At 45.3% G+C, this 70,087-nt stretch overlaps 7 protein-coding genes and 1 pseudogene across 8 annotated transcripts; 2 read left to right on the top strand and 6 right to left on the bottom strand.

Annotated features, from left to right (window-relative positions):
• Nucleotides 1–4,226: 4,226 nt before the first annotated feature.
• On the bottom strand, nt 4,227–9,840 carry LOC112902844 (acetolactate synthase small subunit 2, chloroplastic-like). The gene is made up of 12 exons (XM_025972030.1): nt 9,599–9,840; nt 8,677–8,893; nt 8,444–8,527; nt 8,194–8,262; nt 8,032–8,115; nt 7,797–7,949; nt 6,160–6,246; nt 5,810–5,914; nt 5,599–5,721; nt 5,352–5,504; nt 4,862–4,927; nt 4,227–4,662 (listed from the first exon to the last, which is right to left on the bottom strand). Exons 1-12 carry the CDS (start codon nt 9,784–9,786, stop codon nt 4,579–4,581), a joined length of 1,413 nt encoding a protein of 470 aa, XP_025827815.1. The 5' UTR covers nt 9,787–9,840; the 3' UTR covers nt 4,227–4,578.
• A 5,534-nt stretch (nt 9,841–15,374) lies between these two features.
• On the bottom strand, nt 15,375–17,584 carry LOC112903552 (pectinesterase-like). Its single transcript, XM_025972811.1, has 2 exons — nt 16,537–17,584; nt 15,375–16,054 (listed from the first exon to the last, which is right to left on the bottom strand). The coding sequence occupies exons 1-2, from the start codon at nt 17,582–17,584 to the stop codon at nt 15,375–15,377; spliced, it is 1,728 nt and encodes a 575-aa protein (XP_025828596.1).
• Nucleotides 17,585–30,522: 12,938 nt separating this feature from the next.
• Nucleotides 30,523–32,645, bottom strand: LOC112903038. Its single transcript, XM_025972242.1, has 3 exons — nt 31,513–32,645; nt 30,998–31,430; nt 30,523–30,662 (listed from the first exon to the last, which is right to left on the bottom strand). The coding sequence occupies exons 1-2, from the start codon at nt 32,078–32,080 to the stop codon at nt 31,384–31,386; spliced, it is 615 nt and encodes a 204-aa protein (XP_025828027.1). The 5' UTR covers nt 32,081–32,645; the 3' UTR covers nt 30,523–30,662; nt 30,998–31,383.
• Nucleotides 32,646–33,086: 441 nt separating this feature from the next.
• On the bottom strand, nt 33,087–35,137 carry LOC112901897 (pentatricopeptide repeat-containing protein At3g12770-like). Of its 2 annotated transcripts, XM_025970761.1 has the most exons (2): nt 34,556–35,137; nt 33,087–34,462 (listed from the first exon to the last, which is right to left on the bottom strand). In XM_025970761.1, exons 1-2 carry the CDS (start codon nt 35,128–35,130, stop codon nt 33,436–33,438), a joined length of 1,602 nt encoding a protein of 533 aa, XP_025826546.1. In that variant the 5' UTR covers nt 35,131–35,137; the 3' UTR covers nt 33,087–33,435. The 2 variants fall into 2 exon arrangements, with proteins under 2 accessions (XP_025826546.1, XP_025826545.1); XM_025970760.1 differs by having other exon boundaries at nt 33,087–35,137.
• A 370-nt stretch (nt 35,138–35,507) lies between these two features.
• On the bottom strand, nt 35,508–38,040 carry LOC112901898 (protein FAM136A-like). The gene is made up of 3 exons (XM_025970762.1): nt 37,801–38,040; nt 36,954–37,091; nt 35,508–35,960 (listed from the first exon to the last, which is right to left on the bottom strand). Exons 1-3 carry the CDS (start codon nt 37,927–37,929, stop codon nt 35,781–35,783), a joined length of 447 nt encoding a protein of 148 aa, XP_025826547.1. The 5' UTR covers nt 37,930–38,040; the 3' UTR covers nt 35,508–35,780.
• Nucleotides 38,041–43,880: 5,840 nt separating this feature from the next.
• LOC112902954 lies at nt 43,881–45,351 on the top strand. Its single transcript, XM_025972152.1, has 2 exons — nt 43,881–44,313; nt 44,411–45,351. The coding sequence occupies exons 1-2, from the start codon at nt 43,998–44,000 to the stop codon at nt 45,127–45,129; spliced, it is 1,035 nt and encodes a 344-aa protein (XP_025827937.1). The 5' UTR covers nt 43,881–43,997; the 3' UTR covers nt 45,130–45,351.
• Nucleotides 45,352–50,135: 4,784 nt separating this feature from the next.
• On the top strand, nt 50,136–51,840 carry LOC112901990 (shewanella-like protein phosphatase 2). The gene has a single exon (XM_025970878.1). The coding sequence runs from the start codon at nt 50,196–50,198 to the stop codon at nt 51,504–51,506; it is 1,311 nt and encodes a 436-aa protein (XP_025826663.1). The 5' UTR covers nt 50,136–50,195; the 3' UTR covers nt 51,507–51,840.
• Nucleotides 51,841–67,089: 15,249 nt separating this feature from the next.
• The window catches only part of LOC112903551, an 8,386-nt pseudogene continuing 5,388 nt past the window's right edge, over nt 67,090–70,087 (bottom strand).

Here is a 70,087-nt window from a genome sequence, read left to right as displayed (position 1 = left end):
ATATCAGATATCAGAACACCAAAATTCATTACTGATGACATCTTATTAATTACCTATGTTTATTAGAAAATGAAGGGAAAAAGCATCTCTATCTCTATCTCTATCTCTTCTCTAATACTAAAAGGAATGTTTGGGGAATAATTCTTTGGTGAGACCCTCGACTTTCAGTTTCGTCATTCTGCCGCTCGGCGTTGGAGCCGTCCGATGGATTGTTACGGCGCAAACAACAGCGACCCGTAACAATCGCAGGTCGCGATGCCCCCGAGAAATCGTCATTCTGTCGGTATCGAATGGGAGCCGCCATTTTGCATGTCAGACGGAACGAACGATGCGTATTAGCCCTAATCCCTCAGGTGTCGTTCCGCGGTTCCGTCCCGATGCCGGCTCCCGTCGAATTCGAGTGCCTTGACGGATAGCTTAGGCTAGGGCCGGCGTATCCAGCTGCAGCGGCGGCAGCGGCGCAGCCAAAGCCCCCGTCGTTGGAGCTCGGGACCAGCGCAGTGACAGCCGTGACCCTCCATCCTGCTCGCCGCCCCCGACGCAACTCCAGCAGGCCCCTCTGTGTGTCGCTACCCCAACGCGCCATCCCATCGTGGCACTCTGGTCCTCGACCTCGACGACCTCCGGTGCAGGGCACGGCGCGAGAGCCTGTCGTACGCCGAGACGCCCTGCCATGAGAAGTCCAGGAGGGCGCTGGACTCGGAAGTGTCGGCTTCATGCTTGACAACGGACAGCGGGCGCGCTGCTCTTCCTCTTTGTCGGCGATAAGGTCAACCTAGGTGGCGCGGCCACGCGTGGATCCGGCGATAGGAGCAGTGTCGGCAGGTGAGGGGAAGTTGAGCTTGGCCCTGGGCCAGCGGATGTCGCGGCTTGGCGAGGTTCAAGTCGTGCTCTCCCTGGATCCCGCCTCTCGGATAGGATGCCAGTGTACTTCTCTGGCTCCAGGCCGCCCCTGAATCTCTACTGCGGCCATGAAGCCACTAGAGCTGCAGATCAATGGGATGGCGGCGCCAAGTAAGAGAACCTCCTCGCTTCCCTCTAGAGGCAACGGAAGGTGTGTTTAACGAGGAGCTCGAACGGGTGCAAGTCAACGCTACGGTGGCGCGAGCAGCAGCTCCAGCCACAGCCTCCTTGTGTGCGCCATCCCTCCTACTCCAGTTCTGCAATTGCCGGACTGCCTGCAAGGTGTTCAACAAAATGCCAAGCTTCCAGACGCATAGCAACTTTAATTTATGAAGGTACCTCTTCTACTCCTGTTCTGCAAATAACGTCAAGTAAAGTTCAGTAAGAGATGGAGTTCTGTGTCTTGTAACTAGAGCAGTTTCTCAATATAAATTGATTTTGGGATTTTCATGGGTAACCACCTGATCAAGATATCACCATGCGTGCTTCTACTGTGGCCATTCATTTTATGGTAGCATAATTCATCTAATCACACCAGCCACTCATCTGTTACAACACATAAGCTGTGTGAACAATCACGCTGGTAATTTTTCCATGCTTCTATCCTAGAGGAAATGGTGTTACTATTAATTGCATAGCTCAGTTTTTTTTCATATTTTATATTGCAACGAAGCTTTGTTCATCTTGATAGAACATTGACTTGAAACCATTGTATTTTTAATTTTCAAGATAGAAGGACAGAGAGCATAGTTTGAATAATTTTAGTGTGCTTCCTGGAAGCAATCAAGAGAAATTAATGATATATACAAGCTAATATTATTTACCTTCGGATTTAGTAGCCACTTATTATCCAACTATACATTCAGTATTAGAATGACTTGCTAATAGCTCATAACTTCAGATTATCAGGGCTTTTTAATGCTTGGTACAGTTCTAGATTATGGCAGTTCTTGCCTTGCGGTAGAGCTTATGCAACCAATTTTTTGCCCTAATTAATAGTTACATCTTCTTCCTGCATTCAAAAAACAGAGGGGGGAGAAAAAGCTAAGGTGCTCGATCATCTTACTTAACATTATGCAGAGAGTGTCAAGTTCTCTATTTTTATAATTTTTTAAATCAGTAGCAGCTTAGACATTATACTTATCAGACAGTAAGGGAAATTCAAGTCTAAATAATCATGTATAAGTATCCCAGTTTTTTAGTTTAATCTCACCAGTCACAAGCAGGTTAGATATGGTCTATGATATTTAATTAGAATCTTGTGCAGAGGATGCCAGCTTCTCTATTTTTCTAATTTTTTAAATCAGTAGCAGCATAGAGATGGCTATATTATTTTTATGCATTGTAAGGATGAGCAATGCAGTAAGAACTGTTTGGTGTTAAGCTTCAATTTTTCATATTTAAACTATTCTTTCACTCACCTGGTATGGATTTTCTGGTCACTTGATTCTATATTATGTTAATCGCTCTTAAGATAGGTTCTCCTCCATTTTCTGGCGATCCAATTGATACTTGTCAATACTCATATACAATTCCTAAATAGATTATCTGGTAGGCAATACCAATATACATGGTTCCTGATCTGTTGCTCTGTTCAGCGTCAAAATAAAGTCTACAAACTTGCTGGTTGTTGTTCTGTTCAGCGTCAAAAATAGAGGCTAGAATGACTATACTTGCCTGCTTGATCATAATATGCTAGCTAGCGTATGTTATAAAGTAAAGCTTTCCATCAAGTGCATGGAATGAAAATAGCAACAGTTTGCATACATGTGGTATTCACTCGTTGTCTTCTGTTTTTATTTATACTCTTAACCAAGAAATATTGTATTTGCAGGGTCAGAAAAGAATATCTGTAGTTGATTTTGGTGCCTTATTTCACAACCATCTTTTTTTGATCTTATTTATTTTTACTAGGATCTTTCTGGTGGATTATGTTCTAATAAATTTTGCAGTTGTTTGGTATAAATATTCCACTTTTAAGGCAACTGGACGGTTTTGCCATAGCTCCTACTTCCTACTTTGTGCAGGGCAAAAGTTGCAGGTACCAAAAGGCCATGATCCTTCCATCATCAGTCATCTCACTATTTCCTGGTGGACGGTTTTGCCATAGCTCCTACTTCCTACTATGTACGGGGCAAAAGTTGCAGGTATCGAAAGGCTATGATCCTTCCATCATCAATCATCTCACTATTTCCTGCTGCTTCATCAAAATCAATGCTATCATATAGTGCTTTTGCATCTCAAGATACTGGGTTTTCTTGCATTTCTCCTTATGCTATTTTCAAATATCATATTTGTGGTACAATTGCTATTTGGTGACAGAGGATGGATGAAAAATCTGAAAGGATATACTAATTGATGTTCAAAACTCAGGAAGATTGATCTTGAAATATATGATCACATACGAGGAAGTTGCCTGCCTGAATTAGCAATGTGATATGTTTTTGCCACACGTGAGATTGGCATGGTTAATTCTTGAAAATATCAGGAAGAAAAAAAGTTCATACTATGCTCTCCTACAAAGTGATCTTTTTTAATAAAGCTGTAATTTACTAAGATAAGTGTTACTGTGAATTCTACGTTGGTTATTGTAGTGAATTATATTTGGAATGCTAGAAGTTGACTCTCGCTTAGGCTCTAAGACGTTGTATGAACTATTTGTACTTTTGTTTGAGATAAAATGTATGCTTCTATTGGAATATGTCGTTTGATGAGGTTGATGCTCACTAAAGGAAATTATTTTTACCTGTAGCAACGCACGGACACAAACCTAATTTGAATAAAAAAGAGATAGCGCTAAAAACTGACCACCATAAATAAGGGTGCTACTGAAATTGAGAGCTAGAGCTACTAATGAAGATTAAAAATAGATAGCGCTAAAATAGATCTTTTTACAGCGTGATTATTAGTTTGTTACCGTAACTTCTGTATCCTTCATCAAGGAAAAGTGTCGTCAATATTCCCAATACCATTCAGGTTTTCATAACTAGTACATTGGCATCATTCTGGGCTTTCCCGACTGCCCAAAACTGTATTAGACAGCTTAAAAATATGGCCATACCATGGTTGGGCTTTTTGCCAGAATCATTATTTCTAGTTTGGTTGGGCTAGGCTATAATCGTCGGTTCACACACCACCACACGGTGGGCATCCCGTCCCGGTAAACCCAACCTGTTCGTCGGTCACGAGAAACTTTCGGTTGGGCTGGTCCTGGAGGAAATTTTCGGTTGGGCTGGGCTCTGTAGTTTGGTCGTCGGCTAGCTCGAACTAGCACGACAATAGCAAAAAGATACTGAAAAAAAAACTCAGATTCTAATTAACTGTTTAATATGGCTTCCACGCCAAAAATTTCCTCTCCTTTCAAATAGAATATTGGTAGGTACATTTCTGATTTGCAAACCTCCCCTTCACTGCGTGACATTTCCATCTTTGTTGCAAATATGTGACACTACCATAAGCAAGAAACTTACAGCATAAGCACATTGGATTCCAGAGACGTCCCAAAGGTTTTTGAGCCAACTAACACGATTGTACAGAATATACTTCCTACGGTTCTCACCCTATGGTTTTTGAATGATTCTTCTACTACTATTGCTCCAAAAGGAAAAGACATGCTCCGAAGACAACCGAATGCGCAACCTCAAAGCGTGGAGTGGTAAGTCAGCAAGTGGTGAACTATAGTGGGAGGGAAAACCCACGGAGGTATTTGGAGTCGACTCCAGACTCACGGAGCAGAGCAACCCGGCCAGTTCGTGCAACCTGCAGGAGGCATGGCAGTAGTGAGGAAAGAATTACTGGCATGCATCTCATAACGATCGCTAAAGTACAATTAACAGTCAATTCACTACTCCACATAAATAACTTGTGCAAAAAAAATTTCATAGATCGTGCATGAGATGGTAAGGTAATGGCAGATATCCGTGAATCGTGAATCAGAAGGTCGATACTCAATACGAACCTCACAGATGCCATATTGCTCTAGCATCTTATGCAATCTAACCATTTTGTCAATGTCTCCAGTAAGCTGCACAAGCCAACAAGGTTATTGCTCAATAAGCATGGTAGTAATGAAACATGTCTGATTAAAGAAATCGGTGCAGGTATGAATGCTTATTAATCAAAAATAAAGCAGGAAAAAATCATTGATCGAGTCCAAAATTTATAAACTTCAAAATTCAAATCACTCTTACTTAAACAATTGCCAATTACGAAAACATGTTAATACCTGACATTATTTTACCTTTTAACATCAATATACTAGTCCCTTCATGGTAGGACCATTACTAATGATGCATAAAGAAATTGTCATAGATGAACTATATGATGTTTCTATTGTGTACATCAATATTTTGGGCATCAAGTCGATTAAATTATCATACTTTCAGTAGAATCTTACAGTCCTTTATGAGGTGTGTGTGTGCAGGTAAAAGCTCTTCAATAACAGTTACCTGTAGTGTAATTGTGTGGTCTGATATGTCAACTTTCTGGGCCTCAAAAATCTGAGCAATATCTAGGACATCCCTTCGAGCTGCAGCATTTGCAGCGACCTTTATGATCATTAGCTCTCTAGCAGCAAATGGTAAATGAGTAAAATCCTGGACCTGAGAAACCAAAAAAGAAGAGCAAGGCTTCATTTATAACATTCATGCCAACTGCACTACTAACAATCATGCCAACTGCAACATAAATGTTGACCTCATAAACGTCAATGAGCTTGTACAGTTGATGTACTAGTTTAGTAATGGATTCATCAGTTCCAGGAACAACAGTAGTGATGCGAGAAGTTCCTTCTTTTTCAGCTGGGCCAACAGCAAGACTCTGAAAGTGATAGTTACTCTTTAGCATCACTGTATCCTGCAATGATCGAATTAAAGGAAGCACAAAATACTAAATGGGTTTGATTAACCTGAATATTGTAGCCCCTTCGGGAGAAAACACCTGTTACAACATTGAGAACTCCAGGGCAATCATTCACAAGAATCGATAAAGTATGTGAACAAAACCCTGTTGGCTGAAGCAAGAAGTCCATAGTTTAGTTCATAAATAGGGATATCATAATTATAATTTATAATTGTTTGCTGTGAACCATAATTTAGATATATAAACTAGCATTGAATTTGGATTCCCGGTACTCTTGTAGTTTTGCTTTTAGACTATTAGCAACACAATAATTTCTTGTGAAAGGATGAGTGGAACTAGATGCAGATCATCTCAAGCTAGCACTAAACAGTTCAAAGTTAGAATACAAGAGCTTACATCACCATCAGTCATAACACCCCAATGAGCATCAAGAATTTGATTTGATGAGAAGCTTTCATAAGATTCTACTGGATAAACATCACCCTGCATAGAAGAAGGAAAGCACATATAAAACCCTCATTCTAAATTCAAACTAAAATTGTGAGGATTATAAAAGGTATTTCCAGAAAACATTACCCAAATAAAAAAGGAATGAGCGAACATTTTCTAACTGCTTATATTTAAGTAATTTAACGATATAACCAAAACACTAAGAGTCCAAAAGACAAATTAAGTAATTATTGAGCGCTATTTGACTGTAATGTCAGATATGTGCAAATATAAAAATATGTAAGTGATGTCATGTACATGTACACAAATATAAGGTTCACCTTGGAAGGACCAATGTCAAAACTATCAATAGCAATAAGGCCACTTCTTCGTAAAGACGAATGGGTATTTAGTATCCAAATCAATGGAATGAATTGGCAATTCAATGTTTTACAGTCCAATCGAACCTAGTCGCCATGGCACCGATAAGGTGATTAGTCGAGATTAGTAATCGATTAGGCCGATTAGTCGAGTCTAGTCGTCTGTATAGTCGTCCTGTCATACCAGGACCGATATGATACGTATACTATACAGTACATGGTATATAGCAAGCATCAACACCACAATAATGCTCAGTTGGTCACTTACTTGTGAGCATTGATGAAGGAGAGCACAGCAAGAGGTGCAGACAAGAGAGCAGAGCAAGCAGTACAGACAGCAGAGCAGAGCAAGCAGTGCAGACAGCAGAGCAGAGCAAGCAGTGCAGACAGCAGAGCAAGTAGTGCAGACAGCAGAGCAGCCGAGCAGGAGCTAACTAGAAGAGCTGAGCAGAGCTAGAAGAGGAAGGCAAGAGCAGCAGAACACTTGCCATCAGAGGAGGAGCTCATCTTCAGGACTTGGGCGGCAGGAATCCCTTGGGGAACAGCCAACAGAGAGGCTGGGAGCTCCTGGGCAGTGGGCCAGGGAGGCGTGAAGCTCCTGGGCGTTTTCCTTGGCAACGGCGTAGCGGCGTGCTCATACTTGCTGGATGCGCCGGCGGACAAGGCTTTGGGTGGGCGGCGGCGCAATTTCTGGCGGGCGGCGGCGTGAATTTTGGTGCGCAGGCAGCGGCGCGTCCGCGCGTTTTGCGCCTGCTGCGATTTGGGTGACGGTGGCTCAGAAGCACCTGCAACCGTGAACATATACCCAAAACCTAATGGGCCTAAGCCAGCCTAGTAGCCCACCGCACAGTTGCCGCAGCCCATTATTGCAAATCTGATCATTTCAAGCCTAATCGGACGACTAATCAGGCTTAATCGACGACTAACAGGACGACTAGGATTCTAGTCGCTCAGACCTTGTCGCTGGTCCTTATCAGTGCCAAGGGAGCAATAAGCCCGACTAATCGTGATTAGTCAGACGACTAAAAAACATTGTGGCAATTAAAACCAATTCAAAAGAACAAATTGTTCTTGTGAAGCTAGTCAACAGGAAGCGTGACTGAAAGTTTGTTCAATGCAAGAAAACAACTGGGGGACAAGCTTTTAAAAGCATCATTGCAATGCTGAGAAACTAAACACGTCATTCATCAATGACCAGGTCGAAGGACACTTGTGGTTTCTTACCCCTGAAGATTCGTTGGAAATCTGATTGATTGCATCCACTCCAGTGCTTAGTCGAGAAGTTGACGGTATTGTCACTTCAAGATCAGGATAAGAAGCTGCAGAGAACCTCCAAAATGGAGCAGTTTCTCCCATTTTTTCACGGCGCAAAGCAATCTATAACATCACTATTGTTCATTAGGTCTAGTATAGAACAAGATCACGATAAATTTTCACTATATTCTGGACAAAGAATGACCTTGCCAGTTCTAGCAATCTCTTTGATCCCATGTTTGCTCAGAGTCTTCTGTATTGCAACCATCTTTCCTGGATCTCCAGTTACCTTTTGGGAATCACAAGAAAGAACCATAAGAACAAGAACGCGAGTTATCTTCAAGTTAAGACACAAGAACGACATTACCTCAATAGTTAGTGTATTGTCTGAAAGATCAACCACTTCTGCTTTGAAAATGCGGACCAAACCCATTATCTGCATTCACAAATAGAGATGTCAGAACTAGTTCGCACCAGGTCTGCAGACCTGATTTGTGATATCTTTGTTCCCAATTTATATATTTCTTTCTACCGAAGTGGCCCATATTCAATGTTCACTTTTAAGGTTACAAGGCCAGAAAGTGCAGATACATTTTGAAAGATGTGTATGCTTATACCTCAGGCAGCTTATCTCGCTCTGCATTTATTTTTATAAGCATCAGTTCTCTTTCAACTTGTGGTTCTTTTGATAAGTCAACAACCTGTTTATCAATCCAAATGTTAAGATATGAATACAAGATACCCTGTTGGACAGGCTCCGTTCAGGACAAAACAAAGAGCCATAACTTTTGTGACATATCAGTGACCTCGATCATTTTTGTAAGTCACATGGTATAGGAAAAATACTGACCTTTATAACATTAACAAGTTTGTTTAGTTGCTCTACAACTTGGTTCAATATTTTGTCTGTTCCTGACACTACTATTGTAAACAAGGCTTTATCTTTGTTCAGCCCAACAGCCAATGACTCGATGTTATATCCTCTTCTAGCAAAAACCCCAGCAATTCGATTGATCATCCCACTTTCATCACCAACAAAAACTGATAGCGTGTGACGCTTTATAACCCTACAAATTAGAAAGGGAAATTCATCCAGGCGCATCAATGAGAAAGTCCAGTAAAAACTGTTAACAATAACTTCTACTTGCTTAATAAGGCTTTGCCACAGAATGGAACCATTTACAATGCTTACAATATAAGAATGCTACATTGCTGTGTTTCATGGCTATGCATAGCAATTAATGATTCCCTAGGTGTAAGTATCAAAGGATATGACATCGAATTACTTGACATACACACACGATGCTTTGCATATTAATTTGTTAATTTTCAACATTTCCGTATCAAAAGTAGAAGATTTTTAAGTCTTATATTAGTTTGATAGCTAAAATGTAAAATAATACCTTTGAAACTCATCTGCACAAATCATCAAAATCGAAATAATTTCAGCCCTTAAAAAAGTACCACCATGGTCTATGATATACCATTCATTGTATCTAGTTAAAATACTGTGCTTAGACTAGTTTCTTAACGATTCATGCGCAGGGCAAAATCTCCCTTCTTTTAAGGTACAGTGATGCAGGATTTCAACATGACCACCAAGTCTGATTGCTGCAACTCTGACAAAGCTCCGCTAAATTCCTCGCACACGACACATTCCCATCCGTGTAGCAGTACAACGCATTACAAATGGGGACCTCTTGCGAGCGTCCCCCACTACACGCCCTAGCGAACCAGATCCATCAGGAAATTCATAGTGAAGGTAGTCTTACGAGCGGCTGGAGCGGGGTGGCACCGGCGTCACCCCGCCGGTCGCCGGAGACGGGGCGGCGGCGACGGCCGTGGAGCGCGCCCTCGGCCCCGCCGCAAGGCCCAGCTTCGGCGCCGGCGGCCGGCGGTGGCCGCGGGACCCAGCCCCAGTGGCGGCGGGGCGGAGTTGGGGGACCACCGCGGTGGCCATGGCGGGTGGAGAGGCGGAGAGGGAACCCCGGGAAAGGGGGGGGGGGGTGGGTTGGGTTGGCTAAGGGCTTTGGGGATCGCGAGACAGACGCGAGAGGCGGGGGAAAAAAACGTGGGTCAACGCGCGGATGAGCCGTCGCTTCGCCGGCAGGGGAGGCGGCGGGCTGCGTGGCTGACCGCCGCGATTGCTCGCCGCTATGTGGACCCCACCCGAGTAGCGGGTGCTATCTTGTTCGGTGGGACCGGTGGGGAGAAAACTCCCTAAATTCATTCAAAACTATAGCCTTTTTTTATCAGTGTGAATTTAGGATGCAAATTTAGAGGGCTTATTTTTCTACTCTTCTTTCTTCCTTCTCTCTTTTTCTTCTTCTTCATGGTTGAAAATTGTTGAAGGGCTCTAGGGGGCTCTATTGGTTGTACGGGGTAGGCAGCTCGCTGCACCTTCGGATCCGCCCCTGTCCCTAATATACGATATGGATAATTTAGCATCCCTTTGTTGCTATTAGATTTTGATTTTTCATATATTGTGTATCATTCTGTTAAATTTCACTGTTATTGGTCAAGGGCACCCATGTTGACCCTACACGTTAGTGGGAGGGAGGATTTTTTTTTTTAAGGTGTGATTGGTTTCAGCCCAACTTGGCCTATGGGATGCAGCTTGAGTGTGATTGGTTGGCTGAACTAGCATTCGAGCGTGGTCCGCGGCCCGCGCGGTGCAAAAATGCTCACCGCATGCAGCAAAATCCAGGCTCGCGCAGTGCGAGGGGAGCGTGCTCTGAGATGAGAAAGGAGTTGGACCGGCGCTGGGCAGGCAAACCAAACAAAATCTCCGACCAACCTGACTGATTGCAAGCGCGGGAGCCAGAACCTGTCGTGCGAGCCAGGCTTCCCTTTCCCTTCCGATGGAGAGCTCATCCTGGGCAGACTTCACGGGACCGTCTCCCAGCCCGGCCCAAGTCCTGCCATCCAGCCCTGCACTGCGCGCGGGCGTCGCTACTCAGCCCTAGCCCTACTCCAAGGCCCACCACGCGAGGTTCCTCTTCAATCTCCGGTTGTTTTAGGCCTTTTAATTTCTATCCGTGAACTTTACAACACTGGTGGTGGGCGTGGCTCACGGCAGCGCCTCACGATACAACACCATCCTCTAAGTCGACCCACGGTGGAGCTTGCCCCGGCGGTCGAGCTCATCAGCGCAGCAGCCGTAGAGGGATGAGCTCGATAGTATGGAAGGGATTCTTATAAGTTTGGATAGCATACAGAAAATTTTCTGTTTGAGTAACGGGAAAGGGAGACATCTCGTCCATATAAACATATGTACGTAAATCCTACCCTTATGAGCATCTTTGAAGACTAAGTCGGCAAATTCTCGAGTTGGCGTGTCGCTATCGATTGGACGTTAAATCTTAAAAAATTCACTCCCACAGGAAGTCGAACCTAGGACCTAATATGCTACTGATGCTCTTTAACCACTAGGCTAGAGATTCTTTCGCGATCGGCTTATGTTTATTGATAGAGAAGATAGTCAGACAAATGCAAATAAACAAAGATCAAAAATGAAAAGCAAAGGAGGGCAAAAATTTTACTCTCACTGCATCTCTCTTAAATACTTGGCACCTGCGGTGCTCTCCCTGTGCCGTCGTCGCCATCGCTTGCCACCAAATTAAACTGAATCCCAGTCGAACCGACACCAATCCAACGCCAACGGAAGGCAGCCGGCCGTCCAGTCATGCAGTGCAAGCCAAATCCTCAGGCTATACCGGCAGTGCGCCAGTAGCAAGTGGAGCCGTATATAAAGCAAAATTATGCGGCTATAAACATTATTATTACTACTCGAGACAGATCAAAGTCCCTTACTTGACACGGGCTCGCGCCAGATTAATAAAAAAAAGCATCTTTTATTGCATCTGCTTGACACAAATCAGCTGCATTACATGCATGCAATGCAAGAACAAAGTTGGCCAATAGCTGCTGATGAAGCGGCTTGGGTGATGGCGACTTGGGGGACTTGGGTGGTGCCTTGTTGGCGGTGGTGGGCTATGCTCTTTGAATTCGCAGCAACACTGGTCTATAAATGGAGGAGTCTTCTTGCAATGCACAGATTCGAAGTGGTGCTCGCCGTACCAATTCTTGCAATGCAACTCGAGCTTGTTACAGTTTCTTTTGTTGCATTTTAATCGTAAGACGATACAGTGCACATCTTCTGCAACATTTGCTGCTGGTTACTAATGGATTCTGGGAGAACTCAGATGTTGCCGATGACCAAATTAAAATAGGCGTGTACCTGCATTGGTGGTGGACAGGAGCGTAGAAGACACGATCACAACAACCATAGCAGCAACTACCCGATGCGGAGTCCCCATGGTGCCGCTGCCTGATGGTTGACTGTGGAGAAAAGAATCAGCTTGCATGTGTTACTTCTGCTTAGATGTTGTTTATATAGAGGCATGGCCTATTGAGGCTATGACATAATTAACTGAATGTTTGTCTATATATTATGTCTGCATATCGCAATGCCATGGTTTGTAATCTTCATATACTCACATAAATGTGACCATATCCAGTTTACAAAATCTTTGAATATCCAGTTTACAAAATCTTTGAATACACATATAAAATAGTTTGGTCATTAAATAAATAAATGAATATAACTAAACTTAATTTTTATATCATTAATAATATTTGAATTAACATTATTAGTCATCTGTTATATGGATAGATTTTAAATAATTTAAATGGTGTACATCATTAAATAATTAGCTATAGAGATAAGTTTAAAATGGTTTCACTAGTCACTTTTTCTTTGCGGATACCGATATGGTCGGATATTCCGTATTTTATTCGGATACGGATGTGAATCAGATAGAGAAAAATTCTAAAAATTGGATTTGGATACATCGATATGGCATTCATATTAAAATCGGATACGAATATGGATATCCATATTAGCGTATTTAGTTGGATATGAATATGGATAATTCGGCCATATCCATCCTTAATTAATATCGAGTAAAATTAACTTTAGTTAAATGTATAGTATTTTATATAGGTTTTGATGTCATGAGTTGTAATAAATATTATTATATTTTTTAATGTTATTAGTTACACCAAATTCTAGTGCAACTTTATATTCCCTATGTACTTTTTTCATGTATAGAGTTCAATAATTAACCTTGTTTGTGTTGTATGGTAATGTTTTTCTTTTGTTTTTTGTGAGTTTAGTACGTCATTATCACGCAAGTTGATTAGTATAGTATTTTAGTTTTGATTTATATTTTCTAGGCCTAATGTGCTATATTAAGGGTTTTTTCTGCGGGTTTTGTGTTATCTTTCTTATTTTGCTTTGGCTCAGGATTTATACTGCTTGGGATCATTATACTCATGAGTTATGGATTTTATTCAGACCCATTATGTGATGTTGATGGCTTTGGTGAGCTGGTTGCCATTTTGCAGCATACTTTTGGTTCATAATTTGATAGAATTTCTACCTCAAAAGCAGTCAGAAAATAGCTACTAGCTAGATGGATATCCCTTCTTTATTTCTCTTGAACATATAGTGAATGTGAAGAGAGGGTTCCACTAAAATAGAAATGGATGCCTTCGATAATAAATAGGCATTGAATACCTCTAAGGATCTCTTCACAAATAAATGATATTGCATCTAGGTTGCACCATAGGGTATCTATCTCCCACCTAATTTGTTCGACCCAAAAGATGCAAGCACAAAAAAGCATTAAACCCTTGTGCACCGTTTCATGCTTCGCCTCCTATATATAGGAGCACATTTGTATGCGGGAGTTCTAGACATAACATTGGGATTAGGGCCCTTGTTCTTTCTTCGTTCACTCAGGTGTTCAGCATTCGTACCTGTTAAACTAGCACCCGGATGATGTCAATCAGGAAAGTTGCCTTTCTCCTCCTACTAGTGTTCACTACAATGTCTCCTGACCCTGTGAGTGGTGGATGTTGGTTTTTGTAAGGAACCATGTACAAAGACACAGAAGAACTACATTATTGTGGATGTGTGCCATCGCTGCATCTTGGAAATCGAATCCCTCCCGTATACTCCCAACCAAAGATGAGATCTGTTGTAAAGAGGTGAGAACGTTGCAGAGTAACGGTGAGGGAATGATGCAGTGCCTCGTTGATCTACTTGCACGCCAAGAGCCGGTGGAATACGATGTTACGGTGATGCTATACTTGAAAAGATACTGCACACAACCTCCGTTTCCTGTTCCTCCTCATCATGAGGTAAAAAAAATTCATGCTATGATGATCCTTTTCAGACTAGTAATATGTGCACAACATGCAAGTATAGGGTAATTAACCTCAGAAATTCATCAATCAATTTAATCATGCTTCGCTGCCAGGTCATGGTGTAAAGATCCTGATGAAGTGCGTGGTCATAAATAAGGAGTTTGAATGAAGATACATCATACATCCCCTATGTTAATTAATTGATTAAATGAATCAAAGAGTAATCCTTATATTGTAACTTGTTGTATCTTCCGTTGAGGAAAAGTGTGTCATGAAGTTCTCCAGTGCCATTCGGACTTTCTTTACTAGTACATTGACATCATTTTTGCAATCCTCCCTGTAAGTCACACACACACACACGCACGCACGCACGCACGCGCACACACACACACACACACACACACACACACACACACACACACACACACACAAACACACACACACACACACACACACACACATCTTATAAACTACAACCTCCCACCGAAACTGCATATAGCTTGTGGTTGGGCTGTTTCGTACGGTAAACCGTTGACACGGTTATTTCTCATTTGGTTGAGTTGGGCTGTAGTCATTTCAAAGTGGGATCTGAACAGCTCTAGGAAAAAGTCCATACTACCAACGAACCAGCGTTATGCGATCACATCACTGGCTTCGGGTGCAGCAGAGATTGCCCCTTCCCATCAATCAACTCTCATCTGCCAGCAATACAAGTGCAAACCTATGAATGCCTGCGAAAGTTTGGATCTGTAGATTTTACTGATAAAGTCGTCATAGATGTCTCGCTGTCGACGGATATATTGCCTACCGCCAAATATATAGCGTCATTTCTTCCTAGAATAAATTTTGAAAAGTACAAGCAAGTCTAAGATTTAAATCTAGGTGAATAAGTTTTACCACAAGTAATCTAATCAACTAACCACGAATTAGCTGTACATGATTTACTGATAAAAGACAAAGTTTCATGCTTGCATTTTGCACACTTTATTATCCCTTCATGTGCTTTGGCATAGCATATATGGTAGCTAGTGGCATATTGGCTCCTTGTATCATGAACATGAACAATATAGGGTTTTGGTTTCCAACGTTTTGTGATGATGAGACAGAGCTATAGAAGTGTATATGCGTCCCTTTTCCTGTGGTTCATTAATCTTTCTCACGCCACCATGCACGGGGTGCATTCACATCCATTAACACACAAGCGCCGGAGCCCGGACTCACACATTTTTTTCTCTCCAAGCATTTTTTTTCCGTCTTTTATTTTATTTAGATTGGTTCATCCAGACATGGTTAATTAATTGGTCCAGGAACATGTACTAGACCACATTATCTACCTCACAGTCCAGAAGTATAGGTCACTCCAGTGGCACCCAACCACGAGTCTCCCATGATAAAATTCGCCACGGTAAACCTCGTGGCTTCTGATCTGGACAGTGACGTGTGCACCCCAGTCCATGTCACCCGCATACTTGTCCCGGCACCAAGCCCGGTGTTACTGTACTCACCGTAGTATAGCGTGTCCAGGGCAAACTGGCCCGACCACTCTAGCCAACCCGCCGGCGAGATCGAACGGTCGAGGAAGCTCTCCATCACGACCGTCCGCGAGTACTTCTGCCACGGACGGCCCAGATACACCGGCGTGCCGCCGAGGTCCGGCGCCCCGGTGATCCTGCACTTGTGGATGGAGATCCCGGTGTTCTGGTTCGGATCGGTCCGGCCCTGGGCCGTGACCGTGTCCTTCTGCCTCGGGCTTGGCCTCCGAGCCTGGATGTCGCAGTTCTGGATGACCACAGCGGAGTTGCCGAAGATGAAGTCCACCGTGCCGGCGATGTCGTCCTCGGCGTAGAACTGGCGGTTGGAGTGCGTGTAGAGTGTGTCCTGGTACGCTTGGATGGCGCACTGGTATACGACGGAGAGGTCGCCGCCGACGCGCAGCGCAACGGCCTGGCCCTTCCCTGGCCCGGCGCTGTTGACGATGGTGAGCCCTTTGGCGATGAAGCCCGAGCCCATGGCAGCTGTACCACGCACAAAGATCACAAAAGGTTTAAGGTGCTAGAATGTATGGAGGACACAATGGGAGTGTACTGTCGAGCACAGTGGAGAAAAGGTGAAGATCGAATGGGCGACATGGCAAGTGAAACGTCGCTGTCGACGCTGCTTTTGACGGTGCCCACGGTGCAACCACGAACCATGCATTGATGCGTGCTAGTACTAGTGTAGGTGTGCTACATGTAGAAGAGATGGCAGCAAAGCCTAGAAAAGGGGAGGCATCTAACGATCAAATCGAACCAGGGCATGCATCTTTCACTTGCTTGCCCATTTAAATTGGCATCTAGATGTACTGAGAATAGTTGCAATCCTACCATTTTGGGTGTCTAATCTTTTGCATTATTGATGATTTAACATTAAACCCAGTTTTCTCCAAGATCAAATCACTAAGTGTGTGTAGTAGCTTTTGTGCAGCAGCAGATCCTAGATGCCGACGTTTAGCACGTACCGACGGTGGCGGTGGCGTAGGTGGTGTAGCCGTCGGCGGCGCTCTTGTGGCCGACGATCACCGTCTTCCCCTTGCCGTCGCCCATCAGCATCACGTTCTTCTGCTTGCTCGAGATGCTCACGCTCTCCTCGTACCGCCCGGCTTTCACGTGGATCACCTTCCTCCCGCCTCCCCCTCCGACGCGGCGGCCACCGCCGTTCGCCGCCGTCACAGCCGCGATCGCCTCGTTGATGCTTCTGTGCGTCCCGCTGCCGTCGAGCGCCACCACTGCGTCAACGGTGACGCCGCTCGTCGCTCCCGCGGAGGCCTCCAGGAGTTTCCTGTCGTGTTCGGTTACCCAGGACGGGAACGCTGGTGGCGTCGGCGTGGGCGCTCCGGACGGCGGTGGGCTGCCGCCGCCGCCGCGCGCGTCGGCGTTGAGCTTGTTGACGTGCAGGGCCAGCGCCGTGGCGATGAACTGGGTGAGCGCGGAGACCCGCGCGCGCACGGCGTCGCGCCCCGCGGAGACCGTGTCGGCGGCGAGGCTGTCGACGCAGGTGCCCTGGTTCGTCAGCGCGGCGCTGAGCCACGTGGTGACCCCGTCCGCGTCGCCCGCGGCCGCGGCGAGCGCGTCGCCGAGCTGGTCGAGGCTGATGTCGAGCAGCTCGGCGCAGTCTTCCGCGCCCGACGGCGGCGCGCTACGGAGACGTCGCGACGACGAGGACGCCCCCGAGAGGTTCCTCGCCAGCGTGCGCGCCGACGCGGCACGGGCCATCGCGAACTGCACGGACGCCGCGAACGGGTCCCTGGCCGACCCCGACGCCGGCGACGAGAGCGCCGTCTCGCACGCGCTCGGGTACGGCGTCGACAGGCAGATGGCCGAGACGTTCACGCCCCAGGGCGGCGCCGCCGCCGAGACAGCTATCCTCGACACGTCGATGGTCACATTGTGATCCCTCGATGCCGCCGCTTCGTCTTGCGTTCCGGCAGCGACGACAGACGCTACCGTGGCGAGAGCTAGCAGCATCGTGGCAATGGCGCACGGCCATGGCCGTAGTAGCCCATGCATCTCGCCTCTCCCGGAGTTTTTGCCTTACCACCACCACGTACGCCTCCACTGTTGATGCTAATAATAAGCTGCTGCTTGTACGTGGTCTTCTTTGCTCGATCGGTGCAAGTCTTGTGTATAGCAGCACTTAGGTCTCTGCTGTCGATTTATAGGCGTAATGGCAGTTGGTACCAAACTGCATTCCGAGAGTGTCTTGCCATGTCACAACGGCACGTTAAAGGCAATACACTCCCGACTGTTTTTACCTATGTTGCTCATCTTGATGGAATCCTGGAGCATCATGTTTCTCCAACATTGTGCGATGAGCCAGCAAATAGCGTTTATATTGTAGTAACAGATAAGTCGTTTGATTTAGAGTTTAGGGTTTAGAACAGGCCATTGCAAGCTCCCTTCACATTGTTGAATTTGCAGTATATATACGACTATAGATGGCTCAGAATGCTCCTCCACATTCATGGAGCATTGCATGGTAGGGACGTGGGCATGCAATGGTCCACGCTGTACGCTGATGGATAATGGTGGGGAAAACATTCTGGCAGAATGGCGCACGCCGAACAAAGGTGAGGAAGTGCCAATAAAAAGGCAGATCAAGTTGTGTTTCTTCCCATTTGTCTTACCTATCCTGTGCGTTCATCATGGGAACTTTTGTTCCGTTGGTTACAGGCTGCCCTCGAAATGGAACAATCTCTGTGTGGAGAAGTTCCTGCTATGCAGATCCGATCCGTCTGGATAATAATTAGCTTGTGGTTTATGTGGTGATCTCAGCACCAACCTGAAGATTGGATTCACGGTTTTTTTTTATAAACACTGTAAGCCACTACCACTAAGTACAAAACATGTCTTTCGTTTTTTATATTTGTCCCGGTCTAGGTTAGGCCCGGGACTAATGAAAGCATTAGTCCCGGGTCCAACGGCTAGGGACACATGCACAGGTACTCACAACCTGATGAAGATTAGCAGATTTGAGATTGATGAAGTCTTTGTGTTTGTCTTATAGTCATGAGTGCCCTGGATAGCTGCTTGAGAGATATTCGATCAGGACGTCTAACCAGAGGTTTTCAGGTAGTGGATGCAACCACCTATATATACACTAACCATCCAAGCGTTGCTTTGGCCATTCTCGTCTTGATTGACTGAACTTGACATGTGATCCCGATTGGTGCTAACCCAACAATGACCTGATTAGATGCTGACAGAAGTTATGAGGGGTTAGAGTTTTCTCTAACCATGTCCAGTTTCTTTCTACGGCTAAGCTAATAATCATGATCTATACGATTCCTTTATTTCCTGTGTTGGAGTATACACAGACTCCAGCCATGCCATGTCTAGTTATCTACTATATGTACATGAATGTACACAGGATAGAACAAGTTTCAATGCTGACCAGCAAGAGATAATAGTCAACAGCTCAACTTTTTATTTTCTTCCCCAAAGGAATGCAAGGGCATGCAGGAGCCCTGTCCATTCATCCAAAGAGGGCACAATGGCTACCTTTCTCCTTGGCCGGGGCACAGTGTTTACATGTTAAAGTAACCTCCCTAGCCTCTCGCACAAAAAAGGAGAAACACCGAATTACTCAACTCCAACAGCTCGTCATGGCTGCCTTTATTTCAGATTTTAATTTGAAATAAGGATTGCATGATATGCCACAATGTGATAAGCACTACTGATGATGCGATACACGTATAAGAATCTCTGAAGCTACAGTGCTTTTGAGCAGTCACAGGCTCATAGCTGGCTAGCTGTAGTCGCTGTCGATGTCCAGTTGGTACTTCTACAAGAGAGAAGAGAGAATATGATGTTGCAAGATTGGCAATTGAATTGAAAAAAAAAGAAGACTTCGGATTAGAAAAAAAATTATTGCAGAATTAGAACTGTAAGTTTTTGCTCTGCAGATCTGCCTTTTGAACTCATTGTACTGATGATGTGATACTATCATTTGATTCCAGTGCTTATATGATACTACATGATTAGCACTTGGTTATTATGAGTCAACGAGTTCAGTTCAATTTTCTCTAACCATGCTCCACTTCTTTATAGAACTGTGACGTATTGCTTGTAGTGCAGTTCCTGTGTAGTAGCATCTAAAGATGGCACAATAGTGGGATGGGCACTGGTGGTCACCTAATAACGAATCTATGATGCTTGTGCAAACAATCTTCAATCCTTGCTTTCCTCCACACTACCACACAATGCCTTTTAGCACTCTGAAGGTCAGAACGCTATCTGGCCAGTTGTTGCTGCTTAAAGTGTATTGACAAGAATCTCCGCTTAACCTAAGCCAAAACCAAACGAAATTGGATGGTGAAGCGAAATCACGTCCCACACCAATGCTTGGCAAAGAAACCCTAATCTGGTGACTTGGCCAAACGAAATGGTTTAGTGCAGAATCGCAGAAGAGTTGCCACCAAGGCTCCAAATATATCAGATTTGACACCTTCACCGGACTACCAGAGTAAGGGACAGCACCCGCCCTAGCCTAAGTGCCGGACGCACCAGAAAGACGAGACACCAAGCTAGGCAAATTCAAAAGCTCATCATGGCAAAATGTGTGTACCTTTACTTCTGATTTGAAATAAAGGTTTGAAAGAACTGAAGTGCATGCAGATATAAGGTGCCACAATGCGATGAACCCTGGTGCTTACTTATGAGTTTAGGATATGCGGCGTTGCTTTTGATCAGTCAGAAGCGAATCGCAAGAACTCAGAGTAAGCTAATCGCAAGAACTCAAGAGTATTTTGTTGGTAAGATCCACGTTGCATCCAAAGGCTGCAACTGCTCGAGTGCACGGGAGCACCTGATGGGCTGGGGGCCTATAACCTTTCTCATAGACTTGAGTGTTCGGAATGCCACGCTGGACCTAAAATCAGCGCCTATGTTGCCTGATAACTTTGTCGAGCCTACAATTGGGGCCCAATCAGATCGAGCCATTTTTATATGAAAAATAAATGATTTTAGTGTATTGGGCCAAGTTAAGGCCGGCCAATTTTTCTTTGGGCTAGCAGAAACAACACCATACCGGGCCTTAAATTGGTGCCGGGCCAGGCTGGGCCTATCATGCTTCTGCCAGGTCAGTCCAGACCCATTTAGTGAAGCAAATTTGATTCTCACAATCCATCTTAAAACGTTCAATGGTGCTCCTGAATGTATGTTTTAAAGTTTTAATCAAGATGGTTATTTTTATATCATAATGAATAAAATAAGGAGAATATATAGAAAAATAATCGGAACAGGGAAAGGCATACCGCCCTCAAAGAGTACACTCAGCCTGGATATCAGTTTTTATTGAGCCAGAATGGTAAGGAAGGAAAAATGGTTATATCCGTATTACATTTTTCATTCAATTAAATGACAGTGTTGTAAGAAATATTTTTATTTGATGAATTAACAAATATGTATAAATATGGATACATCTAAAATTACTCCAAATATCAATATGGATATATTCAAATTCATTTTTTTAGAAAAATAGATAAGGATGTAGACAATATCAATATCCAAATATGTATAAAATACTTTCCTAATAAGATATAATGTGAGTAGAAATAAAGTTATAATATTTTCTCTTATTCTTTCATTGAAATTCTTTTGACCTTACCTATTCCTTTTTTGTTTGGTATTGTATACATACAATGTGCACTTTTGTGATAATTAAATTTAAACCTTGCTTCGCCCATCCAAAATGAGATTTCCTATTTTTAGGGTTATTTCACCATCTGTTAGTAAAGTTGATGGATATTTTCATACACATGAATCTAGAAGATAGTTAGATGTGAATTCAAATTTTGAGGCATTCAATCGATACTAATACTCGCATTTGAGAATATGTGTATTTGTACCCGTACTAAAATATGGAGAACTTGATTCGAATCGAATCCGTTTCAAGCCTTACATAGGTGGGGTCTCTTGCATGCCCCAAGAAAACTTTCAAATAACACGCATTAGATGAGGGCATCTATCCTAACTCTTTTGATCTTAACACATTTATTAATAAAATTCATTAAGTTAACTACTTGTTTATTTCATGGCACCCCAATTGGATAAACAAAAAGCGAGGATTACATGAATTAAACATGACTATGTCAGCAATAAACAGCTATTTGAAACCCACATGGACATATTATCTATGAATGTAGCATATCCACCTCTATATATAGGAGTATCCATATCGCCCTAAATCAGACTGAACGATATTTTAGCAACTTAACTCAAGCCCTAAATAGGTGGGGGTAGGGGTGTAAATGGTAAGAATATTTCTCGGCCAACCGACCAAAAGGGGTCGGATATTATTTTTGGATATATGGAAATTTTTGTTGGATATTGTATACAAATTCGGATAGTTTTTTCGGATATTGGATTCGAATATAATAAGAGCAATATCCGTCATTCGAATATATATACATTAATAAAAATCTGGTTTAATCTCTAAAAAATTATAATGAATTCATTTCGAATAAAAAATACAAAGCTGGTACAAAAAGTTTTCTAAAAATATATCTACCTATTGGCACTCTATTTGGAGTTGGATCTTATCTGTTCCTAGTCTAGTTTGAGGATTAAAACTCAAACTCTAGAAATAATTCTACCTTATCTATCATTTGGATTCATCATTTTTCTCCTTTAAGATAATTGATATTATTCGATTCACACATATTGACTTTTCGTTTAGGTATTACAGAACCAAATATATCTTAGATATTTATTAAAGCAGTACTTTATTTATTACATATGCAGAATGTCGTGTAATCAAGTACCCAAAAGACTCTTGGCTTTGTCTATTATCGTATGCTATTTTCTCTGTCTTTTGACTCGGTAGTGGTATGTCATCTATAATTTAATTCTTTCAGCACAAACTAGTTAGAATTTGTACTCTTAGATTGGACAAATAGTTAAAACATGTGTGATATACGGTTGTTTTTACTCCATATCCGAGAAAATATTCATGACCAACATTGTTCGCATCTGTCTCGATTCGTACTCAATATGAATATATTCGTAGTCATAACCGAGATAACCCCTATTTGTATCTGTATCTAATAGGTATCTGTGTATGACTCCAACTCAGAAGAAAATATAAAAATAAATACGATATCAGTGATATCCATCCGTATCTGATCCGTTTAGTTACATCTGATCCCTAGTGGGGTCTCTTGCGTGCCCCATGGAAATTCTCAGCAAGACTACTCGTATTTGATGAGGGCATCCATCCTAGCCCTTTTGATCTTATCTCATTTATTAACTAACATCCATTAAATCAACTACTCATTTATTTCATGGCGCCCCAAGTGGACCAAACCAGGAGCAAGGATTCCATGGACCTAAACATGACTATGTTCATAGTAAATAAAGGTTGCATGCATATAGATATATTCTGCATAAATGAAGCGTATCCGCTCTCATTTATATGAGTATCCATATTGTATTCTCTATAAATGAAGTGTATCCGTCACATATATAGGAGTATCGATATTCCACTATAGTAAAGGATTTGACGAGCCATAATAAATAGGAGCCCATATGCTGTAGTTCCTGCATCGAGTAAGTCACCACCTATTAGATTAGCACGTACTGATAGCTAGATCCCGTTAAAATGTTGCCTGTGAAAGTAGCAGCTCTACTGCTTGTGTGTGTGATAATGTATCCCCACATAGTGGCCAGTGCATGTACTAAAAAGGAGAAGGACGAAGTCTTAGAGCAGTGTAAAAAATACATTGGTCATGGACCACCGCCTCCGTTCCCTAGGATGGACATGCATTGCATCATCAAACTGCTTACACCTAAAGAGGACAAGGAGTATGATGATCACAAGATCCTGGACCTGAAGCATTTCTGCGAGCTAAAACGTCGCCGACAGGTATGCATTTTATTTGCCCGTGAGACATTTATTTTCTGCTGATAAGCCGGTGCTAGTGATAAGCTATGGGAAGTAGCTAGGGAATATATTGTTCCTTCTAACTTCTAACTTGTCCTTTTTGTCTGTTTTCCTTGCCTAGGTCATGGCGTAGATGGATTGCGGCCGTCGATGACGAAATGCATGAAGTATAAGGAGTTTGAAAGAAGATGAACCTGCTGGTTAATAAAATGGATGATTGGAATTTTCTTATGCTGTTTGTTTCCTGATAAGCTAGCATAGCTATTCATTTGTTGGCTTGTGATCAGTTAACCCAGAAAAACCTAAAACAAAAATTAATGAAATACAGTAGGCTTGATCTGACGCACGTTGCAATAATCTTGCCAAAGAATGTTTAGGAAATCTGCACTGCTAGTGACCAGATGCCGGATGGGAAATTTATCTATCGCAGGTTCTATTGGTCCTTACCAACATCAAAAAATAACATTTCCAAAATGAGAAATCAACATATGCAACATAAAAGATATAATAAAAAATCCTTTCAAAAACATGGGAAAAAATAACTCACTATGTGCATTCGATTCCAAGAGGAAAATTCCCACCACAATATCGTATTGTGTTTCACGCAACCTCTGTAAATAAACCTCATATAGGAAGTGTAACACCCCAACAAGTTTCTAGAATGTTATTTTGTGAAAAATTAGGGGGGTTTTAAATTTTTTGGTTTGAAATTGTGTGAGCCATGAAAAGCATTTGTAATTTAAGTAATAACTCCTCTCCTACTTGAAACCAAACCTCTCCAACTTCCACCAAGTTTATGAAAAATATATTAATTTCCAAATAGCAAATAAATACATTATAAATATATATTTCAAGATGGATTAATGAAACTAACACTACTAAAAAAAGTTTGTAGGGGCGGATAAAAACGTATTTTTAGGGGCGAGTGCGGTACCCATCCCAACTTCTCGCAGCTAAAATGCGATTTTTAGGGGTGGGCGCCCGCCCCTAAAAATGATTTCTAGGAGCGGGTCATGGCGTGACCCACCCCTAGAAATCGATTTCCAGAAAATAAATAATAAAAAAATTAAAAACAGCAAAAGAAAAAAGAAAAAAAATATTGCAGCGAACCAACCACCACCATAAGCCTCAAGCCTCGCGTGTACCTCCTTCTCCACCACACTACACAATCACTTGTAACTCTATGACGTATGTTATTCTTTTATATTAACTCTGAAAGTGATTTGTAGGTGCGGGTGAGCCGTCACCCGCCCTTAAAAATATTTTTCAATTTTATTCCAAAAATTTATTTAAATATTTACATATAGCAAAATAAATAAAAAAGTGAAACTTCTACACTATAGTCATTGTGAACTATAGATAAGAAAAAAAAATGCCAAGTACATTTCAGTGTATATAAAGGTTAAGATTGTTGAAACCTCAAAGTATAACTCGAGTTGTATGAGATACTGTATAGTTATAGCCATATGTAGGTTCATAATAATTTTTTGGAAAATTAAATAAATTTAAATAAAAAATTGTCAACTACAAAAGTTTTAGATCTAGTCATTCTCTACAATTTTGATATAAAGTTTGACTTCAGCTGAGATCATATGAAAAAATTATGATTTTTTGCATGGAACCATTTTTAGGGGCCGGTACATTTTTAGGGACGGGTGGCGCCATCACTCGCCCCTAGAAATGCCACCATTTCTAGAGACGAGTGGCGGCATCACCTGCCCCTACAGATGCCATTTTTAGGGGTGGGTGATGCCATGACCCGCCCCTGAAAATGATGTCCATTTGCAAGGGTGGGTGATGGGGTAACCCACCTCTAAAAATGCTTTTTTAGGGACGGATCAGATGCTACACTACCCCGCTCTATTTGTAGAAGCGAGCTATCTTTTGACCCGCCTTAAAAAAGAGGTGTTGCTACAAATTATTTTTTATAGTGTAATCTGATATCTAGACGATGTTGGTAGTATTTTTTAATAAACTCAGTTAAAATTAGAGAGGATTGATTCATGATAAATCTAAAGTGGCTAAATAATTCGGAATGGGTGGAGTACATAGGATGTATCTGCGGTGGTAAGAAAAAGTTGTCATCTGCTTTTTTTAAGTACCCAACATACATAGATTGTCGGACTGATTCTCCGCTGAGGTTAGCACTTGTTTTACATGTTAGGACGGTACTGGTCCATCCGCGTATGAATTGACGGCATCAACCTGTTATGTTGGATTGTTTCGTTTGCCCTGAACTCAACAGATTGATTTTAAAGAACAACTCATTTGAAAGTTTTTAAAATTTATCAAGTTTATAACTGTTTATTTGTCGGACATGTATCAGAAGCGTAGCCCTACCCAAGTAGGAAATGACGTATAATAAGGTCACCAACTCTACAAATACAGTGCCACGTCACATTGGACACTCCATAAAATTTTGTCGTCATGCGAAGGCCCACCCCTACTTCGTTTTGTTGCAAAACCCACAATGAGAAGCAGTTGATCAACGAATTTACATCCCAGTACTTCTTGGAGTTTCCACCCAAAGAACTGTTGATGAAAGCTTTAAGCACGCATGATCATATTTATCTTCGTTATCTACAAAATTTCTTCACAAAAGTATGATGAATAAGCATAATCCAAGTACAAGAACAGGTTGGCTAGCTTAGTGATGTGGTTATATCTTGGACATACCCAACCAAAGGGACACAATACCCTGCTGGCACCTCTAAGATCAGGAAGTAGAGCAATACAAGAAAAACCAGAAAAATAAAAGTTGGGTATCTTAGAAAGAGCGATTCAAAACTACGCAAACTCTTGACACATTATTGGAATGGTGCAGCATGGATGCGTGGCTCAGCTAGAGCTTCCGGGAACATCGGCCACAGTGAGATCGATCAGCCGTCAAGCCTATACCTGCGGCGCCGCTCGTTGATGTCGTTGATGCGGGCCTTGAGCTTCTTTATCCTGCTGCCGATCGTGTGGCGCGCCCCGACCGTCGCCACCTTGTGGGTGCTGTTCTTGAAGAACGCCGCCACGGCGTTCTTCTTCCGGCCGCCGTCGTCGTGGGCAGCGCCGTCTTCCGCGACGCGGCGCCTGTAGTCGTCGACGCACGCCTCGACGTCGGCGGACAGCCCCTGCGCACCTCGTCCCGCCACGCCCTCACCTGGACGTCGAGGTAACCGCCGTCGTCGTCGTCGTCCGCGGCTCCAAGCTTGGCGAGGAGGGCGTGCATGCTCCTCAGCTCCTCCCTCATGAAGTCGATGTCGTCCCGCAGGCTGCTCAGCTTGTACCACTCCATCTCAACGAGGCCGGTGAGCTTCGAGACGACATGTTTCGTCGTCGTGGTTGTGGTCCATTGTCAAGGTCTCTGCTTGTTCGGTTTGTGGTAAGAGCCTAGCTAGGAAGCTATTTGTAGCCCGTGAATACGCGCTGCTGAGTAAGCACTTTCGTGGAAATTTCTCTCCGGATGCAGACATTCCTCCGGTGCAGCAACGTAAAGGGGAAGCTGGGTTAAATATGCTTTTATTGTTTGGAACCGCCATCTCTAGGTACAACCGTTGAATCATCTCAGTATAAGAATGGATACTATCGAATCAGATTCGGATATCCATGTTTCTGTTTATTTACTTCCAGTTTCCATCCTATAGAATGGAAGCGGATCGGATATGCATGGAAACGGATCGTATTTGATTGTACGACTTAGATAAGCTTAATCTATGCAGGACTATATTTGGTTGCTTGGTTTATTGGAGTACCATTGCCTCTTCTTGTGGTGAACCCCCTCCTTTTATTTTCAAGCTACCTTTTGATTTTGGATCGAATGCCTCCGGATCATCTTCTACTCCTATCTCCTTTCCTCCGCATACAAGGTAGGCACTCCCCCGCTTATAGTTGGCCATCAAGCTCGAGACCCGTGGGCCGGCCCACACGGCATGGCTGTTTGGCCCGGCGCGGCACGAAGTTAATCGGGCCTAGGCCGGCCTGGCACGGGCCTCGTGCCGTGCTTGGGCCGCTCCCTAAGCCTGTGGGCCGACACGGCACGGCCTGATTAGATGGTCGGCACGATCCAAGCCCGATTAACAACCAGCTCGATAAAAATCACCCACATCGGCCCACATATGAATACTACAATTCCCCAAACCCTAGCTGTCACCTCCTTTTTCTCTCCCTGGAGCCGCCGCCCCTCCCTCCGCCCCCTCACGCGGCGCCGCCTTCCTCCCTTCCCGTGTTGCATCGCTACGTCGCTGCAGGCGTTGCCTCCTCCTCCAGGCCGCAGCCGGCGCCTCCTGCTCCCCTCCCTTCTCCCCTCCCTGCGTCGTCGCGCCGCCCTCGCCGTGTTGCTGCCCGGCCGCCACATTGCCTCCTCCTCCGGGCCGCGGGCGCCGCCACCTGCTCCCCTCCCTTCTCCCCTCACCGCGCCACCCTCGCCGCGTCGCCACGTGTCCGCCGGCGTTGCCTCCTCCTTTAGGCCACGGCCGGCGCCGCCTGCTCCTCCCCTCCCTAAGCTGGTTGTTCTCATTCCCTCCCCTGCGGGCTTAACAGGCCAATCGCACTGATGGGCCAGCATAGCACGGTTAAAACTCCCGTACCGTGCCTAGGCTGGCAGCTCGTTCCATGGGTGGGCACGACACGGCCCATTTAATAAGCGTGCCTAGTCGTGCCGGGTCTAATCATGTCGGGCCAAGTCGGGCCCGGGCCAGGCCGGGCCAGGCCAAGTTGGGCTCGGGCCGTGCCGGGCCAGGCCAAGTCGGGCTCGGGCCGTGCCGGGCCAGGCCAAGTCGGGCTCGGGCCGTGCCGGGCCGGGCGGCCCGAATGGCCAACTATACCCCCGCGCGGCTGGATTTCTGCAAGCTTCGCTGCCGCTGTGCAGGTGGGAGCCATGCGTGCTCTGCCGCGGGCCGCTAGTTTGTGTAAAAGCAGTGCAAATTTTAAAATGGTAGTGATACTTCTTAGCCCATTAGCACAAGAAGTTTGGGTAACATTCCGGCAGTGGTAATAAGCTAATTGCAGGCAGCCATATATTTCTAAATCGGTGCTGAAATAAAGATAAAGCATGGACGACCGTCTTTCCAATTGTGCAATAACTTATATCCGTTGCCTCTTCGCATGTTCGAACATAGGCAGGGCCGGAGCTAAGTAGCCAGCTGCGGGTGCGGCCGCACGCAAAAAAAATTCATGATCCCTTATCACTTCTAGATTTTCACCATGTTAACTTTAATATCATACATATACTATGAAGCGCCGCACTTCCCTCTATTTTTCTCTAGCTCCGCCCCTGAACATTGTTAGGAATAGCACTTGTGTATTCCAAAGGGCACTATGGCCAAACATATACAATGTACAGGTGTGGTAAATATGCACAGAACCCCTTATACAATAGGAAAATACATGGAACAGAATATCCAGGCGGTGGCTGCTTATAAATCTCCTCATGCAATTCACCATTAAGAAAGACATTCTTAACATCAAGCTGAGAGATGGATCACTCACGAACAGAGGCCACAGCAAGAAGAGTGCGAACAGTGGTCATATGAGCAACAGGAGCAAAAGTCTCATCATAGTCACGACCATGTTGCTGCTGGCAGCCACGGACAACCAACCGAGACTTACAGCGGGCAAAAGAACCATCAGAGTGAGTCTTAACCTTATAAACCCACTTACAGGTAATAGGTCGAACACCTGGAGGACATGGTACAAGCTCCCACGTGCCAGTGCGCTCAAGAGCAGCAATCTCCTCAGCCATCGCATCTTGCCATTCCTGATGAAGAATGGCCTCGCGATAACAGGTCAGCTCAGAAGGCGCAACAGTAGCAAAACTGGAGGAAGAGTACCGATCAGGAGACCGATGAAGGCGACGACCACGCCCAAGAAGCTGCTTGGGGGAAGAATCATCAGAGGAAGATGACTCATCAGGAGAAGATGACTCAACAGGAGAAGATGGCTCATCAGGTAAAGATGACCCGGCAAGAGTGGATGGCACATCAGACGAAGATGGCTCATCGAGAGGAGATGGCACCTCAGATGCATCCACAACAGGGCGTATAGGTGGCTGAGTCGCTGAAGGCTCCGAAAAGGACACCAACTGAGGAACAGCATTAGAGGGTGGCACAGGGCGAGACCTAGGAACCCTAGCACTAAAACCAGCTGGGACAAACAGGAAAGAAAGAGGGTCGACTAAAGACGCTGAAGAAGCATCAGAAGGACGAGGATAGAAAGGACGAGTCTCATCAAAGACAACATCACGAGAAATCCTCATCCGGCAACCAACCGGATCCCAACAACGATAGCCCTTGTGCTCAGCACTGTATCTGAGAAAAACACTAAACAGACTGAGCAGTCAACTTAGTGCGCTCACGTGGGGCAAGCAACACATAGCACACGGCCAAAAAGTCGAAGAGCGGTGTAGTCGGGCGTCTTGCCACAAAGACGCTCAAAAGGAATCCCACCCTCAAGGGCCGAAGAAGGCTGAATGTTAACTAAATAATTGGCAGTAGAAACAGCCTCAGCCCAAAAATGAGGAGGTACAGAAGAAGCGAGCAGTAGAGCACGAGCAATGTCAAGGAGATGACGATGCTTGCGCTCAGCAATGCCATTCTGAGCATGAGCACCAGGACAAGAAAACTGAGCAAGAGTGCCTTGCTCAGAAAGAACCTGACGAAGGGCATCCGAAAGATACTCACCCGCAGAGTCAGCACGAAAGATACGAATAGAAGTATCAAAATAAGTGCGAACCATAGCGGAGAAAGATTTATAGATGGATAAAGCCTCACTACGATGTTTCATAAAGTAAATCCATGTGTGGCGAGAAAAATCATCTATAAATATTATATGGTATCGATGACCCCCTTTGGAAATAAAGGGAGCAGGACCCCATACATCTGAGTGAACAAGATCAAAAGGATGCTCAGACACTGACTCACTAGAATGATAAGGAAGCTGGTGTTGCTTGCCTAACCTACAACCCTGACACTGAGCTAATAAATCCTGACCAGAAACAAACCCTAAAAGACCATGACGTATCAAAGTAGACAATCGAGAGCCACAAAGATGACCCAAACGATGATGCCACTGAGCAAAAGACGATGTGGATGAAGCAGCACAAGCAGAGCCGGACTGACTGGCAGAGGCAGCGGAAGGAAGACGAAGCCAGTCAAGCTCCCAAAGACGCTGTGAATTATGACGACGAGGGCCAGTACCAAACAGGTGACCCGTGCGACGATCCTGAACATAGCAAAAATCAGAATCAAGAATAACACGGCAGTCATGATCAGTGAGCTGGCCAGAGGACATGAGCTGCATGGTCAAATCAGGAACATAGGAAACATCAGGGACATTAAAAGAGTCAGATAAAAGAGTGCCCTGGCCAACAACAGAAAGAGGAGATCCATCGGCAGTGTGAACGGTAAGAGAACAAGATGAAGGACGCATAGAGGAAAGACATGCACAACTAGAAGTCATATGAAAAGAGGCACCAGAATCTAAAATCCATGGACAAGTACATGAGGCAGAAGAGGAAGGTGGTCCCTCAATGGAAGACTGAGAAGCAGCAGCAGAACCTGTAAGTGCAGAAGACTGAGTCACAGAACCAGCAGCTCCTGATGGTGCAGAGGCAGCCAGGCGACGAAGCAACATGAGCATCTCCTGTGTATCTGAAGTAGCAGAACTCCTCTGAGAGCCTCCAGCACCAGCACTACCAGTACCCTGTGAAGAATGACGAGCCTGAGCCTTCTTCTTCCAATAACAATATGCCTCAACATGACCATCCTTATCACAGTAATCACAATGAAGACCACCACGTCCTCCAGGTGCAGAAGGAGGGGCTACCGAGGAAGGTGGTGTCTGCGAAGCAGCAGTGGTACAAGACGACGAAGAACGAGTAGCCAAAACTGAAGAGGACTGCAACAGGCCGGCAACACGAAGACAAGTCTCCTCATTGCGAACACTAGCAAGAGCATCCATCAGAGAGACACATGGGTGGCGAGCAAGCAGCTGTGCACGAAGGGGCTCAAACTCATCACGAAGACGGGTCAAGAAGTCATAAGTACGTCAAAGCTCAAGAGCATCCTCTGACCTCGGCAGGACGTGGAAGTATCAGGTGATAGCTGCGGACCAAGAGTATCAAGCTGACGCCAAATAGCTGATATCTGAGCAAAGAAATCCTCAACTGTAGAATCACCCTGCCGCAACAGCTGCTCCTGACGAATAGCAGCAAGGTAGGTGGACTGACCAGTAGGCTCATAACGATCACGAAGAAAAGCCCACATCTGAGATGCATACCCAAAATCAACAATATCCGCAGCAATACGGTCCACCATACTAGCAGTAAGAATAGAACCAGCTCTAGCATCTTCATCTAACCATGCTCTGTATGTACTGAACCGAGACTCATAAGATGCCTGACGATCAGCAAAATCAGCAAACAACAACGTCTTCTCAGCATCAGTAGCCTTCTCTGTAATCACTGGCTGCGTAGGAGCAGTAGGACAGGGCGGGCAACGAAGCTCGCCAGTAAGAAACTCCCAGAGACGTAAACCACGCATATGCAGCCGCATACGAGGAACCCAGTCACAATAATTAGTGCCATCAAAAATCACCGGACAACGAAGAACCGAGGCACCACTAGCAGAAGGAGCTGACATTTTCCCTCTTTTTTTTTATGGAGTACCCTACCTTCCCGTATTAGTTGACAAAGAGCAGTGGTAGCAAATATGCCAAGAGCCGTGCGTAGCCAACAGAACAAGGAAAAAAGTAGTCCTCCTTTTTTTTTACCTAAAAGATCTAAAAGATAAGGTTAAGAAATAAACAAAGCAAAAAAGGGAGCTCACGGGGCACCTCAGATCCAATCGGGAGGCACCAAGCCTTGACACATGGCAGGACGAGCCGTCGCAAGGGCCAGCCGCAAGGGCTGGCGAAGCCAGCGACCGGGCTACACCGAGCGCCCAGCGATGAAGCGGCAGCGACAGTGAGAGCCAGCGTCGGAGCAGGTCCGGACGGCGGCCGACGAGACGAGACGACGCCGGGCCAGATCTACGCCCACTAAGTCGAGCAAGCGAGCGGAGATGACGGCGAAACAGGTCGGCGTCGAGGCAACAACCGGCAGGAGGAGCCGGCAACAAAGTGCAGAAGCACGAGATCTGAGGAGAGGGAAGACGAACCCTAACCTAAAACCTGGCTCTGTATACCATGTTAGGAATAGCACTCGTGTATTCCAAAAGGCACTAAGACCAAACATATACATGTACAGGTGTGGTAAATATGCACAAAATCCTTTATACAATAGGAAAATACAAAAAGGTAAAAAGAGGAAATATATCTCTAACAAACATAAGTAAACACTGTCCTAATCTTCTGAGCGGATAGGAGAAATGTGTGCTTTGCAGGGGAAGGAAAGGTGCCGCGCGCTTCGTTAAGTCCGCAAGATACTTGATTAGATTGCAATAATGATTCTTTGCCAAGATTAGTGGCACTTTTTGTTTTACATGTTGTGATGGTGATGGCCCGTCGGCGTATGATCGACGGCATCACCGCGTTATGCTTGGAGTGCTTCATTTGGCCTGAACGCAAAGATTTTACAATGATGGTCAGTGGCTCTCAAAACTTATCGGGGGGTCACATGATACCGGGTACAAACTACTAGAGACCAAATACATGCCAGATGGGAACTTTTTTCAACTCGAAATGGAAAGGTACATCTCAGTTTTGGCGAGGCCTTCACAAAGTTAAGCATCTTTTTTAAGTGGGGGGACATCCACTGAGTTAGTGATGGTTTCAAAACCTTCTTCTGGGAAGACACATGGCTGATGGGGAGTCCTTTGAAACATTCAGTTTCCTGATCTTTGCAATATGTGTTCAGACCCAAAAGCTCCTGTTCAATGGAGATTGAACAGGTGGAGTTTAGAAGAAGCCAGATTGTCCCTGATGCTGCAAAGGGTGCAGATGGATCTTTCCAAACCTGACGAAGTAAAATGAGCCCTAGACAAATCAAAGCCTTTCCCTATTGGTTTACTGCACTACGCCCAGCAGTTTTCTTGAGTTCCATGTCCTCCATGGCCTTTCTCATCCTTTCTGCATCTTCCAGCATTCCAGCTTCAAAGTACATGTTTGACATCAAAATGTAGAATGTGACATCATTTGAGCCTGACTGGAAAAGGTCCTTGGCAACGAATTCAGCTAGCTCCAGATTTCCATGAAGCCTACAACCGCCAAGGAATGCGCCCCACACGCACTTGTCTGGGCGCATTGACATTCCCCTGATGATTTCATATGCTTCGACAAGTCTACCAGCACGTCCTAGCATGTCGACCATGCAGGCGTAGTGTTCAAGTGTTGGTGACATCTGGTAGTCTGTCAGGATGCTGTCAAAATGCTTCAGTCCTTCGTCCACAAGGCCTGAGTGGCCACAAGCCACTAGAACCGCAGTGAATGTGAATGAATTAGGCCTCACCCCTTCAATTTTCATCAGGGAGAAGAGCTTGAGAGCCTCTGCAGACTCCCCGTGGTTGGCGTATGCACTTATCAAGGCACTCCAGGGCACAACGCCCCGCACACGCAAACTGTCAAAGACCTCTCTTGCATTAGAAATCTCACCGCATTTTGCATACATGTCGACAAGAACATTGCCAACCCTTGCATCTGTGTCAAGCCCATGATTCCGGGCAAACTCGTGCACCGATTTGCCAGTATCCAGGGCTCCTGAGAGTGCACAAGCAGATAGAACACTGACAAGAGTCACACAATCAAACCCCACCTTCTCAGTCAGCATCCTGCAGAAAAACTTGATTGCGTCAACCGCATCACCATGCTGCTCATACATCGCAACCATCGTGTTCCAAGAAACCAGACTGCGAACCGTCATTCCCTCGAATAGAGCCTCTGCCATGGCAATGCTCCCACACTTCCCATACATTGCGATGAGTGCATTAACCAAAGGGATGTTTGCATCAAACCCCGACTTGATCACAAACCCATGAACCATTTCACCAGCGTCCAGCCATTCTTGGCCCTGCAAGCAGGGCAGGAAACTGATCAGAGTGATCTCATTCGGAAGCACACCCTCAGCAATCATCCTGCCAAACAGAGCAACTGCCTCGCCAAAGAAGTAATTTTGCACGTACCCAGCAACCATGGCCGTCCACGACACGACCGTACGGGAAGAACCATTGCTCTCCGCAAAGACCCGCTCGGCGTCCGCCACATCCAATTCCTGGAAGTACATCGCGATGAGAGCGCTGCGCACGAACCCGTCCCCGGCCAGCGCGAACCGCACCGCGTCGCCGTGCGCTGCCCGCCCAAGCCACGTCGTGCGCCCAGCCGCGCAGGCCGGGAGCACGATGGGATAGGTGTAGTGGTCCGGCGCGACGCCCGCGGCGCGCATCCGCTTGTAAAGGACGAGGGCGTCGACGGCGTGCGATTGGGAGTGGGCGTGCGCGCGGAGGAGGGTGTTCCACATGTACGCGTCGCGTTCGGGCGCGGCGTCGAACACCCTGCGCGCGTAGGCGAGGGAGGCGGGCGCCGCGGCGGCGAGGAGGCTGGTGGCGAAGGCCGGGTTGGCGGATACGCCGAGGACGACGGCGCGCGCGTGGATGGGGAGCAGGGCGCGGAGGGTGGACGGGGAGGAGGCGGCTGCGGCGGTGATGAGGCGAGTGTAGTGGTGGACGACGGCGGCGGCGGTGAGGGGCAGAGCGGGCATTTGTGCATTTGGGCTCGCCAGGTTTGCCTGCTTGTCTGGGTTGGGTTTTGTATTGCGTTTCGAACGCTGACTTGCTTTGTAACACGAATTCATATTTGGTTTGAATCGTGTTGCAAAATTACAATTTGCTGATACTATTTTCTAATTCTTACAACTTTTTTTTTCCTGTCAGCTACAATCAGGCAATTTCATACAGTTTACAGAAATACAGTGAATTTCCCAGCAAACAACTTTGATATACAAGGATATTGTGAAATTCAGACGTCTCAAACCAGGCATGAATAATTTCCCATGTATACATCTCACCGAATGTACCCACATGGCTTGGACATTATTAGAAGTTAAATCGCAATGCAACAGAAACAACCACGGAATGATGAGAGCAGAACATGTTCTTCCATCCTTGTACCATTTAGATGTGTAAGCTGTGAGCTCAGTACAATTCAAAATGTCGATGATGTCCGACACTATTCTCTTCTCACGGCAGGAAAGTAACAAGATTCAGTGATCATGTTATATCGATATCAGTCTGAGCTCTGCATAGTTCTAGCTAACAGTTTTTCCACTGAAAAAAGTGGACTTGATCCGCAACTGTGAATTTGAACGATACTCTATTATCTGGTTCTGATGAAAAAAGAGTAACCACGCCTCTAATTGATTTTGAGGGAGGACTTGATCTGCTCCACCACATGGGGGAGCACCCTGATGCTGTCATCTATAGATCTGTTCACGCAGGATTCCAGTTCCTGAGTCGCGTCTGTTTTCATCTTCTGGAGCTTGGCCGCTTCAAACTTGTCTTGGCAGACCATCAATGACCGATTCAACCGTTCCTGGAGCAAGGGACAAAGATTAATAAAGGTTCATGGATGGTGACTTGTGCAGAGAAATACATGTATAATCTAGAACCTAAAATTGCGAAAAGTCAGAGCAAAACAAGTTCCAAAGATCCCAATGCAACATTAATATCAGTCAGGCATTATAGCATATAGTTGTTACCTACAAATGGTCATAGCATTCTTTCTGTTGAAACTAACAAAGCTGTGTGACATTGTGTCTTCCCAGAACTCCAGACACTTGAGAAAACCATATTCAATAACTTCTGAACACAGCTAGTAGTCCTACTAATAACAAAAATAAATAGGTGGTGTAATGATTTAGGAATACACTTTTTAACTTAATACCACTGGAACTTGCGCACTTGACCATCTTCGAGGGGCAAATGTTGTGGTATGGAAAAAAAATGCTCAGATTATATGTCAGAAGTAACATGTACACAGGGAAGAATTAAGAACTAAATTGCTGCAGGGGGAACCTTCTAAAATTTTACTATTGCGACATTGAGATCATAAGAGCAAATTGATCAAATAAAATAGCCATAGTATGCATTTGAATCCTATACTGTCATCTGGGAAGAGGATTTTCCTACATGTTGCTTATTTGCATGAAACAATATACCAACAATAATTAGCCCTACACCATGCTTGTTAAAGAATTTGAGATGGTGACTATCGAATAAAGCACTAAAACTATATACAACTTGGAAAATATGACTTCAACTACGCAGAATTCAAGAGTAGAAATGGTGAATTTACTGAGCACGCAAAACAATAGCAGCACCTTAAAAGTAACAAGATTATATATTATCAGTTATACTATAACTTCACTGCAACAAAAAACTAACCAGTCAAAATTTCAGTACTAAAAAAGAGCAAAGGAAATAAGTTACTACAACTAAAAAGACTAGACAGAGACAGACCTGATCTATGTTATTCTGTCTGGGGGAAAAAACAATGGCAAGACATAGTACACAAGATTAGAAGTACCTGAAATTTGGCCATTTCATTCTCAACAAGATTGTTGGCGGTCAGAACAGGCACACTACAGTTCTCTACGCAGTTGTTGATCCCTTCTTGGTTCCTTCGGCGATCGAAGCAATCATATGCACACTTGAAGTATGCTTGCTGAAAATAAATCGGAAATTCAAAAGAGAATCAGCACTAGTGTTTCAATTTGGGGGCATACCCCTCTCCCATCCAACAATGGTATCAAGCATATGAACCACAACTAGTCTAAGCCCAATTTTCTCTCATACCCATAATAGTGTATAGAAATGAATATATTTGGGCAGCCAACTCATGGATTCGCCAGAAAATCGTACAGCACGACAACACAATTGTATAATAACACCCAAGAGTTGTATAACAAAATAAAAAAAGATAAAAAAATCATCCATAGTTGAATTCAGCATATCCCAATACTGGCATCCACGCTACACTAATAAGCTTGAATTCCTACACATTCGAGCTCCAGCCACTAAATTGCATTCATGCGCTTGAAATTACATCAGAATAAATTATAAATATTAAATCCAGGATTGAGCATCTGCGCCCAGAACCCCCGATGCTTCCGGTTGAGACAACCGCGCCACTACCCCGCCAACGAAGAATCTAGAGACACCCCACGAACATCACGCACAAGAGGCGAGATTAGCGCCCTCCTCCACCCTACGAATTACGATAATTCCCCATTAGAATAGGCAAACCACCCAAACCCCAAAAGTCCAACCAAAGCTCCACCAATGCGAGGCTGCGAGGCCCACCACCGCACCTAACTCGCTCCCCCTTCCCGCTACAACCCTCGGAGGACGGCAATCTGGGGAAGAACTTTCACCTGCATGGTGAAGTTGACGTGGTCCTGGACGCCGGCGAGCTGCTGCTGCGCGGCGGCGTTGACCTCCTCCAGCTTCCGGCGGATCCGCTCCGTGACGACCCGCTCCTCCATCGCGCCCACGTGGTCCATCGCTCGCGTCTCGGTGCTTCCGGTGGCCTTTGCGGCTTGGGGGAGGGGAAGAAGAGCAGCAGCACAGAGGGGGGCAGAAAGGGAATGTGCCTCTTCTTTCTTGCTGGAGAAGAGACGAGACCGCAGCAGAACTGAAGGCAGGAGGAGGGTTTAGAGGCCACGGGCTAGGGTTTTGTGGATGCGGCCCATTGGGTTCAAACTAGCCCACAAGCCAATGGCGCATCTTCTTTCTTTATCGATTTTTGCTTTTACCAATTGCGATGCATAAAATCAAATTCTGAAACCGCAAGGTAGTGGAATCTCAAAACATACTATGACCTTGTTTAGATGCAGGTCAAATTTTAAGTTTGTGTAATATTTTGAAATTGCAATCTAAACGGGCTGGTTGCAAAAAATTTGGCCTGCATCTAAACAAGGCCTTGGGGTTCAAAAGTTTCCAACCCATAGCTGTACTTGCAATTTGGGTTAGAAAAACTTGGAATCTAAATAAGGCCTAGGACCCCAAATGCCCAACAAACCATTTGTACTGACACGGCTGAAAACCATTTTTCTATTTCCCATTTGGGCTGCAGACTTGGAGTTGAGTTCTGAATGATCACCTTTTTGGTTTGAACAAGCAAATGGACCATTTTTTACGTATCTTAATCGAGCTTTTCTTCACCAATTGCAACCCAGTCAGTCATATTCTTCATTCTAAGCTGCACGGCAGGGGTGGAGCCAGCAATGGATGACAGCTCCATTAGAGACAGGTATCAGCTAACAGTATTTTCTAGCTGACACCGACGAACAGCCCTGGATAGTACTGCAAAGCATGGATGCATGTAATACAGCTTTGTGGCACAAATTCTGAACACCAATCACGCACTCAAACATTTTATTTATCATTTTTAGTAGAAAAATTCAGTTGCTTAATCACGCGCAAGCAAGCAATGGATGATGGATCGCTAAACAAGCTGGTGGACACCGATGTCGCTGGAGGGTTTTGGGTGGCAGCAGCAGTAGGAGGACTGGGCCTCTATCCTGCATGACCCGACACCATTGGAGCCTATGGCGCCGCACATCCCCCCGCACAGCTTCTCCGTGCAGCCTTTCACTTCGGCGCAACCGTGGAGGTCTTGGTGCCCTGCAGCGTCATGGCCTGCTGGCACAGCCGTAGCGAGGAGAGCCATGAGCAGCAGAACGGCGAGGGGAACAAGAAGTCTTCTTGGAGCACGTCGCGAGTAGCGCCATGCATGAAGAGCTAGCAGAAGCTTTGGTACTGGGATTTAGGGTTTCTTGATCGATGATCTTTGCTTTTGCGTGCCTTTGCTTATATAGACGGGAGCCACAAGCAGACTAAACATGACTGATGAATTCCTACCATACTGAATAAAGGTTGAAACCGTAACTTTGTCGTGCACTTTTCTGATATATACTAAGTATGGATTTATTGGCTGCTAGATAATGCATTATGTCTGTTGTTGCATTTATTGAGTGCTAATTATACCTTTTCAAATTTATGCTCACCAATAAAATTGATCCTAATCAATCAGTTCTAATATTATTCCGGTCACACATATTTATCCAAAGTCCAAATTTCATCTGCCGCTGTCATTAGAGACACATCCAAAAATTTGATACACATTTTCACAATTCAGCTGAGAACGACATTATTGAAGATCCATTGCCAAACTTGGCATACTACTAAAGAAACACATGTATTGCTGTTGATTCCAAATTGCATCGGTGCATGTTCTTGGAACCGACAAGCGACAGTGATAATCTAGGATGATCATTATTGGGTACAATGTCAAAAGTGATACTTTATGGCAGTTGCACTAACCGGTAATTGTAGTATGATTACCACACTTGGTTAATGATGATGCATGAAACTCTGCTACAGATGATTGCAAATAATAAAAGAGCCGACACATCCCAATAGGAGAATGCATATATAACAAAAGAGACGGCAAACAAGGGTTGTGTCACAAAATCAACTGGTTATGCTCGTGGCTTGCAGTCTGACCAGGTGGTGTCACGGTCCAACCGTGAGGCGTGTGTGGTTTAGTCATAAGGGTTTGTGGCTCTAGTGAAGGTTGGCGGTCCGATGACGCCTGTGGTCCAACCAAGAGAAAAAGGGACTTCGCTGGAGGATCTGAGTTCAAATTCGAGGCTCACAGTTCGACTGACTAGAACACAATTTTGACTGTAAGAGCTTGATAGGTTGGCCGAGGCTCAAAATCGAGCTCGACCACCAAGGATAGATCAGGTGATGGTTTCTTATGGGATTTCTTTCTAGAGCTTCAGAAAGGGGTCTAGAGGACATGTACTAACTAAGGTACATTTGACTATTTCTAAGCATTTCGAGTCATAGGTCGTGAATCATGCCTGGTTGCTCTTGGTGGGCATGCGGCTTGCATTGGGGGATTGAAACAAGAGCAGCGAAGAGAGGAAGATGGGGGCTCTTTCTTGGTTGGAGAAGAAAGGTCCACAAATCAGGGGGCTCGGGCTACGGTTTTATGGATGCAGCCCAAGGGTCGAAACTTGCCAGGTTTCCTCTCGGCGTTGGGCTTGTAAAACTCTTTTATTCCCTGCTTAATACAATGATGCGCAGCTCCCCTACGTATTCGAGGAAAAAAAAGCCAAAGCTGACCCACAGAGAGTAGTTTTTCTTTACTATTTGCAAAAGTACTTAATTATGGACTACGAATTTTGTGCGCTCAATCAAATTCTGAGCTCTGAGCATGCACGATAGTACTACAAATTAGGAACTGGTTATTTGGCATGTTGGCATGCATGATGCAAGTAATACTTTGTGCCACACATTTTGCAGATCCAGTCATGCACTCGAACATTTATTGTTAAAATCGATAGTTGGAAAAAGTCAGCTGCTCAATCATGCATAAGCAAGCGATAATGGATGATAACTAAACAAGCTGGTTGACACCGGTGTTGGTGGAAGGGTTTTGGGTAGCAGCAACAGATGGACGACTGATGGTCGCATGCCCCATTACCTATACCGGTGCATGCTGCCCCGCACAACACATCTGTGCAGCCATGAAATAACACTCCGCCGCTTCCTGGTTTGCTGGCACAGCCGTAGCGAGGAGAGCCATCAGCAGGATGACGAGGGGGACAAGAAGAGTCTTCCTGGAGCACATCGCAAGTAGGGCCAGATATGAAGCTAGCAGAAGCTTTGGTACCGGGATTTAGGGTTTGCTTGATGCTCTTGGGTTTTGCACGTCTTTGCTTATATAGACGGGAGCCACAAGCAGATGAATCATGGCAGATCATTTCCTGCCATGCTGAAACCGTAATAGATGGTACACTTTTCTGATACTAGATATAGATGCATTTATTGGCTGCTATAGCCTATATATGCATCATGTCTGTTGGTGCATTCATTGAGTGCTAATATACCATGTCAAATTTCTATGTTCACTAATATTGATCCTAATCAATCAATCAGTTATAGTATTATTCCTGATCACAGATATCTATCCGAAGTCCAAATTTCATCTGCCGCTGTCATTAGAAACACATCCAAAATTTGGGTACACATTATCATTACAAACTACTGCAAACATATGGTCATTTCAATAATCTGCTAAGGCATTATTGAAATTTTTTGCCAACTCGGAATTCTACTACAGAAGCGTATTACCATTTCAATGGCGTCATATATTTAACAGTGCTTGGAAGGCTTTTAAATTTTTTGTTGCCCATTCATTTGGGGTCCTCATGCTTATGTAGAAGAAAGCTACAAGCAAATTAATCTTGAACAATCAATTCCTGCCATATTGAAACCGTAACTTTGTGGTAGTATATTTTTCTCATGTAGGGTATGCAAATTTATTGGTTGCTGGCTAATGCATCATGTGCCTATAGTTGGCCAAAAGATCTGTGGCCCATGGGCTGGCACACGGCCCACAAATTTGGCCCGTCCCAAACATGGCACGGTCCGTCCGGTCAGAGTCATGCGAGGGCCGGGGACCGCGGCCAGCGTGTAGGCGGCGCACAAGCGACATGTGGCGACCAGCGAGGGTCAGGCAGGCCGGCCGGGTTCGACGGGCTAGCTGGGCCGGCACAACATGAAAACCACCGTCATCTCGCGCCTGGGCCGCCAGCTTAGCCCGTGGATGGGCACGGCACGGCGTGGTTAGAAGATCGTGCTTCATTGGGCCGTGTCGAGCAGTGGTCATACCCAATTGGGCCAGTGTTGCATCGGGCCCTGCCGGTTCTCACCAATATTGATTATATTCACTGAGTTTTAGCATTATCCTGATCACAAATATTTTTCTGGAATCTTAATTTGATCATCTGCCTACGTCATTATTAGAGAACATCCAAGATATTAATACGTACGTTATTTTATTTTGGTTACCCCAGACCTGGAATCGAAATAATTTTATTTTGATTAGTAGGATAATTCAGTTCGGTTCTCGGTTAATTATAGCCAGGCCTAGCTAGAGGGACCGTGGCGAGGTGGACGTGATGGGCAAGAGCGCGCAGGCCGGCGGTGAGCTGGAGCGCGGGCTACCAGCGACTGGGTGTGCACGCGGACTGGGGACGGCGGTCATGCGGGTAGCTGGCGAGCGGAGCGCAAAGCTAGGTGCATAGATAACTGATGAGATTCTGAAGTTCATTCTCTGTCTCCCTCTCTCTCCAGAAAAGTAAGGTGGATATTGTTTCATCGGACAAAAGTTTGACTAACAGTTACTCTAATGATATGTTAGCTTCTTTTATACAAAATCTTTAAGTGCGTTTGTAATAATCCCAACTCTGTATCCAAAGCTTGTATATTCATAAAGTGACCGCTGATCTAAGACTTGTTTTAACATGTGCGTACGTGTATACGAGCGTCTGCATCTGTGCTGTATTTTTTTAGAAAAGTAAAATACGTCTTTTAGTTGTGCAGAGAGGGCCACGCTGTATAGTCATTTATCACTTATTTACCTATTGACGTACTTTTTTTTAAGGAAAGGAGGGGTTTATTTGTGTGGTGCAGGACGCTGACACATGCGTGCGTCGACAGTGAATTAGAGAGGAAAGTACTTCACAGCGGGACATGCTACCCAGCAAAGATCGTCCGTAGATAAATACATAGAATCTCTCCTTGCTTTGAAGGTCAACTCACCTCAGATCACTCGTTCTATTCAAGGACGGGAAGAAGAACCTAGCCTAATTAAAGCGCTACCGAGTAAGTTTGGTCAACACTCTATTTCTTCTCTGGTACGGTACACGCTTTCGAAAGGATCATTCTGATCAGTTAAGTTCAATTATTTCGGTGCATTTTCTATGGAAAAGGGAAATAAAAAACTCGAATCTCGGTGTGGCAAAATGGGACCTTCTTTTTGACAAAAAAGAACCTACAAACACGTACTGCTCGCATATGCATGCACATACGTAGGAGGCCAGTTAGACTTGCTGGACTTTGATACACGTCAAGTTATCAATGGGCATGCCATCCGCCACTGAACGAACAGCCACATTGGTGAGACTGGTACTAGTAGTTTATTAGCTAACCGCGCCCAAGGAATGAATCCCTACTCCTCACGACACGGCGTTGATGCAGCAACTAGAAAGGTGAAAAATATGACTCGCGCAAAGTCAACTCAGCCCCCGTTCGTTCACCCTTTGTCAGAGAGGACAAAACTAGGGCAGCAGGGGTTCCACGATGCGTAACCGGCCGGCCAGGTAGATCACTAAACATGCATGGCTGCCGCGTAGGCGCCACCATTTTCCACTTTCAACTCGCCGACGAACGACGACCCCTTAACTCCGGCAGACGAATGTACGCTTCGCTGCCACTTTGCCGCCCGCTACGCCACTTCCCCGTCAAGCCACTTCACCTCCAATCCATCGATCGGAGATCGAGCCCCTGCAGGAAAGCCACACGCCGCCTCCATCTCCGGCTCGCTCGTATAAGACTCCGCCCTCGGCCATCTATCTACAGCATCAGACCACACAGCATCATATCCAGCACGTCGCAGCAAGCAAAGTAACCAATCGAGAGCCATCTCTCTGTCTTGCCTCTGCGCTCCTCCGCCTCGCTCGCCGCCACCTAGCGATCTCGGTCGCCGGCGACAATGGCGGTGGTCCGCGGCGGCGCCGTCGCCGCCCTGCTGGTGGTGGCGCTGGCGCTGTCGTCGTCGTGGGACGCGGCCTCGGCGCAGAATCTGCTGAAACGGAAGGTCAAGCAGCCGCCCCAGACGTCGAAGCCGGGGAACCCCAAGCGGATGCCGCCCAACGCCAAGTACACCACCGTCGTCGCCAACCGGTACCACAAGCGCGACTACGAGATCACCTGCACCACCGACTACGGCGCCGCCTGCTACATCAAGTGCCCCGCCCGATGCCCCAACAAGTGCCTCGCCTACTGCGCCTACTGCCTCACCTTCTGCCGTCAGTACCTTATTTACATATTTGCATATTTGCATCTTTACATATTTGTAAATTTATATATTTACATATTTGTATATTTATATCTTTACATATATAGTGTGTGACCTGATGCCGGGCACCTCGTGCGGCGACCCGCGCTTCACCGGCGCCGACGGCAACACCTTCTACTTCCACGGCAAGAAGGACGAGAGCTTCTGCCTCGTCTCCGACGACCGGCTCCACATCAACGCGCGCTTTATGGGCAACCGCAACGCCGAGTCCGGCCGCGACTTCACCTGGGTGCAGGCGCTGGGCGTCACCTTCGGCGACCACAAGCTCTACGTCGGCGCCCGCCGGGCCGCCGAGTGGGACGAGGACGAGGACCACGTCATCGTCGCGCTCGACGGCGAGCCCGTCGACGTCGAGCCCGCCAAGAACGCGCACTGGGTCTCCAAGGGCGTGCGCGGGCTCTCCGTCACCCGCACCGACGCCGTCAACGCGGTCACCGTCGAGCTCGACGGCGTCTTCAGCATCTCCGCCAACGCCGTGCCCATCACCGACGAGGACTCACGCGTCCACAGCTACGGCAAGACCGAGAGGGACTCGCTCGTGCACCTCGACGTCGGGTACAAGTTCCACGGCCTCACCGGGGGCGTCGACGGCGTGCTCGGGCAGACCTACCGCCCGGACTACGTCAACAAGCTCGACATCGCCGCCAAGATGCCCGTCATGGGCGGCGCCGACAAGTACCGCTCGTCGGGACTCTTCGCCACCGACTGCGCCGTCTCCCGGTTCAACCGCAGCGCCACCGATGGCTTCACCTCCTTCGCCTCGTAAATGGCACGGCACCCCGGATACGTGCCATGACATAAGTCAATGTCCCCCAACGTACGTCTTGTGTACGCTGATGATGCTGAGTCATCTAAACGTTACAAAATGTCCCGTGTATTATTGATTTGTTTTGCGGTTTGTAATCTGGCTGACGAATAAATTGTCCTGTGTTAACTTTTTTTTTGGCACATACATCGCCACATCAGTTATAAACATTTCATTCTTTTAGATATTGAAGTATGCTACTCCATCCATTCTAAATAATAGATTATTTTATATTTCTAGATATACAGTAAAATATTGGATATAGCGTCTCACGGCAAACTTTATATACTTAAAAAGTTAAAATAACTTGTAATTTGGAATGAAGGAAATAGAGATTAAACAAAGTCCATTTTTTAAATTAGAGATCAGAGGGTAGATTAATCTCCTGCCATCCCGAGGAACGTGGCGCGGGAATCAGGATGCGAACCCTAGCCGGTCCACCCCGCGCTCTACCAGGGACTCGACCAACTGAGCTACCGTCCAGTTGTCAACAAAATCCATTTTCATGATGCAGTACATGGGAAACACCATAAAAATTATCATTTTTCATCGACTGGTTTCAAATAGCTCACGTTGCATATTTGGAACTTCTGTACAGCACTTGGCTATTTTGTTCTTTTTCTTATAGTCGAATTTTATGCCGTTGACCTGCCCCAAGTTTTTTTTTTAAAGAAACCGGATTTATATTTTATTCATAAAATTTGATGATTACCACCCATCTTACAAGGATACCCTCAACAGAAAAGAAATTACAATTAAGTCCTTGTGAACTCCTCCCGGTCTTCCTCGCTGCGGTCGGAGCACATAGCTTGAAGTCGACCTCCTCTCTGGCGAAGACACACAGTTTTTTGTTGCTGTCTTGAGCAGCACATCGGATCCGACATGCACTATGAACGCTGAACGACCCGGCGAAGAAGATGGCCACTGACCATCACATCGCCAGGCAACGAGGAATCTAACACTTCAAATACCGAAGACATCCTAAATCGCCGGACGATGAGTCACCTCGCCCGACGATGAGTCACCTAGAAGGGGGACTGAACCACCAAAATAGATGGGAACTAAAAACCAACCCGATTTCACTATGTGTTGGTAAATTAAACTCCAAACATCGACGCCGGTGAGGTCAACATCCCCGATGTAGACAAAGGAATGGTAAAAGAACCCAACAAGATTCCTCTAAACACCCGCCATGTCGTTGGTGACGAAGTCGATGCCCGCCAAGATCAAGCCACCGCCAACAAAGACGATAACAGAGGAGCTCGTGGAGAAGCAAAAGATCTCACCGCGCACACCATGCCAGAGCCAAAGGACGATGATGACAGCCAAGCCGGCGGCGAGATACAGCATATCCCCAATCGGACTAACCACCATGGGGAAATTTATTCTAATCTTCCGACTCTCTTCGCCGGAGGAAGCAGCACACACAGCAACATCACTGGAGAAGAAGTAGAGACAGCAAAAGAGCCCATTCAAATATTTCAACATAGGCACAACTACTCCTACTCTACCTAAAGGTTAGAAAGAGAAAGTATGTACATCTTCCGTCGGATCCGCAGCTCCCCATCATCTCCTGCAGCAGCAAGGCTGCTGGAAAAGACGGGGCCAACGAGGACGGCGCCACCTACCCCAAGTTGTGCGGTGCACCTTAGGGTGTGTTCGTTTGGCATTAGACCCCTCTAAAATCTTTAGAGTGCTCCCCCCCTCTAAAATCTTTAGAGGAATCGCAGTCTTATTAGAGGCTGAATTAGAGGGCTGTTCGGTGCCGGACCTCTAAAGTTTAGATATTTCGGGTTTTAGAGGGGTGAAACGAACACACCCTTAGGCTAATTTGTTTTTGGGTTGAGTGGTTTTGCTTAGATATGGGCCTGATTCATGGAGTAGCTAGCGAACTGGTTTTGCATAATGGGCCAGATCCACCCTCGTCTCTTTACACAAATCGTTCCTCCTTTTTTTTTGCAAGATTTGCTTCTTCCTGGGCATGACTTGTGTTTCATGGGGGTAGGGAACGTTCTATATGTACTGAAATTCTGATTATAGGTTTATAGTGTACTTTCAGTTTATCGAACATCACTTCCAAATTTTGGCAAAAAGAAAATGCGGGATATGGTACGTTCTGTATGTATACTCGGATTATAATTAGGTTTATAGTTTAGTTTTCAGTTTATTCAACAACACTTCCAAATTTTGACAAAAGAAGTGACTGAGACAACTTAGAACTCCATGTCTGAGATTTAGAAGTGCAATACTCCCTTTATCCCATAATATAGCTAAGTTTAGATTTTCTGAAGTTAAACTTTTTGACTCAACGATATCTCTAAAAATAAATTATTTTAAACAGAAAAGGCTATACAATATAATAGTTGGTTTCACGATAAATCTACTGATGTAATTTATGTTATTAACCTCTATCTTTTATTATTTGTAGTTAAAATTAAAAATGTTTAACTTTAAAAATTCTAAGCGTAGCTATTGGGACGGAGGGAGTAAACAAATATTTTTCCTTCTTTTGAGGGTTCCTTTGACTTTGAGTTGGCAGATTGGAGATAGAAAATAATTCATATTTTGCCTTTTATTTAACCTTAATTTCATTCACTACATTCAATTTATACTACAGTTGTACTTAATTTATAACGAAGCATAGAACTATCTGTTTAACAGACTTCATAGTATGAATTTATAAGCCATTTTCATCCTGGCTTCATATGTTACATTTTGTCAGTATCAAAATTATCATTACTTTTAGAATGATTTTTTATTAGATGGCTTATTTTTATGAACATTGAAATATTTTGTTCAAATAGTCATGTACTCCCTCCATCCTAGTTTAACTCCACTCGTAAGATTTAAAAATTGTTCCAAATTAAAGCTCATCAGTCCCAATGTTCCACCCCAATGCACCACCCGTACATGGCCTCCATTTGTTAAGAAAAAATCTAAAGCACCCCTGCCATACTTGGCCTGAAAAGCTGAATTGTTCTGGTTTCTTCCACACCACTCGATTCTTCCGGTCTTCGCCACCCCCACACTCTCCCGCACGGTCTGATCTGCTCGCATCTGCTGCCTCGGTTCTGTTCCCTAGCTTTTTTTTTTATCTGGCATGTAAATTTAGCGTCGCGTTTTTCCGTAGTTTAATGGCTAACAAATAAAAGCGAGGATTTAGACTGATTCGTGCGAACACCCTACGTCTAGTGTGGGTGGTGTTCTTCGTGATCGTTACACTTAAACTGTGATAGCTTACAACGGGGCGCTTGCAAGCCATGTATGCGCACCTATTCAGGTTTCTCCGTCAGAAGGTGTAGCTCATCTTATATGTCCATTGGGCTGGGCTCCAGTATGTGAGAGAGGGCAGTCTCGCTTCCCAGGAATAAGGTTCTGTGAGCAAAGTCGGCTGCCCTATACGTGTCCTGCCTGAGGCCCTCCGGTCGATCATGCTCCATCACTCCCCAAGCCAAGTCCTGTTCGTCCGGATCGCAGCGCCGCCTGATTTGTCCTCGGGCTTGCGCCCCATCCTGGTGCGCTGGGGGTGGGCCTCTCGTTTGGTCGGCTCGCCCGGCCTCCCTCACAGGACTTGGGAGGTCAGGCACCTTATTTTCCCCTTGCCGCACAGTCCAAGGCGGGGCTCGCTAGCGCGGCTCACGCCCCTCACCCCTACGCCTGACAGCAGAGGGTGACCCGTTATGGGCTGGTCGGTCCTATGGATGGGGTGCGGCTAGCGTAAGCACCAATCGCAGTATCATGATGGTCTGACTGACCGGGGATGTCCCGCTGGTCCTCCGTTTCGTGGGTGGCGCCTCTACCCTAACTGTTGTTGGGCGAGGGCCGCGCATGCACGTATTGTCAGGCTCAGCGTAGTTAATGCTGCCCCGCGCCTTCCCAGGATGTCTTGGGGTCGAGCTCGCCTTCCAGGGTCGGCTCGCCCCATCCCCTCCTGGGACGTTGCAGATCGGGAAGGCGCCACGTGTCCCTGTCTCGGCCGCTGCCAGGCCTCCGATGCTTTCTCCGCCGCCGGGCCGATCCTGGGCGCATGTCCGCCTGATTGGGCCAGGCCATCTGGTTGGGGTTAGTTGATCCCTTGATTAGACCTCTAAATATCGCACTTTATGGTACTCGTGGTATCTAGCCCCGTTGGAGGGAGTACACTATGAATGAAGTAGAGAGGTGTGATTATTTTGAGACGTACATAAATACATAAACTTCAGGTGGTTTTTGTCCTCTGTATTGTTGTTTGGTGATGAGGGCGACAACGATGATGTTATCTAATAATGCTTGAGTATTTATGCACGCTATCATCAAGTTGGAATTTACTAGCACTCTTCTTGTTCTACTACTGTATTTTAATCGATGATACCTTCTTATTTAACAAACGTAGAACAACTTAAATTTGTGGTGCACGATGCGCAAATGCAGAAATGTGACAGCCAAAAAAAATCGTTGTTGGAGATATTACCACGTTGTCCACCAAAAAAAACACAAGTTGGATGCGTTAGCAGTTGCCCTCAACGGGCACGTATTTGAGCTGTTCATCCCATCTTCTTGGAAATTTCGTCTCCCACTTTGAAAAAGACATTTTTCAGACGTACACCACGTTAGCAGCCAAATTCGTGCATAGCAACAAAAGACAAGTAAGGAAATTCAAAGGAACACATGTTTTCACCAAATGTTTATCAACACAGACACGTGGAATTCAAATAAAAAAAAAGGTACGAAATGGAGACCCAACATACACCAAGCAGACTTTCGACAGATGCTTCTCTACGTAGAAGTAAAAATTTTAAATCATCAATGGAAATATTCACCGCCAATGGATTTTTGTAAGTCTCCTGGAAATATATTTGTGCGTTGACTTTTCGCAAAAGGACATTGACTGACTACAGGAGCAAGGTGGGCCACCCATGGCAATCTCCTAGTCCCCCATCTCCTTTTATAAGGCGGGCCGCAACCCATCTCCAGCTTCCGCAGCCCACGCCGCCCGTCCTCCACATCGCCGACCACACGAATCCGAACCGGGAGCCCAACTGCCCGAGATGGCGGCGGCGCCGTCCCCCTCCGTCCCCGCCTGTGGCGACCTCCCCGCCGCCGTCTCCGCCTTCGCCGACGCCTTCGTCGACTTCGCCGTGTCCGGCATCTTCTTCCCGACCTCCTCCTCCTCGGCCGCCGCCGCTGCCTCCGCAGCCACATCATCACCTACTCCTGCCCCGACGACCCCAACCACCTTCCTCCCGTCCCCCTCCCGCCTCGTCGCCATCGGGGACCTCCACGGCGACCTCCCCAAGTCCCTCTCCGCGCTCCGCCTCGCCGGCCTCGTGCCCGCGTCCAGCGGCCCCGACCCCCCCTCCGCCTCGACCTCCTGGGCCTCGACCTCCTGGGCCGCGGGGCCCACCCTCGCCGTCCAGCTCGGCGACATCCTCGACCGCGGCGGCGACGAGCTCCGCCTCCTCTACCTCCTCCGCCGCCTCGCCCTCTCCGCCGAGGCCCGCGGCGGCGCGCTTCTCCCCATCCTCGGGAACCACGAGGTCATGAACGTCTCCGGCGACTTCCGCTTCGCCACGCCGCAGGGCCTCCAGGAGTTCTCCGCCTGGGCAGGGTGGTACCGCGCGGGGCTCGCCATCAAGCGCCGCTGCGGGGAGCACCTCGACCCGCAGCCGAGGAACCCCTTCCTCGGCGTGCCCAAGTCCTTCCCCGGCGTCAAGCCGGAGTTCTGGGACGGGATGCGCTCCCGCCTCGCCGCGCTCCGGCCCGACGGGCCCATCGCGCGCCGGTTCCTGGCCGACCTCCCCACCGTGCTTGTTGTGGGCGACTCGGTGTTCGTCCATGGGGGGCTCCTCGAGGCCAACGTCGAGTACGGCCTGGAGCGCATCAATGCGGAGGTCAGCGAGTGGATCCGCGGTGAGGGCGGCGAAAATGCAAGGGCGCCTGAGTACGTGCGCGGCCGGGACGCTGTGGTCTGGCTCAGGAGGTTCTCTGATGGCTTCGATTGCGACTGCCAGAGGCTGGAGGGGGTGCTTGGGATGATCCCGGGGGCCAAGAGGATGGTGATGGGGCACACAATTCAGACAGTGGGGATCAATGCCGTGTGTGGAGCACAGGCAGTGAGGGTTGATGTGGGGCTGTCAAAGGGGTGTGGGAATGGGCTGCCAGAAGTGCTTGAGATCAATGGGGGTGGCTCAGAAGTGAGGGTGATCACGACACCTCCGTCGGAAGCCTGGATGTACCGGAAGCAAGAGGCAGAGAAGGCTGCTGCGGCGGTGAATGAGAAGAGAGGGGAGGTGAAGGACGGGCTTGCATTGCTGGTAAGAGAGAGCCATGGGTTGAAAGAGGTAGAAGCTAAGGCTTAATTAGGGGTAACCGGGTAACTCGACGGTAGGGATTGTTTTGGTAACTCAAAATTGGGATTGCCATGGTGAATTGGGGGTACATGAGATTAGGTGTGGGAGGGATTGGTTGTAGGAATTGCTAATGGATTCAATAACGGTATCCATGAAAGAAAGGAAAATCTTCCATGATTGTTGTTAATTGTCAAGATATGATAGTCGATTGCTGATATATACCAATAGTTATTGGCCAATTTTCACAGCTAGAGTATTTCTCTTTCAGTTGTGTTTTTCCCCAATGTTTCTTTGCTGTTGATAGTTATTGGCCAATTTTTGCAGCTAGAGTATTTCTCCTTCAGTTGTGTGTTTCCCCAATATTTCTTTGCTCTTGGTGCTGACAATCATGAACAATTTTGCTTGTATTTGGTATAAAGAATTAAGACTAGTGCCACCAGGACTGTCTCTGGAACACCTTTGTAGCTCATTGGCTACTGTTTGGCACGTGGCCAAACCCTGCAGAAAATACCAAGAACTTCATCGAGTAGCCATGCTCCCAGTGTAGCCTGTACTTTGCGGATCCTGTCTATTCAATTCACTGTTCTGAAATCTTGAGCTGAAACCATCATTTGATTCTTTGGAGCCCACAGATTTGGCATCAATTTTCAGAGCGGTTTTCATCTGTACAAAAACCATAGTCAATGATTGACGATGGTACAAGCAAAATAGCCAATAGTGCTATCAATAAACTGCAATTATGAGAAACATCAAGGAAACAGTCCTCCCCTTGCAGTAACCATAACAACACTTCCTGACGAGTTTGTGAAGCAGCTGGCTAAAAGGGAATTTATCACCAGATAGTATTAAGGGATCGTTGAGCTGAAGGTAATTGTTGTTATCTCCACATTCGCCATATTTATTGTTCAGCATCATACATTCATACTACAGATGCTGATTGATGTGTATGGGTTGAATCATGCGCATTTCTGCTGTTTTAGTGGAATAGTACTTGCATAACCTTGTCAGACATGATCATATTTGAAATTCTGTTAATCCAGCTTAGAATATGTTTCCTGAAATTTGATTACTGTTCCAGTGCATGTGCAACATGTGCTAGGTTGATAGGCTCTGTGCATATCCCAACAACTAGTGAGAAGTTTCTTGGTGGCCTAGTCAGTAGCCACAAGGATGCGTCTGTTGTGCTGAAAAGGAAATTGACAAATGAATCGTATTGCCGTGCCTTTCTTTGATCCGGAACAAGTAGTAGACAAGGGAAGGTATCTCGATTGTGATTCGCATTTGCATCCTGTAACCCTTTTTCCACCAATTTTCTCCTCACCTGGCTGTTGAATCGGTCTCAGTGTTCCTATCCCCTCTTGTCCTATCTCTTAACATGTCTGGTGCCGATGTTTTCCATGTTTCGTCCAGCGATTTTCTCATGTGCTCAAATCATTGTGATGGAGACGTCTTCAGACTTCTCAAGGCAGCTCGTAGTGATTTGGACGTCTAAATTTATCGACTGGTTCGTTGTCTTGTACTTCCGACGTGATGTGCAATCTTTCTTTGTTTTTGCAGCAGGACAGTGGAAATATGGTTGACACTGAATTTTTGTTGTTGGTGCAGAGTCCAATTTGTAAGGGGCCTTTAATGTGTGGCGAGTGGTTGACTCCAGTGGACCTTAAACAGACAGTAAACAGAAAAGGATGGTCACTGGAGTTTACCTTGGCAATCAGTGCCTAATTTTCTCCGCTTGACAGAAGGATTGAAGCATTGTTGTTTCTCTGTTGTTTGGTACACTCCACTATGGTGGTGATTGGTTGCCTGGTCAGACCCCCGAGACAGGCTTGTGGAAGGCAGCCTCTTCATGTTTGGATGGCTCCTTTGGGCTCCGCCTGGTCGGCCGCCGGGGACGAGATGACCGCAGCGTGCAGGCTGCAGTACCTTGACTTCTTCTTTCTCCACCAAATCAAGTTTTTCTCCACAAATCGAACCCACAAACCATCTAACCGAATTCCCCAGAATCCAAAACGAGCTTGCATGAACTGAATCCAAACTGGGCGCTGCCTAGCTAAACCGAGTTCTGTCAAGTTTTTGTCTGAATGGGACCGACACATGCAGATCGCCAAAACGGTGAAGAAACAGGCCAGGGTGCGCACATATATTTGCTGGATTATCCTGCAACAGATGGCCTGGAGCATGCTAAAGTGTGCATCGGCATGTTAGCCATCGGATTCTGCAGCGGCCGTGGTAATCTGCATGGTGGAGTTTGCTGATTGAAGCACCTGAAAAATACATGGTCCTTTTTCCCCAATTAAAATCCAACCATTCTTTTTTTTTTTGGGAAAGCATAGAAGGGTAATTACCACATTACTAGTTACATCAGCTTCCACTGTCGGAGCCAGGTAACCCTTTTTTGGTGCCTGGGCCTGAAATTTGTGTTGCTGAGGACGTGCCAGAAGTTCCTGCTATGAACCAAACAAGATGCATTGTCAGGAAAAATATCTGATCCTAACCACCTCTGTTGTAACGTGAAAACCCCAAGAAAACTTACTTATAAGTATTGAAAAAAATTGAATGATATGACCTTTATAGTGCATCCATAGACGTACTTTGTCGCAAAAGTTGGGATGCAAAGTTATTCTAGAAAATTCATATGAAAACGTCGAATTCGTATATACTTTTTCTTTACAAAACGAGTTTGACTCTCAACTTTTGTAACAAAGTTGTACATCTATAGATGTACTATGGACTATGGATGGGCATCTTTTCAAATTTTTTGAATGCTTATAGATATGTCCTTTAGGGGTTTTATCGCTTTTTCCACCGATATTTTCCCACGCAGGCAAGATCTAGCCATTGTTCCAAATGATCGAGCCATGATGCAGCCTGGAAGGTAGAATGAACGTTGCGAACAATCTTCATGTATGGGGAGTACCGGGATCGTGCGAACTGAGATTATTCAGATGCTTACTATAGTGATCCATCAATAAAACGTAAAATGTTGAAAATAATGAATGTGATATGGAAGGAGAAATAGGTATAGAGAAGCAAGAAAAAAAAAGGACAGAAACACATGGCGGAAGTTGGGGAAACCGTGGATTCATTGCTTACCTGGAATCACAAGATGGAATTGAGTTCCTAACATCTTAAGCTCAGGAGATATTCTGGGGGATATTTTCCGTTATATAGTCCTATCCAGTGTACCAAATAATGAAGCATAATCCCTAGGGATGCAAGTGGGTACCTAATGGTATTTTATGGATCAACTAAATAATTACGATGGCCATCCTAGTTCATTTCTTCTCCTAAATTAATTACGCATAATGCCATCCTAGTTCATTTTATCAAATTTTTGGATCGACCCAAGGATCCAAAATAAATATAACTTACATCCCTAATAATCCCTTTCTCTCCGTGCCTTGATGCGCATTGGCGCAACTATTACCATGGTAGTCCAACTTAAGCCACTCTGTCTTTTAATTTTTTATTTATGATACGGTTTGGTTCACGTCAATTATGCAACACATACATGAACGATCCCCTAGTCTGATCATATAATGATTACTATAAATTCAGAATCACTTCTCCCTGTAAAGACTATTGCACATATTTGAATTAACTATCAATGATATTGATCGTTGGGGTAGACATTTAAGTTTATACCTCTCTCTTTCCTCCTTTTATTCCTCCATTTTAAGCGTTTCAATAGTGTAGTATGTGTACATGAAAAAAAGTAAATAGTCATCTTGGCATCCCATTAGTAGAAACGGTAAAGATACAACTCTTAAAGAAAAAAAAACACAGAGAACCTTGAAATTGTGGTGAATCTTGGCTTCTTTTTTGGTATAATTCATCGGAGGTGTGCCGCTTGGTATAATTTGGAAGAAAACGTTCTATCTCAGTTGGCTAAAAAACACATTATCTTGGAATAATTAATTGTTGTGTGCGTGTTTGGAGGGGTCAAATTATTTCATAGTTCCAATGGTACCTTCAGCCATACAGTTCCATGCATGTACAAATGCTTGAAAACTCCAGATTTGTAGCATTTCACCACAACGAATGTTCCTCTAGGATAGATTGGATGCGGCGGATGTATCCCGGGAACAGCACGGTGAGTACCTGGATCATGGAAAATGGGACTATTGAGATGCTGACTATGTATAGTGGTCCGTCAAATATGTTCAGATGCAGCAACAAAAATAGGAAACTAAAACCAATTATGGGAAATTGTGGATTCATGGCTGACCTGAAACCGCAAGGTAGAATCCAGTTCCTAACACCTCTGAAGCCCACCAGAAATTGTAGAGGACCTTCTGTCTGATTTTCTGTTTTGCTCGTATTGGAAGTACCAAACGATGGAGCATACTAGTATGGTAGCCTCACTTCACCAAGGCACCTTTTAAAATAGTTTCACTTCGACTGCGTGCTCATATGGTTCCTATAAATTTAGAATCACTCCATTCTGCATACGGTTCTACCTGTAAATATGTAATGCTCGCTCGTATCTGAAGCATCAATGCTACAGATCTGCTGGGTCAAAATTTAAATCCATACACGCTTTCCTCTTTTCTTTCTTTGTTTTTGCAGCAGGACAGTGGAAATGTGATTGGCATTGACTTCTATTACCTTTTGTTGTTGGTGCATAGTCCAATTGCAAGGAACCTTTAATGTGAGAAAAGGATAGTCACTGAAGTTTACTTTGCAATCGGTGCTTAGTTTTCTTCGCGTGACAGAAGTATTGAAGCATGGTTGCCTCGCTCTTGTTTGGTATACTCCACTAATCTGATCGTGCAGCATGGTGTAGTTTGATGCTTGGTAGAATTTTGAAAATGAAATACTTAGAATGAAGCACCTGGAAAAAAAAAGATACATGGTTCTCTTTTTTAAAAAAATTAACTTCAATCATTTTTCACCTCTTTTATTCTGTTTTTTTAAAAGCTAAGGGTCAATTATGTTGCACACCGTTTTGTGCCCTTGTGGGACATAGGAGGTTGTGTTTTTAGAAAAGCATAGGAGGGTAATTAACATATTATTTTGTTTTAGGAGCGTGTAGCATTTGGCTATTATTTATATTCTCACCGAACGAAGGCGGATACTATTTCCATATTGAAAAATGCATCATTTAGTTGCATCACAGCATCAGCTTCCGCTGCCGGAGCCAGGCAATCCTTTTCCTTGTCGGGGGCCTGAAATTGTTTCCTGGGCCAGGCCAGAAGTTCCTGCTATGAACAAAAACATGATTCACGCAGATTACAAGCAAGTTCTGGCCCAGGCAGATTCCTTCCAAATGGATGAGCCATGAGCCCATGAGGCAGCCTGGAGGATAGATTTTTTCTTGGTTTTTGGATAAGAGCCTGGAGGAAAGAATTGAATGCCGACAACGAATTTTCACGCACGGAGAGTATGTCACCTATTTTGTGCGAATTGAGACACTGTATTGTGAAGTTGTTTTGTAAGTCGGTGTAAAAAAGAAACTAAAAGCTAGATAAAACTATTCTTTTTACTTCACCGGCTACAGATTCACAGGTGAAGTCGTCTTGGGGGGAGCCCTCCCAAACAGATCTGAACCAAGATGAACTCGTCGGAAATGCAGTGGTCAAGTTCACAAATGCGCAGTGCTGGTGGAAAGGCAGAACTTTTTACTGGCCCACAAAACTGCAGAAGCTGTACTGCATCGAAGTTGATGCCTCCTGCTTGAGCCTGCAGAATCACGTAGGCCGCAGCTCTGCAGATGCAGCACGATCTTCCGTGAACTGGCATATGGTTTGGTTCCCAATACCTCTCAAACCCAGAGAAGTGGTAGCCTCACTCAGCTTTACGCCTCCTTTTTTTTATTGTGCTTTGTCTTTTATCAAGATTATCAGAGCATGGAAATTAACTTCTGGCTCTCTTCCTCTGAACCCTGCCTCTGTGAACCACTACAGTGGTAGTGCCACTCTACTCTGCCCTATTTTTGTGTGGTTCAGTTGGATGCATTTTACAATTTATCCTGAATGAATATGGTGGATTCCCCAGCTAGCCTGACCACAGTCAGACCTATGGTTCCATTAATTCCTATTCACTTTTTCCCCCCCAACAAATTTTTATTGCTCACATTGGGTCCACGAATCCATCTGTGCTACTAATATATTTGGAGTATGTTCTACTGCTTTGAGTGTTTCCATGAAGAGGAAATACATTGAATACATGATTATCAAGGATAGAAACTTCTATCTGTTTTTCCATCACCCATTTGATCGGAAAATAGTTTAGAAAAAAGGGTTTTGATTGGTGAAAACACATTGCTACTATAACTTCAAAATACTGATGTTTATTGATTAAAATACTGATGTTTATTGATTAAAATGATTAACATGCAACAAGATCGATAACGATGACTTTTATTTAGCATTTCAGGCTACATCACGAACCATCCAATTAGTTCATTTGCTTGTTTTATGTTGAATAACCATAAGCAGAAAACTCAACATGGATGTTTGGCAGATTTATTTTAATTCTCAGGCTAATACATCAAAATCCAAGACTAGTGGTCATGTCTAGGTTGAAGCTACAGTGGATCAAATGAAACCCACTTGATTCCGATTTTGACCATCAATCGCACGACATTTGGAAACTGGAATGTGATATGGAAGGAAAAATCAGTATAGGATACTAGGGAAATAACACAACATCGATGGAGGAGCCACTAGCACAACCACAGCTGTTGAAGTCAGTAAGTCACCGGCCGGCCATCAGACCTCGGTGGCAGCATCTGGTAAAGCTCCCTGCTTCTAAGACATTCACAATATCATATCCCTTTTATGTAGTTGTTAGGTTTTATAGAGCATCAATAGTTTCAGAAAGTTGAGAAAAACAATACAAATTCTACCCGGTGCAACAATGTGGTTGTGGATGAGAAACTTGGGAATACAAATTCAACCAAACATGCTGACAAGGACATGTTTGCAGTTAAGAGAGGAGTAACTATATCCATGCACCTTACAATCTTATTTTTGTGTTTAAATCGTGGCCTACATCTTGGTTGTCGACTGGTACTCTTTTGCGTGTTGGTCAGCTACCTTTACTTTACATGACTTTTAGGGTTCGACATATTCTAGTTTTCACGCATGTATGATTTCAGATCCTGGCATATATCCTGCAAGGATTTAGGCATCAAAGGTGTTGGGAATGTAAGCATCACTGAACAGCAAGATCTGGTATGTTTATTATTTTGAGACGCATCAGCCTTGGAATGGAACTTACTCACTTGATTGTTTATTTCCTCGCCATTTCAAGATCTGGGAACTTGGGAAGCTAGCGAATTACGATATGAAAGGACACGAGCATCGATTGGAATTCGCAGTTGTCATATCTGTATGCCACCACTGGAAAAGGAGTACAGTTGAGCGATTTGACCAAGGACCGCCTTCTTCAAGGCTTTTTTGTGGACTGAATGAATGATGCCAGTTTACCTATTCACATCTGTTACACTTGGCTGCTCGCCCAGGACATTGATCAGTTGTAGTGACAGCCCTTTTCTTCAAGTTCAGTTTTTTCTGCCGCATGATCACTTTCAGTACTTCTAATTACAAAAACCGGCAGGGATACTGGGTATCAGTGCAGAGTGCCTACTGTCCGATTCAAAAACCAGTTGTAGTGGCAGTATGGACATAGCAGTAGATGCGCTTTATGTAGTAATGAACAATCAAGCAAAGAAGATTTACAGGACAGAAACAGAATATTCAAGCAGACACATAGAAGCTGAGCAATCAACTTGCACCACCCTCACAGATGCATGTATTCATATCTGCTGGTGACGTCCTTCAAACCAGTGGACACATCATAGTACACCTTCGGAACACATGAAATGGTGCGTGTCTTTCTCATCAGTAGTGTTGCTGCACTCATTGATGAAGTTCTGTGCAGCATCACCATCATGCTTCCATGCTACAAAACAGATGAGAGTGCCCTGCTTTCCTACCCGTGTTCATGAGACCACAACAATGCCAAATTTTCCCGATGTCTTCCATGCTTATAGATTATTACAAATCCGAGAGGAACCAGAGTCACTGCTGGCTACAATTTATAGACCAGCTCATAGGCATGAGGATCTCAGCATCTTTAGTTAACTGTTGGCCTTATTACCTAACTCTGATTTTTTAGAAAGACTTTTCTCCCTGTTTATCGTTTGGAGGCTGCTATATAGGTACCTTATATATAAAGAAAATCAACAGACGACAGGAATACATATTGCTGTAGTCATGTTTCTTTAGGCCTCGTTCGGCAGGACCAATTTTCAATCCAGGCCAATTTCCAATCCAGATCTGGATTGAGTTATTCCACTTGTTTCACTCAAACCTGCTGCTACTGTGATCCTGGCCAAGAATCAAACCTGCTACTTGTTTGATTGTTCGGTAGGAATGGAACCTAATGGAAAATTTCAGCTAGCTCAGATAATCAGCTAACCAATTGGCCAAGCTCTATAGTATTAATAATCCAAGCAATACACGAAATTTTCCATTAAGCAGTAAACCTAAATATCACAAGTACAACCATGACATGTGAACTTCTCAGTTCTTGGAAGCTAGAGTCTAAGTATTGATTAGGTCTGCAAATACATTATAATATACTTGAGGACTAACAAACTCCAGAGTAAAAGAAAAGATAGGTTGCTCTTCTAGCCAGCAGAATGTTCCGAGCCGAAACAAAGCTACAAAGTGCTCAAATTGGCACCTACTCTTCCAAAAGACTGACATGATTCACTCATAAATTCGGTCTATGTATACATGATCTGCATGAAGTGGATGAAGAAATAAAAAATGGGCACATGCCAACGTGCACGTGGATATGCACATGAAGCTATGAAAAGTGGAACTCCTCTTGCCATATTAGCCAAAAGTTTAAAAAAATTGTAATAGACCCTCTTAAAATGAACACATGAAATTCATATGGTCATATTCTGAAGCTATCGCTGAACTACGACCAAAGACAAAACTTTTGGGAAAAAGTAAGGCCTAAAAGTCACCGCTATCAAAGATGAAAAATGAGAAAGGACGACAAAGCAAAGGCGTGGAACACTAAACAGAACTGCCGCATCAACGGCCTCGTCTCCTCCCAGAGTAAGATCAACATGAATGTCTCTTGTGATGCCTAGAACTCCGAACCACCTGGCAATAAAAGAAAAAACACAAAATTAAAAAGAAAATAGATAAAATGCATGTGGATCTTTGTCTGAAACAAACCTCTTTTATGGAATTCAGTATATCCACAATCGCTGCGAAGGCTGGTCTTAGAGCCGGATCTTTCTGCCAGCATCGCTGAAGCAGATCCGCAAGCATAGGATGAGTATTAGCAACAATAGTAGGCCTCAGATCCTACAGGCAGAGATATTGGGCCTAGCTTATTTGTATTTCAAAAAGGAATTCTCCAACAATGTCCCAAGGAGTAGTTCAAATCCAGCAAGCACCGGAAAAGATTCCATCACCCTAAACAAATCTACAATTCAACATATGCTCTTCTTGTTGTTTTCCCTTTCAGCAAATTGATGTGTAGCCTGTCTTCGTATGGAAGATGGAAAGGAAAAGCCAATTCCATAGTCAGCAAAATCACAATTCTGCACTACCATAATGCCTGAAAATAAGAGGCTGGTGGGAGTAAAGAAAGTCAGCAGCTCCTAAAGAACTATCCCGAAACTGAAAATATCCACCCTATGATCATACGGCAAGTGCTCAATGACCTGCAAATATTTTCTAGTGAAAAAGATGTTACAAGCTTAACTCTTCCAGTGGCACAAATCTAAAGCGCAGAGTGAAGATGGCGCATCAATATGACACCTCCTAAGGAACTTATTAACACCAATACACCAATAAATCATCTGTTATGATGATAAGAGTTTGTTGGACTGCCTTCAGTTTGTCAGGCCACTATTTTACTCTAGTTGAGACCTGCAGTGTCATCCAACAAAAGGATTTGTGCATAGAGCAACCAATAGGACAAAGGCAAACGCTCTATTCTCTAACCACACAAGCATCCATTTTAACATCAGTGTTTAACAAAAATGGCAGAAGTATTTAACAAGTTCGGGTATTAACTTGATGCTTGAAGGAAACCACAACTCACAACACCAGCAGTAGAAGATTACTTACGGCTACTCTATAACGAACCAGAGTTTACTCTCTGAGAAACTACCGGTGCTTGCATTCAATTTTTACCACCATAACGAACCAGATCATGCTAAGAACCTGATCAAGCATCGGATTTACCACCATAACGAACCCTAGAGCAAGAACTAAATTGAGAGCAGATCGACCACGAGGACCAAAGCCAAGAACACCCAACCAAATCGAGTCAACGGCAATGGGTTCCTCCTCCTCCGAGCTGCAAGCCAGCGCACTTTCCCATGGCGACCTCTCCTACAACCTGACGACCAAGAAGAAGAAGAAGCCCACCACCCATGGCCTCACCGCACACTCCCTCCTGGGCCACCTCCCAGCGTTCCTCAAGAATCACACACCCACCCACCCTAGCGCCGGCAAGAACCCTAACATCGGGAAGAGAAGAGGGCAAGGAAGATGAGGGCGATGCGTTACCAGCGAGAAGGCGGCGGAGAGCATAGCCGTCGCCGTTGCTGTCGCCTCGTGTCGCCTCGCGCGTCGCCGCCTCCAGGTCTTCACGTCGGAGCCGTCGCCTCGCTTGGCTTCGTTCCAGGAGGGAGGAGGTGTGGATTAGTTCCGGGCCGTGGAGGTGGGGGAGGAGGCTGATCCGGCCCAGGTTTGGTTCCAGACCAGGCCAACAGAACAGCGATTCCGGGCCAGGTTTGACTTCATTCCGGGCCATTCCAATTCGTCCGGATTGGGCCTCGTTCCGGGCCATTCCGGAGGAAACGAACAAGGCCTTAGTCTAGTTAGCTCTCCATTTTGCATGTGGATATTCTTGTGCATCTTGTACTACCGCATTGCGGTCAAGGTGAACTCAGATGCACTTGGAGCACTTAACAATTACAACTTGTGTCATATTCGAAACGAGGCTTGTTACTATGGTTGGGAGGTACCGTGCCGTACCTTCTGGTACCTTTTGGGCAGAGTTTTTCTAGTTGTTGATCTGATTGTAAAATTAGAAAACTAAATTAATGTCGGCACTTGTCCCACTTTTTTTGGTACGGGTCCCAAAAAATTCGTACCTTTTTCTAGGTACCTTGGGAAAGCGCAACATCTGATTAAACAGTCTCGATTTGACCATTATTAATTCTACATCAAAGAACAATTAATATGGTTATTAGCCTCTTCTAGCCGAGATGCACCAAAGTTCGCAGGCAAAGGTAATCTATGAAAAAATCTTCATGTTAACACGGCACTGTAGCATGTCTACGTTGTGGACCACCAGGGTATATGATCGGTGACGAGCAAGATACAGTGCTGAGATCTATTACAAACTCTTCAGGTTAGGCAATATATATTAGAGCCGTGACAAATCGACAAGAGGCTTATGAGAGAAAAGCTGCAGTTCCAGGGACCTCCCAAGCCTGCCAACAGCCAAGTGTTTTCAAGACCTAGTGCAAACGTTTTTTTTTGTCCCATATGCAAAACCCACAGAATTGATCTTCCTTTGCTCGACCATACTTGTATTCTAATTTCTAACTCCATGCCACCTTATATACATAGCGCGGTTTGATGATCTGCACTAAGAAAAGCTGTAAATGAACATGGCAAATACATTATATTGACATTCACTGCAGCATTCAGGCCTGATGTGTCAGTATGCAAGCAGCCTTCTTTAATTATCATATATATATGAGGTTCAAATGAGTAAAATTAATTGGCTTCACAAATAATCTTCAGAACAGGGTCACTACTTCTCTCCTTGGTCCCAGGCTCCGGCTCATTTCAGATCGTGGTTTCTTCAAGTGCAGTAATATGATGCAACACCGTAAATGAGAGAACATAGAGCAGTAAGCTTTGCACACCTGATGTTATTGTCTATACACAGTAAGCACGCATGTGGCAAGCCATTAGTTATTGGAATCAATCCATCAGTAAAGGTTCCTATTTTTTACAGGCAGTCAAAAGACTCATTTTTTTGCAGCATTGATTTTCAATATATGGGTTCCTTCAGGTGCAATAAAAGGCCAGTTTGATTTAGTGAGTTTAAAATGAAGGGCTTTGCACACATCATGCTATTATTGTTAATGAGCTAACAGGTTGCACCTATTCTGTTTATTTATTTTACGAAATTCCAATGCCTCACACACACACACACACACACACGGAAGGAGAGAATTTCGTAAGGAAGCTCTATAAGGAAATTTTTGCGAAACATTAATAAGGATAGCCATAAGGAAATTTTGTACCTGAAACTAATAAAACAGTAGTTCCCATTCGCAGGCGGCTTGGAGTTGTTGTTCCCAGTAATTTCCGTGGATGTCTTTGCATTTTTCTGCTTCTATTTATCTTTGTACCTTTTTACCTTTCACTTCACAAACTATAACACGGCAAAGCTCTTGGTGCAAATTCTCTCGGCATCCAGGCTATTACCTTCCAAACAAGTGAACGGACTCACTCCCATCTTACTGTCTTAATTCGAAACTACTCCCTCTGCCCCAAATTATAATTCGTTTTGAGTTTTCTTAGATACATAGTTTTTACTATATATTTAGACGTAGTGTGTATCTAGATGAATAGCAAAATATATATATAGAAAAGCCAAAACGAATTGTAATTTGGGATGGAGGCACTATATATTATAGTGGTCGTTGCACTCTTGTCCATAATGATTTATTTAATGACAATATGAATGACTGGTTAATAATAATTTGCTGGGGGAGAAGGAAGGGGGACTAGTGCGAGATTATTCAAACAATGATACTGTGAGGTTGTTGGCGAAGGATGATGGCTCTGGTGCTGCAGCTATGGGAGGCGAGGTGGCGGCGGTAGACCCGTCTCTTTTGGTCAGCCTAGTGGTCTCTAATACCACTACTGGCTGCATGGATGTGGATGGGGTTTTGACTCCAGTCATGGCTAGTTTGTGCCAAACAGTAGAGTTCATTGCTCCTGTTTTTGGTGCAGAGGATGCTGGTGGCACGGAGTTCTCGTTGGAAAGCAGTTCCTTGGTGGAGGAACCGAGGTCATTGATACAGGATGCGGCTGACATTCCGGAGGCGAGATAATCGCCGGTTCGAGCAAGTCCAAGACTTGCACAATCTGTTGATGAGCATACATTGGCGCGGGCTGGGAGAGGAGTTGCACAGAAGAATTTGGAAAGCACTGCAGGTGGTTTTCAGGGGGGACTTACTGGATCAGAGAATGGTCGTTGCTGTTTATTTAAAGAGGAAGAGAGAAATGAGCTAAAAAAAGGATGCAGGATTCTAAAGACTACTGTCATGGAGCTTTTCAATAACGTCGGTTGGAAATTCAGCTATAGGATTGAGGCTTAGCTTTTGATCCTGTTTGATTTGTTTAAAACTTTTCCTTTTATGGTGGTTGTAGTCTAAGTACTACTTTGGTCTATACTGTGTGTTGCTGTATACATCCATGCATGAATGTTGGGTGTAGAAGCTGGAACTTTTTCCTTTATCTAAAAAAACTCTCGTCCATAAAATCTTTTATGTATTTATTAAATTATTTATTAAACAATTATGGTGCCAATGTCTCTTTTGTAATAAAGATTTTATAAATAATTACCTGACACAAAAAAGTGAGTTTATAATGTAGAAATGCAACAACGAAGTGTAAAATTCATGAAAATGTTATACGTAGGAGAACTATGGTAATGGATGAAAGTCAAATATGAGATATGGCAATAAATACAGTGCGATGAAATTCAAATTGAAGCATGTCACCAGAAAAAAACAAGTAACAATGGCTTACATCACACTTACAAACAGCAATTAATACGTACACAGGCTGTACCACAATGTCCCTTGATCGTAGAATTCCTTCGAATTCTTGAACTCTGACTCTAGCTCGTGCTTCCAGATTTTGGATCCCGTGGTATCCTTGAATCACGAACTATAGAGTAACTACATCATTATGTTTCTTTAGCTGTTGCCTCCCGATTGGTAAGAAGGCATCATAGTCTAAGCTCATGACAATGACACCGAACAGTATTCCCAATGGCTCCCATGCTTACAGAGACGTAATCAGAGGAACCAGCATCACAGATGATTGAGTGAATTGCATGTTCACAATTCAGCACAATCATTGGCTACGTGAACTGGTAATCTACTACAAAAATATAGGGACAATAATGATCTCGACTGTAACCTATCACTCCTCCTGGTTATGGTCTTCTTTTATCTCGGGTTTGCATGTGGGCGTTTCACTCATGCATCACGTACTCTCCATTCAGCTGCATAAGATTTGTTGTACTGCCCTGATCAGATACACATGGCTTGCACAACTATTAAAGATTTTCTACTCGTCTAGCTGGAGACCAACTGGAAATTAACTGTAGGAATGGGTTATACTTTTTGGGTATCATCCATGCATATTTTTCTTCTGAAAAATATAATAGGCAAATTCTACATATTCCATTAGCTTAAACATTTGTCCCTGATCTGGCACCAATGAAACTCATATCCTTTGAATGCCACGGATCTTAATTTTTAATGCCCTGCGTACCGTTTCCATAACTTTGGCAGTTATCGTCGTGGGAAAAGCCAGTTTTACCCCCTCATACATGAAAATAGGTTAAACCATGACAAACTCATACATGAGAAGCCAGTTTTTGTGCATGGGGGCCTGGAGCTAGCATGGCTTTGGGAGCCAGCTTCAATGGATCATGAATCTGTGATGGCATGCATCCCAACTAGCAGCAGTCTTGGCATCACCTAGCTAGTCCAACGCATCGTGGTTGCTATGCAGCAACTCTGAGGTAGACAGTTACTTGATGACCTCCAATCGACCTTTGCCTCCTTGAAAGTAGCGGTCAAGCTCCACCACTGCCTCCCATGTTGTATTTAGTGGCGCTTCTTGCAATATAGTTGTGACCAATGGTATAGGATCTAACCAATGGTATATGGACGCCTTAGAGTTCCTGACACCTCCTATTCCTAGCTAGCTACTAAGATTTTTTGAAGAACTGGTTCCAACATTTTATATGCCGTGAAAAGCTTGTGCAAGGAAGTTAGTAGCCGCTCGATCATGCTCTTCTCCTTGCCCCAAGAGACAGTATATAGCAGGCGTGGTCTTAGGAAGCAAACTACTGTGGCGACCGTGGTCAGCATTCATGTCATCATGTGGCTTCTGTTCAAAAGCATGTGTACGCTAGCGAAAATTCAGTATTCCCTAAACATGAATATCTATGGCGCTTGTTTTCGCGTTAAGTTTGGCACTGGTCTTGTGTTCCCAATTTACTCCTAAACTGTATTTCTGAAACCTGAATTCATTTCCTTTATTCATGGTATTGCCCTGAAACAGGCTCGAGCCTTGTCTCGAACGAACAAAACAAATCTGTATCAAATACTAATTTCCAACTCTAATTTCCTTATTTCCTCCTCCCTATCACTCAGGCCAAATGCTACCGACTGAAGTCTCTGAAACTAACCAATAATGCCAACCAGTTAATACTGTCTTACTGACACCCGTTTTGCCGATAATGATGCAAGCCATCTGAATATATCTGATGTACCTGTAAATTACATAATTTCATCGTCCACGAAGGCAAACCCAGATCCCTGCAGCGCGTCCTCCACTATCTTTTCCAGCTTCTTCGCCATCTCGGGCGTCAAGTGGTTCCTCCAGTCACCACTCTATCCCTTGCGGAAGTAGGCTTCGTTCCTGACGCCGGCTTGGTTGTTGGTTCCCCCCGCTCCTGTTCATCTCCATGTTCTTGAGCTCCTTCAGGCTGCACAGCTTCACGATCTCATCCGCGACCCCTCCCTCCTCTTCTTCCTTGGAAAATCCACACCCCATGAACTCCGCCAGCTTCTTCACAGTAGCCTTGGGGTCGTGCAGCATCCTCTCGTACTCGAGGAACAGCACCTGCTTCGGCCTCCTCAGGCTCGCCTCCCACTACTGGAGGACGTGCTTCCACTGGGGCCCGGCGAAGAGGCGGCCCTCGCAGAAGAGCTCGAGAGCTTCCTCGAGACTCAAGGACCGCGCCTCGGCGCCGGCGCCGTACGCCGATGAGACCTTCTTCACAAAGAACAGCCCCGAGACGAACGCGTCCTTGGGGTTCCGGCAGACGTACACGATCCGGCTCGCCGGCGCCGCCCCCTCGCCGCCGGTTATGCTCTCCGGTAGGAGGCAGAACGGCAGGTGGGTGGCATGAAGGCGTGGAGACTGGGGACTCCATCGCCTCGAACTCCTACACCAGGCTGCTGGCGTCGCGCCGGAGCTCCGGGTCCATCTCCATGAACCTGACGCACTCGTGCGGGTTCATGCGGCGGAGCGGGTGGCCGGCGCCGGACGGCGGGTGCTTGGCCTGGTGCGCCGTGGCGAAGGCGAGCGCCTTGAGCCACGTGGTGCCGGACTTGGGGAAGCTGGCGAGGAAGACCTCGCTGGGCCGGGCCTGCAGGCGGGCGTGGATCGCCGCCACCTCCGTCAGGACCGCCTCCGGCAGCCAGAAGCCGTTGTAGCGGCGGAGGGGGCGCGGCGGGCACCGGGTCTCCAGCGGGAGGGAGGGGAGGAGCTCGGCCATGTGGGCGGCGGGTACAGTGGCGTCAGCAGATGCAGGATTTCCTTACCGGTGGCTACTCCCTTCGTCCTTCAAAAATAAATACCGAAATATATGAAGCCGGAAGACTTAATCTAAATGTGATGTGTGTTGTGCATAGAGATATGGTATCAAGCCGAATTTATAGAGGAGGTTGAGAAATGAGGATTATGCGCTCACCTAGTGTTCACCGGGTTTAGGCTGGTCTACCAATATAGTCCGTACCTTGTTACTCCAGTTTCCACGGTTTAAGAAATGCTAGGCTGCTATAGCTCCACTAGTTTAAGGGTTTGAAGAAACCATTCCATACATGACTCGTATTTGATCGATTTTCGTCTGTCCCCAATTCAAGAATAGGCTGGCAGGCAATCAAATCAAGGGCACAAATGCATCACAAGATCAAACCTTCGGTCTTTGAAGCACACCGTGTCAGCCCGTTTGTCCTTCTGTCCTCCGGCGGTCAATGTTAGAGTGTCATGATTGTATCTCTCAATAGTTTGCAAGAGCACAAAAGAATAAGACCCCAAACCATCCTAGTGCAAATTGTCTGTATACAATTTCATCCCCAAAGCATTTTGCTTGTCAAATCTTTAGTCATGCAAACTAAAATGACTCGAACTCGAGCCACGAAGCAGTTGCAGTTTTCTCATGCAAAACATCTTGCAAAATAGTAACCAATGAATGAGGATGAATTTGAAAAAAATGTTTAACAATCTTTTGAAAAAAGCATATAACGGCTAGGAGTAGATCTGTAACCTATATAAGACCTCACCCCGGGTCATCTGAGATTGCTGGAGTTCGTGAGAATCTACCCACACTCTGAAGAAATTCTCCAAGCCACCCAAGAGCTCATTGATCACATCCTTACGTTTAGCACAAGCTTTGAGAGTGTTAGTGTTAGGATTAGCTCTAGAGAGAGTGAGAGAGCAAAGCGTTGTAGCCTTGTGTGCTGGTTCTTGTGAGAACCACAAGTTGCATCTCGGTGTGCCGGCCTCTTGGAGTCTTAGTGGTTCGCCGGCAAGTTATCGACCCTCCGGCTTGGTGTGGAGCGGCGATGACAGCTTTGTGCGGAGGATGTGGAGACCCCCTTCTTTCATGGAGAAGCTCCTTAGTGGAGACGGCATCGAGGTGACTGGGGACTTGACGAGAACCTTGGTGGCGAGTCAAGAAAGAATCCTGGAAGCAATACTCTTAGTGAGTGCTGCAACAACGTGGACTAGGGGTGGCCTTGTGCCTATCGATACCACGGGATAAATCTTCATGGAGGTGAAGGTGGGGAAACGGTTGTTATCGTCATCGTCGTGGTACCTGTCGGGGCAGTCCCTTCTTCTTGCCTCGATGATGCGCCGCATCTTCTGCCTAAGATCAATCATGGGAGCGTCGTGAAGGCTGGCCTCGGGTGGAGCTTCGCCTTGAGGCCTTGCGTCGCGCCGGTTGCAAGGTGGGCGAGTGGATTGTTGTACCTCTTGCTCGACGTTGCCACGCGCGGACTGCTGGCCCTGGTTGCGCTGGCGATTGTCGTTCCTCCGGTGCCCGAGAACTCCTCCAGGGGTGCGGCTAATCTGCGCAGTGTCACCATGGTGCTCAAACCTTGAGGGTATGTTCCAAGTGGAAGACACTGGATGTTGCCCATCGAGTTGCACGAGCGCGCGCTAGGTTAGATACTACAGCTTTGTATCTGGGGGTTAGGTGGTAATTGTTGAGCTAGAAGCGCTGCTTCTGCAATGGCGCCAATCGGTGTACGATACTCCCGATCCGCAGCTGCTGCAAAAGCGTTGTTGAGGTTCCTTTGGTACACTGGGTTGCGGGCGAGATTTTCCGCATTCCGCCTGCGCTGGGCGCGCTTGGCATTCTTCAACCTCCGGATCCTTCTATGCTCCTCGTTCTCATCCTAGGGGCGTCCGCCATACGCTCGTCGGCAGACACGTCTACAAGTAGTTCGTCATCAAACTCGGACCTGGCTCGTCGTCATCCGCATT

Source organism: Panicum hallii, chromosome 8, assembly GCF_002211085.1.
Source record: "Panicum hallii strain FIL2 chromosome 8, PHallii_v3.1, whole genome shotgun sequence".
In the NCBI taxonomy this organism is placed as follows: Eukaryota; Viridiplantae; Streptophyta; class Magnoliopsida; order Poales; family Poaceae; genus Panicum; species Panicum hallii.
This window is presented reverse-complemented; position numbering and strand designations above follow the sequence as displayed.

Excerpts from the sequence above, each read along its gene's own strand:
- LOC112902844 (XM_025972030.1), bottom strand. The coding sequence starts at position 9,786 with ATGGCCACCGCGGTGGTCCCCCAACTCCGCCCCGCCGCCACTGGGGCT. Across the intron at positions 7,950-8,031 it reads AGATTGCTAGAACTGGCAAG|ATTGCTTTGCGCCGTGAAAA; the intron begins GTCATTCTTTGT and ends GTGATGTTATAG. Across the intron at positions 4,663-4,861 it reads AGCAATATGGCATCTGTGAG|GTTGCACGAACTGGCCGGGT; the intron begins GTTCGTATTGAG and ends TGCCTCCTGCAG.
- LOC112903552 (XM_025972811.1), bottom strand. The coding sequence starts at position 17,584 with ATGCATGGGCTACTACGGCCATGGCCGTGCGCCATTGCCACGATGCTG. Across the intron at positions 16,055-16,536 it reads CTACGCCACCGCCACCGTCG|CTGCCATGGGCTCGGGCTTC; the intron begins GTACGTGCTAAA and ends TGCGTGGTACAG.
- LOC112903038 (XM_025972242.1), bottom strand. The coding sequence starts at position 32,080 with ATGTCAGCTCCTTCTGCTAGTGGTGCCTCGGTTCTTCGTTGTCCGGTG. Across the intron at positions 31,431-31,512 it reads TACTTCCACGTCCTGCCGAG|CTGCTTGCTCGCCACCCATG; the intron begins GTCAGAGGATGC and ends CTTCGTGCACAG.
- LOC112901897 (XM_025970760.1), bottom strand. The coding sequence starts at position 35,130 with ATGCCCGCTCTGCCCCTCACCGCCGCCGCCGTCGTCCACCACTACACT.
- LOC112901898 (XM_025970762.1), bottom strand. The coding sequence starts at position 37,929 with ATGGACCACGTGGGCGCGATGGAGGAGCGGGTCGTCACGGAGCGGATC. Across the intron at positions 37,092-37,800 it reads ACGTCAACTTCACCATGCAG|CAAGCATACTTCAAGTGTGC; the intron begins GTGAAAGTTCTT and ends ATTTATTTTCAG. Across the intron at positions 35,961-36,953 it reads ATGAAATGGCCAAATTTCAG|GAACGGTTGAATCGGTCATT; the intron begins GTACTTCTAATC and ends CCCTTGCTCCAG.
- LOC112902954 (XM_025972152.1), top strand. The coding sequence starts at position 43,998 with ATGGCGGTGGTCCGCGGCGGCGCCGTCGCCGCCCTGCTGGTGGTGGCG. Across the intron at positions 44,314-44,410 it reads CTACTGCCTCACCTTCTGCC|TGTGTGACCTGATGCCGGGC; the intron begins GTCAGTACCTTA and ends TTACATATATAG.
- LOC112901990 (XM_025970878.1), top strand. The coding sequence starts at position 50,196 with ATGGCGGCGGCGCCGTCCCCCTCCGTCCCCGCCTGTGGCGACCTCCCC.